This window comes from Podarcis liolepis, assembly GCF_965112155.1.
Source record: "Podarcis liolepis genome assembly, chromosome: 6".
In the NCBI taxonomy this organism is placed as follows: Eukaryota; Metazoa; Chordata; class Lepidosauria; order Squamata; family Lacertidae; genus Podarcis; species Podarcis liolepis.
The window spans coordinates 59,927,291-59,983,449 of NC_139559.1; the positions used below are offsets into that span (position 1 = coordinate 59,927,291).

General features: G+C 40.6%; 2 protein-coding genes across 7 annotated transcripts; both read right to left on the reverse strand.

Annotated features, from left to right (window-relative positions):
• Positions 1 to 571: 571 nt before the first annotated feature.
• Positions 572 to 35,759, reverse strand: LOC310710016 (cytochrome P450 2J2-like). Of its 6 annotated transcripts, none has more exons than XM_083510348.1 (10): positions 23,678 to 24,777; positions 16,355 to 16,655; positions 14,862 to 15,024; positions 12,494 to 12,643; positions 11,613 to 11,773; positions 10,388 to 10,579; positions 8,590 to 8,725; positions 3,687 to 3,874; positions 2,376 to 2,514; positions 572 to 1,738 (listed from the first exon to the last, which is right to left on the reverse strand). In XM_083510348.1, the coding sequence occupies exons 2-10, from the start codon at positions 16,553 to 16,555 to the stop codon at positions 1,563 to 1,565; spliced, it is 1,506 nt and encodes a 501-aa protein (XP_083366474.1). In that variant the 5' UTR covers positions 16,556 to 16,655; positions 23,678 to 24,777; the 3' UTR covers positions 572 to 1,562. The 6 variants fall into 6 exon arrangements, with proteins under 6 accessions (XP_083366474.1, XP_083366476.1, XP_083366475.1 ...); XM_083510350.1 differs by having other exon boundaries at positions 10,403 to 10,579; positions 23,678 to 24,772; XM_083510349.1 differs by lacking the exons at positions 14,862 to 15,024; positions 16,355 to 16,655; positions 23,678 to 24,777 and adding exons at positions 34,185 to 34,347; positions 35,440 to 35,759.
• Positions 35,760 to 37,961: 2,202 nt separating this feature from the next.
• On the reverse strand, positions 37,962 to 55,251 carry LOC310710026 (cytochrome P450 2J2-like). The gene is made up of 9 exons (XM_083510369.1): positions 54,984 to 55,251; positions 53,217 to 53,379; positions 50,436 to 50,585; positions 46,230 to 46,390; positions 45,411 to 45,587; positions 44,722 to 44,857; positions 41,776 to 41,963; positions 40,825 to 40,963; positions 37,962 to 39,480 (listed from the first exon to the last, which is right to left on the reverse strand). Exons 1-9 carry the CDS (start codon positions 55,182 to 55,184, stop codon positions 39,305 to 39,307), a joined length of 1,491 nt encoding a protein of 496 aa, XP_083366495.1. The 5' UTR covers positions 55,185 to 55,251; the 3' UTR covers positions 37,962 to 39,304.
• Between the last annotated feature and the right edge of the window lie 908 nt (positions 55,252 to 56,159).

A 56,159-nucleotide genomic window follows, 5' to 3' on the forward strand; every position in this document is an offset into this window, starting at 1 on the left:
CACCATCCAACAGAGGGGGGAGGAAACTGTTGCAGTGTGGGTCAAATACCTGGGTGTCAAATACCAGCTGTGCAATACTTTCAAAGATAATTCCCTCACAGAAGCAAAGATTGTTTTATAAGGCAATTTCCGCCACAAAACCTCCCAGTCTCTATCACTGAGCGAAAGCTGGATATTTTGTTCCCAGCACAACTTCTAACCAGCAGGTCCACCTACAGTGGCATCCAATATAATTTTAGAAAGAACTGAGAGTAAGCCTTTATTATTCAATAATAGTTGTTCAAAGGCCTTAAGACTCCATGTTCCTTCTCCCAAAGAACATCACAGGAGAGATTGGTTCAGGCCAAGCATACATCAAGCCCAAGACTCCCAAAGAACTGCAGGCACAATATCCCTAGGAAATTTCTGCTTGAATGTTTTCAGCTGGACACAACAGTACTGATGGAAAGGGAGCATGCATCTTCTGACATTCTCCTCTGCCCCTGCCCCTGTGAGTATCAGCAATACGTGCTCCCTGACAGCCAAATTGCCACTTTTAACTATTTTCATGGAAAACACTTTGCAGACTCAGTTTTCACCTTGTTATCCATCATGTTTATTAAAGAACAACAAAATTGTTTTTGGAAAATAATAAAACCTAGGGAATATTCATTGTCCACCATACAACTCAAGAGTTCTATGCTTAACCCACCAATTTTACTATATTTAGAAGCACATTTAAACTCTGGCCTTGGGGTTTGGCCCAACAATATAGAACAGAGATAATCTCAAGGTCATGGGTTTGAGCCCCACATTCCGTGAAAGATAGGAGGGGTGACCATTTCCCCCAGTGTTAAGTTGTTGAGCTTTTTTTGGGGGGGGGGGTTGTTTACTTTAAGATGGGGATCTATAAATTTTGTTGTTGTTTTTTAAAAAATTGCCCCTACTTTTCTCAAACATTTTGCCAATTCAGCAAAAATCTGCCCAGACATCATTTTGCAGCCCAATTCCTGGATGTGTCCGGGAAAACCAAGATATATGGCAGCCCTAGATTAGCGTTGGGGTCCCTTGCAACTCTGAAATTCTATGAGTTTGTGAATTGGTTATGTAACAATATTTTCAAAGCAACATTTTCTAATTTTATAAACATAGGCAGGAATTCCATTAGAGCAAGCAATGCCTTTTCTTCACTACAACCAGGACATAATAATATTGAAAATAGTGGGATGGCGAATAGACCGCCTGACCAAGAAGCGGGGGGATAGAATTTGGATCCTCACCAATGAAACAATATTATTTGCATACATACACCCCCCCGAGAATCATGGGAAATGTAGTTTACCCTTCAGAGAGCTACAATTCCCAGCAACCTTAAGTTATAGTTGCCTGAATTCCTTGAGGGGGAAAATGTGAACTGAATGCACTTTTTTAAAAGGTACAGGCTGCAATCCCAACCCTACTTACTTGGGTTAAGTCCTAATCAATTCTGGCTTAACATAATTAATACTAAGCCACAGGCGTGTTTCTGCCCCACAAACTAATCCGACTTTTAAAAGAAATGACAATGCTATAAGATGGGTCCCTTAGCGAGAGAATGCACATATCCGGTATGGCAGCGGAGACAATGTCAGACCCATCCTATATTCACGGCTTAATGTCTCATTCTTTGGAGCTTGGAAAGTGAACTTCTGAATTAGGGCAGTGAAGAAAAGAAAGAGCTCAGTCCTCGCCAGCTGCTCTCCCAAACAAGCTCGCTTTCCTAGAAGAGGGGGAGAAAGAGACTGTTTCAGTGGAGAGCTTTTGCTACAGTAAACAGCTGCACAGTTTAAAACAGCACTGAGAGAACAAATACTTTAAAACAGTATGTTGTTGCAAAATAAAGATAGAAACCAGTCCTCTGCATTCCCTAGTGTAGCAAATGGGAACACTGAACAAATATGATCATGGTTTTTGAGAATTTGGAATAGATACATTTCAATTAACATAAATTCCTCTCATATGTAGTTTTGGAGAAAATTTCAATTTCATGCTTATTTTATTAGGAATCTCCCTAATCTGCATATAGCTTATCTAAGGGTGTGGCAAACAGAGTTAGTTGCTCAAGATCCAGATGGAAGTAGGTTTCTGTTCTAGGGCAGCTGAGAAAGGTCCCAGTAAATATTCCCTAAAAAAATCCAAACTGCTTGCTTACTGGGTGGAGGGGGGGGAGTATATCAACACCATTTCATGTAACATCCCACCTCCCATGGCAGCCATTTTGTGACATGCACACAGAGCACTTCCTCAAAATCCCAAATGGGGTGGTAACCCCAGCCATACACAAGGCTCCGAGCAATCAAATCACCATCATATTGTCACTGTTCCAGTTCTGATGAGCAGCCCATGAACTTTTTTACCTGCAGAGAATGGCAAGAATGCTTCCCTTTTCATGAACTGATCATTTTCCAGGAAATGGCCAGGATTAAACTCATTGGGTGTTTCCCACTCATCCTTGTCAAACAGCACCGAGGTCAAATTGGCGAGCATTATGGTTCCCTGGCAAAGGAGAAGCAGAGAAGAAAGTAGATAAAAATGACAAGGTGCTTTCGAGTACAGTGGTACCTTGGGTTACAAACACCGACTGTAATGAAAGGCAAATGAGTCAACTACAGTTCTACCTTGAATTTCTGGGTATATGGCCAGCACAGAGGTCAAATTGGCGAGCATTATGGTTCCCTGGCAAAGGAGAAGAAAGTAGATACAAATGACAAGGCGCTTTCGAGTTTGTAACCTTCTGTTTGTAGCCTTGGGTTACAAACACCTTGTGTTACAAATACTTCAGGTTACAGACTCCACTAACAAGGAAGTAGTACCTTGGGTTGAGAACTTTACCTCAGGATGAGAACAGAAATCACACAGTAGTGGTGTGGTGGCAGCGGGAGGCCCCATTAGCTAAGGTGGTACCTCAAGTTAAGAACGGTTTCATGTTAAGAACACACCTTCGGAATGAATTAAGTTCGTAACCAGAGGTACCACTGTATTCTCTTTGAAGTTATAGTAGTACTAAGCCTCCATCCCCAGACAGAGCAAGGATATGTTCTGAAAACAATGTTTACTTCTCATTATTAAGTAATTCATCTAACGAAGTCCCACAAAAGCACAGTTCCAATATAGATTTTAAAAGACATTCAAAGTCAGGTTGGGAATCAATATGGTTTCCTCTCAAAGAAAAAGAAGAGAAGATAGTAGATTAAACTGGCAGAGAACTCTTTGTGTTTTTATCTGTGCAACTATCTACAGCAGTACTGAGCCTCCTGGATCCAAGTCCAACCATTCTTGCCTATTGCTCATGCTGGCTCAGGTTGGTAAGAGTTGGACTTGAACAACATCTGGAGGACCTCATGTTGGCCAACCCTCATTTAGAACTTTGGCTTCAAGTTTTTGTACCTTGAAGGAAGAGGAAAGGAAAATAAGAATGGTATACAGTGGTACCTCGGGTTACAGATGCTTCAAGTTACAGACGCTTCAGGTTACAGACTCTGCTAACCCAGAAATAGTACCTCGGGTTAAGAACTTTGCTTCAGGATGAGAACAGAAATCACACGGCAGAGGCGGGAGGCCCCATTAACCTGGTACCTCAGGTTAAGAACAGTTTCAGGTTAAGAACGGACCTGCGGAATGAATTAAGTTCTTAACCCAAGGTACCATTGTATCATCTTAATACTTACTTTGGGAATATGAAACCCAGCGAGTGTAGTGTCCTTAGTTGTCATCCGGGGCGAATTCACAGGCACAGTGTTGCTTATTCTTTGAATTTCATGAACAATCGCATTGGTATACGGCATGCTGTCCCTGTCATCCATTGCTGGCTGGCGAGACTGGCCAATCACAGAATCTATTTCTGCTTGGACTTTTGCTGCAGAGAAAAGAAAATCTGCTATCAATACAAGGAGAACAGACATAAACCAATATCTGCAAGGAAACTGCATCTTGATGTCCCACCACTGAGTACCCAGTAGATGGTGACAAGGGATAGACCCTCCTGAGCAGCGGTATCTCATTTGTGAAATTCCCTTCAACTGAAAAAGCACACAGGACTTTCACTAGTCAAGTTTCAGCAATGCCTTAAGACTTCATTCTTTTATTTTATTTTTTTAAATACTTTTTATTGTATTTTCTTCATCATACACATCCAAAGAAAAACAGCCAATTCAAAAAAGAGAAAAGGGGGGAAGTCATTAAACAAAAAACAACAACAACAAAGACACTAAAAAGAGGGGGGGGAAATAGAAAAGAAAAAGAAAAATATACAAAGAGTAAAACATACAACATTTAACTAGCATCGACTTCCTTCCCTCCTGATTTCGGGTTTCTACTTTTAGTAATTTTATCTTACTGCTGGTATTGGTTTCTAGTTTGTAACATCGGAAGATTTAAGTCAGACCTACTGTAGTTGGTAAGTTACTAAAATTGCCTTCAATATAAACCATAAATTTATTCCAGTCCTCTTTTAACTTTGTATTTTTTTGATTTCTAATTCTTTGCGTCATTCTTGCCAATTCTATAAAATCGTATAATTTCAATTGCCAGTCTTTCACCGTTGGTAAGGTTGAACTTTTCCAATTTTGGGCAATTAACATTCTAGCCGCAGCTGTTGCATACTGAAACAGGGTTTTATCTTTTTCCGGTATTTCTTTTCCAACCATCCCTAGTAAGAAGGCCTCTGGTTTTTTGGGAAATGTGTATCTGAATATTTTTTTTAGCTCGTCATATATCTGATTCCAAAATTTTTTTATTCCCTCACATGTCCACCACATATGTATGAAATTCCCTTCATTTGTTTTGCATTTCCAGCAGGCCTTGTTACCAGTCTTATACATCCTGTTTAATTTTTCTGGAGTTAAATACCATCTGTATATCATCTTTTCTAAGTTTTCTCTGATTGCAGCACTTGCAGTAAATTTTATTCCCTCGTTCCATAGTTTTGACCATTTCTCATATTCTATATTGTGTCCCAAGTCTCTTGCCCATTTTGCCATGACTTCTTTAGTCTCTACATCTTTTGTATCCCATTCTAATAAGATATTATACATTTTGGATAGTAACTTAGATTTACTTTCTATTATTTCAATTTGAAATTTTGATTTCTTTTCGTTCATTCCTACTTTCTTGTCTTCCGTCCATATTGCATTAATCTGATGGTACTGTAACCAGCCCTTCAGCTTTTCCTTCAACTCCTCATACGGTCTTAGTTTCCAGCTTTCATGGGAACTTATCAGTAGATCTTCATATGTCAGATTTTGCTCTTCCAAGTTTGTTTTTTTAATTGATAGGATATCTGTTGGGGACAACCACCAGGGTGTTTTCGGTTCTAACAATTTTTTGTTTCTTTCCCAGAATTCGTATAAAGGACCTCTTATAATATGACTCGAAAATCCTTTATGTGCTCTTCCTTTACTTAACCAAAGGTAAGCATGCCAACCAAACCTGTTATCTGCGCCTTCGAGTTCCAATAAATCAGTGTTCTCCAAAGTTATCCAGTCTTTGACCCAACATAGGCAGGCAGCTTCGTAATACAGTTTTAGGTTGGGTACCGCGAGCCCTCCTCTCTCCTTTTGGTCTGTAAGTAATTTAAATCTGATCCTCGGCCTTCTTCCCTGCCATATGAATCTTGAGAGAGTTTTCTGCCAGTCTTTTAATATTTTAATCCCTCTAATAACCAGAATATTTTGGAAGAGGAACAGCATCTTGGGGAGAATGTTCATTTTTATTGCCTCCATCCTGCCCAACCACGAAAGGTTTACTCTGCTCCAGACATCCAAATCTTTTTTGATTTCCTTTTTTTACAAAGGGAAAAGATTTAAGATAACTGAAAACCAGGAAGTCAGTAAATTTTTACGCAGATATGAAAAAGACCCCGGGGGTGGAGGAAAGATATGGAGAGAAAGATGGAGAGAGGGGGGAAAGAGGGGGGCGGGCTTGAGGGGGAGATTGGAGAATGAGGGAGGAGCGGGGGGAGGGGGGAGGAGGATGAGGGGGAAGAGGTGGAGGAGGGGGAGGAGGAAGAGGTCGAAGAACAAACAGAAGACAAACTCACCCGAATCTAAACCGGTTAAACCCAAACCAGCAAATTACTGACTTATTAGCAGACAAAAGGGATAATGAACCTTAAAATCTTAACATGGAATGTAAATGGTCTGAATGAAAAAGCCAAAAGGAATAAAATTCTAAATGTGTTGAAAAAGAAAAAATTGGATGTAATTTGTATTCAAGAGACCCATGTAACTAAAAAGCATAAACATGTCTTAGCAAATAAACATTTGGGAACGGAATTTATAAATTCTACGGAAGAAAAAAAAAAAAAGGAGTGGTAGTATATGTGAATGAAAAATGGGAACCAAAAATGATATACAAAGATGAGGAAGGAAGGATACTGGGGGTTCAAATCAGCTTTCAGGGAGAAAAGATCAACGTGGTTAACATCTATGCCCCAAACACAAATAGGCCAGAGTTCTTCAAGAAATTAGAACAAGTATTATTAGAATTAGAAGACAACAAGACGATATTATTGGGAGACTTCAACGCGGTGCCGTCACCAGAAATGGACAGACAAATGGAAAACAGAAAACGAAACCAAGGAAAGTTACCGAAATCTTTTCAAGATCTGGAAGAAAACCTAGATTTAATAGACATATGGAGATATAAACACCCAACAGAAAAGCAGTTCACTTTCTTTTCAGAAGTACATAAAAGTTGGGGTAGAATAGACCAAATCTGGACCTCGAGAGCACTTACCCTAAGAGCAACAATTGTGAAATCCATCCAAGAATACTCTCAGATCATAACTCGATAATCTTGGAAATCAAAGGTGTAACACATGGAGGTTTTAGATGGAGGTTAAATGAATATCTATTAGAAAATGATGATGTTATCGAAAAGGCCAAAACCACCTTAAAAGAATATTTTGATTTGAATCTGAACACAGGAACAAACATAGAAGTGGTATGGGACGCCAGTAAGGCGGTAGTAAGAGGTTTATTTATCCAGCAAAATAATTACAAGAGGAAGATAAGACAGCAGAAGAAGGAAGAAATACTCAAGCAGTTAAGAGAGTATGAGAAAAAATTAATAGACCACCCGAAGGATGAGCAAAGCATTCAAACAATAAAAATGTTACAAACACAATATTCAATGCTGACGAGTCAAGAAATCGAATGGAAAATCAAGCTAATGAAGCAAAGATATTTCGAGTCTGCGAACAAAACGGGAAAATTTCTAGCCTGGCAACTGAGAAAAAGGCAGAAACAGAACATGATAAACAAAATAAAGGTAGAAGAAGATCTGATAGTAGACCCAATAAGAATACCAAAAAAATTTCTTGAATTCTATGAGGATTTATACAAGAAAGGAGAAGAAGACCCAACCCAAATAGAAAGATACCTAAAGAGACACAAAGGGAAGACCATCACAGAGGAAGAAAGATCTCAACTAAATAAACCCATCAATATAGAAGAGGTTCAAAATGCTATAAAAAAAATGAAAATAGGGAAAGCTCCAGGCCCAGACGGCCTTTCGGCTAAATATTACAAAGTTCTAGGAAATCAATTTTTACCAGTGCTCTGCGACACTATGAACAACATTTTAAGAGGAGGGAAAATACCTGAGTCGTGGAGGGAAGCTTTTATAACACTAATCCCAAAACCAGATATGGACAAAATGTGTATTAAAAATTATAGGCCAATATCCCTATAGGCCAATAACGACTATAAAATGTATGCCGATATCATGGCAAACAGATTAAAAAAGTGCCTGTCAAATTTAATTCACAAAGACCAAGCAGGCTTCCTCCCAAATAGATTCTTGAAAGACAATGTGAGACACACTATAAATCTAATTGAATATTTGGAAACTAATAACGATATACCTGCGGCCTTGATCTTCATAGACGCAGAAAAGGCGTTCGACAATGTCTCTTGGTCGTTCTTATTAAAGACTATAGAAGAAGCAGGGATAGAGGGAGAATTTCTGAAAGGAATACAGGCAATATACTCAAACCAATCTGCTAAATTGGTAATAAACAACAATCTTACAAATACATTCCAAATTGGAAAAGGAACCAGGCAAGGCTGCCCCCTCTCCCCGCTCTTATTGATTATGGTCCTAGAAGTTTTGGCAAACAAAATAAGATCAACGCCTGAAATCCGAGGGATCAAAATAGGATCTAAGGAGTTCAAACTAAAAACCTACGCGGACGACCTGATGTTATCCTTAGAAGAGCCGCAAGGAAGTATCGAGAAGGCGCTGGAAATATTAGAGGAATATGGCAGACTAGCAGGATTTAAATTGAATAGATTAAAGACAAAAATGCTAACAAAGAATCTGAGAAATGACATGAAGGAAAAATTAGAGAGACAACACGGAATTAAAGTGACCAAAAAAATAAAATATTTAGGTATTTGGCTTACACCCAAAAATATAAACTTAATCGAAGATAATTATACAACGACCTGGAACAAAGTCAAAAAAGACTTCATTCTTTTATTAAGGGGAATGTGTGTTTACTGATGAGCCCACCTGAAGCTGCAGTATTCCGACTGTAATGAAAGGCAAATGAGTCAACTACAGTTCTACCTTGAATTTCTGGGTATATGGCCATGTAGAGCAAAGCCCAGCGCAGGGTTGTAGAAACTGATTCTGTTCCAGCAGAAAACAGATCCAGTGTTGATTGTAGGAGGCTTTCTTCATGGAAACTGGAAGGGGCATCCTCCTTAAGGCAAAGAAAATGCACCAGGGAGTTCAGATGTCATTAAAAACACCATCCTACTGACAGCCCCACATGTCAAGAGATCACCAGGGGATTCAGTGACTCTAATCCTGCCTCTAGAGAAAGCTAGAGAGTTCCAGAAAGACATCTACTTCTGCTTCATTGACTATGCAAAAGCCTTTAACTGTGTCGACCACAGCAAACTATGGCAAGTTCTTAAAGAAATGGGAGTGCCTGATCACCTCACCTGTCTCCTGAGAAATCTCTATGTGAGACAAGAAGCTACAGTTAGAACTGGATATGGAACAACTGATTGGTTCAAAATTGGGAAAGGAGTACGGCAAGGCTGTATATTGTATCCCTGCTTATTTAACTTATATGCAGAATTCATCATGCGAAAGGCTGGGCTAGATGAATCCCAAGTCGGAATTAAGATCACTGGAAGAAATATCAACAACCTCAGATATGAAGATGACACAACCTTGATGGCAGAAAGTGAGGAGGAATTAAAGAACCTTTTAACGGGGGTGAAAGAGGAGAGAGCAAAATATGGTCTGAAGCACAACATCAAAAAAACAAAGATCATGGCCACTGGGCCCATCACCTCCTGGCAAATAGAAGGGGAAGAAATGGAGGCAGTGAGAGATTTTACTTTCTTAGGTTCCATGATCACTGCAGATGGTGACAGCAATCACAAAATTAAAAGACGCCTTCTCCTTGGGAGAAAGGCGATGGCAAACCTAGACAGCATCTTAAAAAGCAGAGACATCACCTTACCAACAAAGGTCCGTATAGTTAAAGCCATGGTTTTCCCAGTAGTGATGTATGGAAGTGAGAGCTGGACCATCAAGAAGGCTGATCGCCGAAGAATTGACGCTTTTGAATTATGGTGCTGGAGGAGACTCTTGAGAGTCCCATGGACTGCAAGAAGATCAAACGTATCCATTCTTAAGGAAATCAGCCCTGAGTGCTCACTGGAAGGACAGATCGTGAAGCTGAGGCTCCAATACTTTGGTCACCTCATGAGAAGAGAAGACTCCCTGGAAAAGACCCTGATGTTGGGAAAGATGGAGGGCACAAGGAGAAGGGGACGACAGAGGACAAGATGGTTGGACAGTGTCCTCGAAGCTACAAACATGAGTCAGACCAAATTGCGGGAGGCAGTGGAAGACAGAAGTGCCTGGCGTGCTCTGGTCCATGGGGTCACGAAGAGTCGTACACGACTAAACGACTAAACAACAACAATCCTGCCTCTAGGAAGGTCCAGTCAAGAGTCCTGTGACTCTCTGATGCTGGCATAAAGTTTGGGTTTGTTCTGGTCAATAATTCCTGGTCTGGGTTTATTCAGGCAACTGAATCCTTTAGTCGTGAGATGCCTCCACTGCAGAGATTCTTTTAGTCATGTCAACTGTTTGCTCTCACAAACCACCGACTAGTGGTGAAATCCCAGCAGTGAACAAGTGGGGAGGTGTCTCCCCACAAAATACATGACTTCATATTCTGTGCATGCAGAAATGTATTCTGTCTGAAGTCATAAATTCAACAGAAAGAATGTGGTCAGGCACTAAGGACCATTCAGACAAGCCACATGACTAGTTCTGGTTTTTAATATTGCTTCTCTGCCTTCTACTACTGTTTTGTTATTAAAGATACATACTTTTTTACCTTTTCATCTCTCACCTTGGCCATTTCATTTAGGTAGGCATCTATGAAGTCTCTGGGTTCAGATGGGTTCCAGTCTTCTTTGTGTTTTTCAATGATTTCTCTCACAAAGGATTTCACCTGCCCCCATTTTTTAAAAAGTGTGTGATGGGGCCCTGGCAAGTGCTTCATGACAGTAGGAAATGCATCGTACAGCTGAGGAAACAAACACTAATATCATATATGTGAAGGAAAAACCCTCTCAAAAAAGCATTCACATCATGTCGTTGTCATGGGAAAGCAGCTAGCAGTAATAAAGGCTGGTGTGCACAGGCTCAAAGATGGCAGACTCTCTTGGAACCAGAGCAAATATTGCACTCACCACTGCTTACGATGGTGCCCCATGGCAATGTCTTAACTTCTTGGTTAGAATGTACAGATTGCAAATCAAATGGCATCATTGTGGTTAGTTCAACGAACACAACTTGTAATTCACTGATTGACTTCTCAAGAAGATGATTGCCATCATTTGAAAAAGGCCTTTATCAATACCTGCTCATGTCATGAATATGTAGAGTTTCCCTTTAATGTTATGCATCTGCATGGGGCTTCCATTCACAGATTAGAACAGGTTTGTGTAGGATCAAGTCACACCCTGGTCACATACACAGCGATTTTATTCAGTCACACATGTGACAGCCCTCCTATTAGTAATTTCATTCTCTTTTTGCTGCTGGATCTCGTGATCCACTGTTTACATTCCATAGTGATAGGAGTGTGGGAACAGAACTCAGACATAGGAGACGTGTGAAGCTGCTGCTCACACTCAGCCATGTTTGTTATTTTGATCTTTTGTAAATAAAGAAGCTTTTGTGATGCCAAATACCTACAGCCTCACTTCTTTGCTGATACTATGCTAATGCTAAGAGCATGCCCACAGCTCCACTGGATGTGGGTCACTGGACACCTGCGTACGAGCAACAGATATACGCATACCTCCAGCCACTTAAAAACACAACCTCTGCTGTAATACACATTACAATACTAAAGTCTTTAGTGCCTTGATAAAAAAAGCTAGAAGGCAAAGGAATACGGATGAGTCAAGAGACTTGAATGAATAGTAAGGGAGAAAACAGGAATTAGAACATGAAGAAACAGGAGGACCCAAAGTAAATGATTGCAGAGTCAGCAAGAATGTGGGAATGTGTCTGGAATCAAAGCAATTCTGTTGAACTCAAAGAAGACCTACCACAGTCCAAAAACTTCCCTGAAGGCGGTTTGTCTCATCAAACAGGTGCAATAAATTATGGAAACTGCTGTCATGGTAATCAAAGCGGTCCCCAAAAGTGATGGAACAGATGATATTTGAAACAGCATTATGAATCTGAAAGTGAGGGTCAAATGGCTGCCCTGGAGAGAGAGAGAAAATGGTGCAGAAGGAATTGGGGTGCTTCTAGCTTCCATATAACAAAAACAGAAGGCGGGGAAAGTGGTTGGATGTTGATGAGGCAGGATTTGTTTTAGCTGAAGAAATCATTTCATATTAACATTATATCTTGTAATTTAACCTGGGACACTCAGGACTCTGAGGTCCATTTATATTTATTCTCCATAGGCAATGATTATTCTGCAGTATGGTGATATTGATCTGAGAGGCAGGAGGTCAGGAAAGGGCATTTTTGTAACAATGGCTGTCAAAAAGGATAAGGACCGTCCCCATCAGAGACAGTATACAGACACACTGATATACCAAAAATATGGCACTTCAAACCCTACTCTATTTGCGAGGTTGGTTGTAGAAATTATCAAAAATCTGCAGATATCCTCAAAACCCAACCTTTGTCCTTATTCTGTTCTAGTTCAGGGGCTTTTAGCTCCCATGGCAGGTTCCCGCACAGAGCTTCACATTAGAACTTTTCTGCACCACAACGAGCCTCTGTGGAGCTTCCTATCAACACCCCCTTTGCCATCACAGGGTCATTCCAGTCCAAGCAGAGCTACATTTGTATGAAGAAATAATGCCAGAAAGCTTCGCACCTAGCTGATGTAGTCTTAACCTAGTTCATACAAAGTAGCAACTTAAGGTAAGTATCATAGGTGGGCCACAGGATTGTTGACTCTGGTTCTCACCTTTCTCAGCTTCTATTGCTTCCTTTAAGTAACGACTTTCTTCCTGTATTCTTTCTTCTAAAGACCTTTTGCCCAAACCAAAGTTTCTGAGTGTTGATAAGGCAAATCGTCTTTGTTGTTTCCAGATGAGACCATTAGAGAAGACCAGCCCTAGATGGGAAGGAGTAATAAGTACGTAGAGCAAGTAAGTAGATTTAGCAATCCTGTTAATTCCAAGATGGACTCCTCTTTGCTTTCCATTATTCTGCTTGCCTGCTGATGACATTTGGAAAGACTGCAAGGCATTAGAAACTAGCCAATTTGTGCTGGTGGCTTTTATCTGTTTGCTCTGAATTCTGCTGTTTGCTGTTACTGCTGTTTCATTGATGCTTTTTGTGTGTTTCACTGTTTGGGTAGAATTTTTAATACTAATTTTATTTTGTCCTGTTAAACACTGTGGGAACTCTCGATAGAAAAGCAGCATTAAAAAAATACTGACAGGTGAAGAAGTCATGCAGTTAATATATTTTGTTCCTTCCTCTCCTTAGGCCACTCAGGCATCCCCCCCCCCCCGGAATTAACTGGTTTAGATTTAAAATGGGGGTCCCACTCTAGCCCCTTCTGTAATTATTCACACCCTTCCTTTCCTCATGGTTAATAGATTTTTTTTCTTTTTGTTTCATTTTGCTATGTTAACGTCATTATCCCTCCTTAGGTTGGCTTATGAACTGTAGTCCTTTTTCCAGGATTTGCCCTATAGTAGATAAATGACATCTACTTCTGATTCATTGACTATGCAAAAGCCTTTGACTGTATTGACCACAGCAAACTATGGCAAGTTATTAAAGAAATAGGAGTGCCTGATCACCTCACCTGTCTCCTGAGAAATCTCTATGTGGGACAAGAAGCTACAGTTAGAACTGGATATGGAACAAGGCTGTATATTGTCTCCCTGCTTATTTAACTTATATGCAGAATTCATCATGCGAAAGGCTGGGCTAGATGAATCCCAAGTCGGAATTAAGATCACTGGAAGAAATATCAACAACCTCAGATATGAAGATGTCACAACCTTGATGGCAAAAAGTGAGGAGGAATTAAAGAACCTTTTAATGAGGGTGAAAGAGGAGAGCGCAAAATATGGTCTGAAGCTCAACATCAAAAAAACAAAGATCATGGCCACTGGGCCCATCACCTCCTGGCAAATAGAAGGGGAAGAAATGGAGGCAGTGAGAGATTTTACTTTCTTGGGCTCCATGATCACTGTAGATGGTGACAGCAGTCACAAAATTAAAAGACGCCTTCTCCTTGGGAGAAAGGCAATGGCAAACCTAGACAGCATCTTAAAAAGCAGAGACATCACCTTACCAACAAAGGTCCGTATAGTTAAAGCCATGGTTTTCCCAGTAGTGATGTATGGAAGTGAGAGCTGGACCATCAAGAAGGCTGATAGCCGAAGAATTGACGCTTTTGAATTATGGTGCTGGAGGAGACTCTTGAGAGTCCCATGGACTGCAAGAAGATCAAACGTATCCATTCTTAAGGAAATCAGCCCTGAGTGCTCACTGGAAGAACAGATCGTGAAGCTGAGGCTCCAATACTTTGACCACCTCATGAAAAGAGAAGACTCCCTGGAAAAGACCCTGATGCTGGGAAAGATGGAGGGCACAAGGAGAAGGGGACGACAGACTACCAGATGGTTGGACAGTGTTCTTGAAGCTACAAACATGAATCTGACCAAACTACGGGAGGCAGTGGAAGACAGGGGTGCCTGTCGTGCTCCGGTCCATGGGGTCACGAAGAGTCGGACACAACTAAACGACTAAACAACAACAACAACAACAGATAAATGACTATGAAGAAGATATTACCTGTTCCTTTCATGCTTAAGCACTAACTATTATTCCATCTCTACTAGTGATGGGACAGAAATTCAGTTCATCTTGAATTTAAATGCAATCTTACTTCAGTCTCACCTGCTGAAACAATGCACAAACTGGAGTGTTACTGATGTGTAAGTGTTTCAAACTGAAGAATGGAAAAATGAAGAACTGATTGAAAGAAAAACCGACAGATTCCTCCATCCATAATAATGCCAGGTTCTTATTTACAAGCTGTTTATCTTCAGTACTCAATACTGAATGGTGAGTTCAGTTAATCTAAACAGTTTAGTAGGTATACTTTTATGACACATCTTACTACTAGTAGTTTATAAAGATGCAAGGAATGAAAATGAAGATTAAGGAAAGATCTAACAATGAGTCCTGAATATTTAAACTTGAGGAGTAATCTAAAAGGTTCCCCAATCAATTACAGACCATTAAAAATAAAAAAATAAAAAGGAATTATTTAATTATCTAAATAATTGACAACATTAAAAGAAACTTACCAGATGACCCAAATATTTCCTGAATACCAGGACTACTTGGTCGATCTACAAAGTTTTCACCCTGATGGACAAGAGCCTCTTTCACCAGATGCAATCCATTCACAACCACAAACCTCATGCTTCCAGCCTGAAGACTGTAGACATTGCCGTATTTTTCTATAAGCTGGATAGAGATTGAGGAAGAATGTAAGAAATGATAGTTTTATTGCTTTATTGTTTGGCGCCCAGCCACGCTTCCTCTGCGAGCCTCTCCAGCTTCTGTTTACACAGTGTGGCTTCGGAGCGGTCATAAAGCAATTAGCAGAATTACACAGCGCCTGTGTGTCGAAAGGGCAGTAAATCAGTCCAGACGGTTCTTCTGTCCTTATATCTCTTTATTGGAAACAAAATAGCGCATTTACAATCCACAACAGCCATCCGTGTTAAGCTGCATTTTCTCTGCCTCCTCTCTCTCCTTGCAGCGGCTGAACTGAATGCTTTCGATTTCCACTCAGTTCACAACATTCCAAGCTGCTTTCGTCAGGTCCTGGCTTACTTCCCTTGTAAGCCCGTCCCCTCAAGCACAAGGCATAGAAGGTTAACCCTTCACTACACCCAACAAGCCTCTCTATATATTATATATTATATATTATATATTATATATTATATATTATATATTATATATTATATATTATATATTATATATTATATATTATATATTATATATTATATATTAATTTGTCTGCTTGGTGCTTCTTGAATGCCTATATGGAAGAAGGGAACTTTGATTGCCATCAAATATATCGGGGACATCAGAAATGCCAAAATGGTTTCCGTACATGGACAGGGCCCCTCCATCCTCCACCTGCAATGTATTCACAAGAGTTGCTGCTTATTTGCATGTAGTAACTTTGCCTAGTCTACCACACAGAGTTGTTGCAAAGATAAAAGTGGGGAAGGTAGGACAAGGAGCAACAAAACATACAAACATACACAAAAAATACTCTGCCAACCACGGTAAGTGAAAGGCAGTTGTAAGACCCAGATTTGTTACAAATAACTGTAGGATAAAATAGATCCTCAAAGTTAAGAGGCAAAACACTTCTGGATACCATATTCTGGGAACAAACAAAAAGAAAGGCATTTTTCTTGTGCCCCACAAGAAAAGGCATTTTTCTTGTGTCGCACAAGAAAAGGCATTTTTCTTGTGTCGCAGACATGAGGCTGACCTCTCTCAGAATCAGGATGCTAAACCTGGAAGCATCTCAACCTGCTTCTCCAGCCAGGGTCTTACACTCCTTTCCAGTGCAATGTAGGGGCATATTTTGGTAGTATGGCACCCTGAGAGTGACCAAAATCTGGCACACATAAATGGATCTTCACAATGATCGATCCTCTCAATTCTTTGCCCACTTGGCTCAGTGCCCTATGCCAGGGAACCACTTGCACCACCCCAAATCTGGCACAACAGTGTAGTATTTAATTCATGCCATAGGTTTTTCCTTCATCCTTACCTTTTGTAATGAAATGTGAGGCTTCTTGAAATCCACATGTAGCATATTACCCAGCAAAGGAAGAGGCATGGGCCCTGGGGGGTAATTCCTTGGGCGAATATTTCTCTTGTAATCAGCAAGAAGTAGAAATGTAGCCAGAATCACCAGAACGACCTGCAGGGACAAGGCCTCCCAGAGGACAGAGAGCAGCTGCAGCAGCATCTTCAAACCCACCTAGGTGTTCCTTTTGCAGATTGGCCTGCTGTCTGCTGAGGGAAACCCGAATCTGATCCCACTGGAGCAGCCACACCTGTGTTCTTGGCTAAGCAGGAAAAAGAGAGTGGGGAAGAGCGGCAATCGGAATTAAAATATTTCCTTCCTATTTTCACTTCTTTGGAACAGCAAAGGTTAATTTCCTTCATGACATTTCCAAGAAGGGTTTTCTCCCTGTGCAAATCAAAGCACTGTCAATAAAGAAAATAAAAACTTACACTAAGCAGGATGCCTTCTGCTCCTGAAAGGTTTGGATCAGGGGTAGTTTCAGCAACTCTGACCTCTGGGCTAAGGAGGCCAGAGGAGTCTATCTGCTCGCCTTCTGTTCAATATTGCATAGATTATATTTTGTTTGGCAACAGTATGACTAGATCTGGGACTAGGAACCAGCACCTCTCCTGATATTTTCGGTCTCCAACTCCCAGCAGCCCCATCGTTCCACGGACATTCCACGGACCCCTGACAGTTGCTGATTGATGGCTGCATGGTGAATGCGGATTCCTGATATTTTTGGTCTCCAACTCCCAGCAGCCCCAGCCAGTATGGCCAATAGACAGGGATGATGGGAGAAGGATCATTCAGAGGGCCAGAGCCCTCTAGTACTAGGCAGTTTTAGCCAGCAGCAGACCATGCAGAAGGGAAGAAATTGATGCAATGCAAATGCATTGCCAAGAGCACCAGATTGGCTCCATCACTGCAGTGTTGCTTCTCTCCCTCCCATAAGCAGCAGCAGCTCAGCTCTTGTGAGTTCCATTGAGCGCTACCATGTCATGTAGTACTAGTCTTAGCCAGGGCTTTTTTTCCCCAGCCAGAACTCACCAGAACTCAGTTCCGGCACCTTTCATACAGAGGTGTAGGAAGGTCAGGTGGTACCTGGTGCGGAACATTTCTTGTCACCCCCCCCCCCCCAATGACTGATTGATTCATTGATTGATTTTTGCCTGCAGAAATGGTTTTCCGTTATTTCATATTTTCTTACAAAGGAATGTGGATTCTGAGCCTCTGATAACAAGTAGGCGACTATGGACAGATACTTATATCTACAGGATGGATTGTGTTATTTTATTTATATTTATTGTTTATTTATTTGATAAAATTTATTTTAAAAAAATATGCAAAGCGGTTTACCAAAACAAAAAACCACCACAGCAGTAAAATCAAGAAAAATTAACAATCCTACTTTAAAACATACAAAAGCTAAAATATCAAGAATAAAATTACTTCAACTTCCTAAGCATCTAGGTATGCTTGCCTAAAGAATAATGCTTTTAGCAGGTGGCTGAAAAAAGTCTAGCAAAGGAATGTGCTTTGTTGAAATTTCAGCCTTCACGACACAGGAAAACGGCCAAGTAAACAGCTATTTTTGTGGAGGAGGGTCAAGATATTAACTGACATGCATGAAATTTCATATGGAGCTATATAATCCCTAGTGTAGTAAGACAGGACCTTTGGAGCAGGCATTTTTTTAAAAAAAGGTTTTTTTATGAACTGCCCTAGTAGGGCAGTAATTGTTCCTTGATCATTTGTTACCCCCCTCCATGATGGCACCTGGGGTGACCCACCCCCTGCCCCCCCTTCCTATGCCCCTGCTTTCATGTGGGCCCCATTGCCATTATAAGAGAACAAGGGAGGTGTTGATGGTGAGTTCTGGCACTTCCTTTTTCTAGAAAAATAGCACTGGTCTTAATTTTGGTCCTGCATCTTTAATACAAGAATGTGCAAACTGTACTTATAATCATCTGATGGACATGTGGAATGGTGCCCATAATGGAGTTGAGGGGCAAGGAGCCCTTAATTGTTATGCCCCTAGGTGTCTTGGTATGCAATGCGGGTGAGAAATGGAGGACAAATGGCTGCAAACTACAAAAGCATGGACTTCTGCTGGGGGAGGTCACCCAGTCACTAAAATGTTGCTGTGGAAACCAGAGGCCCAAATCTGTTTGGGCCCAGAGGCACTTCTGAAACTATTTAGGACACTACAAAATACCCATTTCACAGAACAAATAATAGTGAAGCTCAGAAATACTTCTTCCCAGAGCAAAGCAAACCACTTACACCCACGCAAAGCAAATAAATCAGACCCTAAAAGCTATAATAATAATAATAATAATAATAATAATAATAATAATAACAACAACAACAACAACAATAAGGAAATCCCCACTTCCAACCAAACAACATCAAAGGCTTGTACAAGAACTTTGTTGGGGGGCCCATATGCCGATTAACTTCAGGTGCATTGTTTATATAAGCTGTAAACCATATACACTGATAGGTCCTTTAAATTTTGAATAGTCTGTTGCCAAAGGGTTGATGGTTATGATTGTGTAAACATGTTGTCAATGGGATTTTTAATCTACTTTCCTGATCAGTTAGTTCCAAGGAGGAAATTAAATATTTTGATTATACAAGAAAAGTAAAACTTAAAAAAAAAACATATAGAGTAGATCTTCATTGAGGCTTTACGCTGTATCATATCAAGGTCATTACTCAACCATAAAATATTACTACAAATAAACAAACTACCAAAAAAGATAATCCAGATCATAGCATGGTAAGATACGAAACACGACAACAGAGTTAATATAAACAAAAGCAGCACTTGAATATTTAGTTGTCTTCCTCTTCTGTTGCGTTCTTGCAAAATTTCTGGAAAACAATTTAAGTATTTCCCTTTGGATGTCAGGATATCTACACTGATTTATATATTGTTGAAAGTATCCAGCTATGCCCTGTCCATCTTTATGCTCAAACAAAAGGAAACACAATGGGGGACTTCCACTTTTACCACAGCTGCAACAGTGTGAGCTCTGACTGCAGTAAGCAGGTCAGGGCATACACCGGTACTGTGAGGGGCAACGTTTGGCTAAACGACCCCTGAAAAGGCTTGGAAGGAAGCTCAAGTCAAAAGGAACTTCAGCAGTGTCTGTTTGGAGTCCTGGCACCCCTCGCCAAAAGAAAAAGAAAACTGCTGAGGTGGGGGAGAATCCAGGCACAGAGAAGAACATCAAACAGGCCGGTGAAAAGCCTCACATCACTGAAGCAGCGACAAGATGGTAAAATCTCTATTTCTATATTAAAATAAACGTAAAGTGGTGGCAGCAGCAATAAAACCTAAAAGGAAATAAGACGAAGGGAAAAAAGGGAACTCAGGGTGGGGGGAAACCCTCATGGAGTGAGTAAACCCAAAACAAAATAAAGAGTAAAAATAGCGGAGGAGAAGTAATGCTACCACAAAAGTAAAGGGAAGACAGAAGAATGGGAAAAAATATGGAGAGAGTGTACAGTGGTGCCCCACAAGACGAATGCCTCGCAAGACGGAAAACCCACTAGACGAAAGGGTTTTCCGTTTTTGAGCTGCTTTGCAAGACAATTTTCCCTATGAGAAGACCTTGAGATTCAGGAATGTTCCAGAAGAGGAGAAGGAGGATATTTGGAAGAAGATGACTGAAACTTTAGCAAAGTGGCTACATTTACAGGAAAAAGACATAATAGAACAGACATAGAAAATCTTCAGAGTGAACTCAAGGAAAGCAAAAATGAACAAATGGCTGGCAGACTGCATCATTGTATTCACATCAAATTGGATGAAAGATAAGATCCTCCAAGCAAAGAGTAAGAACAAATTAACCATAGATGGAAAGGAAATAATAATTTTATGAGAGTCCCACCCAGGTTGATAAAAAAGAGACAGCAATTCCAATTTCTAACAAAAGCACTAAAGGCCAAATCAATATCCTTCAGATGGGAATACCCAGTGGGGATTTCCTTCAATTTCAAAGGAAAAAGAAGACAATTTGAGACATTTGAGGAAGCAGATATGTTTTGGAGGAAGTATCGAGGAGAATTAGGAGGAGGGAAAAGCGAAGTAAGAAATGAGGAAGGAAGAAAGGGAGAGCTATTGGATGAGGTGGAAGAAGAAGAAAGAGCTCAGCAAAGGGTGGAAGGATAAAGAACTATGCCAGTGGTAAATAATCAGACCAATAGCTATTACAAAATCCTTCTCCTTCGCCACTGCAGATAATTTAAACTCTTTCTACTAACTTTATAATTTTTTAACTAACAAAGAATGAAATTCAAATTGTTATCTTGGAACATAAATGGTCTAAACAATAGGAGGAAGAGGCAGAAAATAGAACGTATCTTGGAGAGGCAGAAGTGGGACCTTGCTTGTTTACAAGAAACCCACATCAATACTAAGCATAAAAGATTATTGGTAAAACCAAAGTTAGGGGAAGAATTCATCGAATCTGATGTAAGAAAAAAGAGGGGGGTTGTAATGTATGTTAAAAGCAAATACGAACCAGAATTGTTATATGAAGATAAAGAGGGGAGGATTGTAATAGTCAAAATATCACTAGAGGGGGAACCAATTGTGGTAGCGGGAATCTATGGATCAAATAAAAGAAAATCAGAATTCTATGTTAAAGTAAGATCACTATTAATGGAATATATAGATATGAAAATTATTGTGTTAGGGGATTTAAATGGAGTAATGGAACCAGAATTGGATAGATTGCAGAAGAAGGGGGGGGGGGGGAATGAAGGGAAGCTGCCAAAAAGCTTTGTGGAAATGGTAAAGATTTTTTATTTAGTGGATATATGGAGATATAAATATCCTGTCGAAAAGGAGTTCACATATTTCTCAGAACCAAAAATTTCATATAGTTGAATCGATAGTATATGGATTACTAAGGATATGACAATTGAAGCAGAGAATGCCGAAATATTACCAAAAACTCTTACAGATCACAATCCAGTATCATTAACTCTTGAAGGAAAAGAGGAGAAAAGGAAAAAAAGGTGGAGAATGAATGTTTTCTTATTAAAAAACCAAAAAGTAATACAAGGAGCCAGAAAGTTGATGAAGGAATATTTTGAAAACAATTGGAGGAATGGGACAGATGTTAAAACAGTGTGGGATGCTGGGAAGGCAGTTATTAGGGGATATTTTATAGACCGAAACTCAATAGCATATAAGAATAAAGAAAAAAAGAAAAGGGAGCTTTTAGAAGAAATTAGAAGGAAGGAAAAATTGGCCTATGCAAGCAAAAATAAAGAGAGATTAAATTAGGAAATTAAATTACTGAGAGTAGAATATAATAAAATTATAGAACAGGAGGTAGAACAACAAATCAAATTTTGGAAATATAAAAATTTTGAATGGGCAAATAAACCAGGCAAGATCCTTGCCTGGCAATTAAAAAAACAAAGAAATGAAAAATTAATAAATAAAATAAAAGTAGAAGAGAGGACAATAAGGGATATGACACAAATTAAAAAAGAATTTGAAAAATATTACAAAAAAATATATCAAAAAGATAAACAGTAAGAACATTGTTCTTTAAAACCCGATTTGAATCGCGACAGGTTCAATAGTGCCAAGCTTGGGGTAAGCAGTAATCCTGTTGCATTATTCTAGAATTTTTTATAAACATCTTCTCCCCCAAAGCATTGGACATCCCAAACAATTCCACAAATGTTTTCATGGAAATCTGTCAGGGAACTGCCATCAGTGCCGGAGGGAGAGAGCAAAAGCCAGAGGGATTATAGAGAGCGTCCAGGGATCGGGAGAAGCAGCTCATCTGATGGGGAAGAGAATCAGCATAGCATCAGTGGAGAGGGGGTGCAGGAGCCGGCAGTGGCGAGGCGGTCCCATGACTCCTTGCCTGGGACAAGCGGGGAGGGAAAGGGTCCTCCGCTGCCCACACCCACTTTGCGCAGAAGGCTTTCGCGCAGAGAGGGAAGGTGGAGACTGGGCGTCAAAGAGCTTCTTTACTGGAAGAAGTTTAATAAACGCCCACTCATGGATTCTGCCAGCGACCGAGTCAGCCACGGGTGAGTGGCACTCCGGACAGATAAAGTTTACTTTGGCAGCCCAGCCAGGTGTTTGCAACCAGCCAGGGAGATATTTGCCTGCTTGTGCACGAGCAACCCCTATAAAACATTACAAAATCACTTTACAAACTCAGTTTTCACCTTGTTATTGACTTTGTTTATTCAAGCAGAACAGAAATGCATTTGAAAAACAACAAAACCTATGGAATATTCACCGTCCACAATCCAGCTCAGAGTTGTATGCTTAACCCACCATTATTACTATATGTATATGCACATTTAGGGACATGGGCGGCGCTGTGGGTTAAACCACAAAGCCTAGGACTTGCTGATCAGAAGGTCAGCAGTTCGAATCCCCGCAACGGGGTGAGCTCCCGTTGCTCGGTCCCTGCTCCTGCCAACCTAGCAGTTTGAAAGCACATCAAAGTGCAAGTAGATAAATAGGCACCGCTCCAGCAGGAAGGTAAATGGCGTTTCTGTGTGCTGCTCTGGTTCGCCAGAAGCGGCTTAGTCATGCTGGCCACATCTCGCTGGCTCCCTCGGCCAATAAAGCGAGATGAGACCCTCAACCCCAGAGTCGGTCACGACGACCTAATGGTCAGGGGTCCCTTCACCTTTATAAGCACATTTAAACACTGCCTTGAGAGTAGGGCCAACAATACAGAACAGCAAGAACTGGTTATGTAACAAGGGAGAGTTCTTGTATGTTCATTAAGATGCATTGATGCAGCTAACATATTAAGCTCTTTGCATGATCGCAATGAACAAAATGTGCCTTGTAACACTTTCTAATTTTGTAAACATAGGCAGGAATTCCATTAGAGCTAGATCTGGAGTTGTGAGCACACCCTTTTCTATAAACAAACCGATGCCCTTTTTCCACTGCAGCCAGAACAAGCTTGTGTTCTGTCAGACCCAGAAGCTCCTAAGGATCCACAGTTGTTGTTTTCAATTGATTTTTATTGACATTTACTCTGAAAAAGTAAGAAATGCATAATAACAAACAAAACATGTGTAACAAAACTTGGCTAGGAACTTAGTCCTGGTACTACTGGCTGATGCATATAAGACAAGAAGAGGTAAGGTGTAGAAAGAACAATCTGGAAAAGCAAGATCTAAAGATCAAAAGTGTTTAGGTATAACACAAGTGCATAATGGACATTGAAGATCTGTAGGGAGGACTGCTCCCTGTTGTCAGGAAACAAATGCAACCGATGGAAATCCTGCAGCAACATGACTTACCAGCTGCTCTCTTCAGTGACGGGAACCAGTTAGAGCTGCACAGGAAGACCTATTCAGTAGGCTCTTCAGAAGAGAGCCAGAGGAAGCCCACAGTGTCTTGGGGCCCTGGCCTTGATTCTGACCTTCCTTTACAAAGGGTGAAAGCAAGCTATTTGTTCCCTCTCCTGAGAGGGGAGAGAGAGAAACAAGCAAGACCTTTACCCCTGTTTTGAGCCAATGAGCAAACTGCAAGTTTTGGACACAAGCTGATAGAAACAGCCCAGGGTCCTAAAGACCTTCTGATTCCTGCTTTTCTATCCAGCTTCTTGTCTTGCTGTTCACTTTTCATAGCAGCTGGGAAGCATCTGGCACAGGTATTCCCTTGAAGTTATTTTGTGCAAATAGTGGGTGGGTGGGTGGCAAAAGCAAAGTGTTCTGCTTAAGTCCAGGCACTCAAAGATCCCTATATAGCAAATTCTAAGTACAATGTACACATCTTTACTCAGATGTAATTCTCATAATGTTTAATGGGGCTTTGTCTCAGGTAAATCAAATTGGGTATAGGATTATAGTAGTCAGGGTAGATTAAGAACAGTTGAAGCATCATAACTGTACATTGGTACCTCAGGTTAAGTACTTAATTCGTTCCGGAGGTCCGCACTTAACCTGAAACTGTTCTTAGCCTGAAGCACCACTTTAGCTAATGGAGCCTCCTGCTGCTGCTGCGCCGCCGGAGCACGAATTCTGTTCTTATCCTGAAGCAAAGTTCTTAACCTGAAGCACTATTTCTGGGTTAGTGGAGTCTTTAACCTGAAGCGTATGTAACCTGAGGTACCACTGTACTAAATAGTGCTGCTCCTTTGTTCTCCCTCCTTCCTCCCAATCAAATGAAACTTCCCTGCCTGGTTACTCAGAAGTAAGTCCCAATGTATTCAACGAGGAGGACTCTCAGGTAATGTGTATAGGCTTACAGGCTCCATCTTAAGGAGGCATGGGTTCATTTACAGTCTGTTTTAGCTATGTGCTGCTGCTGTTGCATTCCTATGGTGTCATTCTTGGTTTTTTATTGTTTACTTTTGTTTTTAGGATTTACATAGACATAATTTACAAATTATTGGGGGTTAGATGGAAACGCTGAACTATAACTGGCAGCTATAAAATTGTTATTACATAAAATAATTTTGAAAATAATGGGGTGGGGGAGAGACCCCCGTACCAAGGACAGGGAATGGGGACTCTGGAGCCTCATCAATGGATCATTATGATCTGCATACAAAATCACCTGAAATGTGATTTCCCCGAGCTTCCGGGACGCCGCGGCCACGGGAAGGAGCGAGAGGTAACTCGTCTGAGGAGCCTCGAACAGCGTGGGGGTCTTAGAGGGGTCACGAAGGCTCCGTGAACCCCTAAACCACAGGTGGAATATCCTGTTGGTCAAAATACCCAGCAAGGCTGCGTGTGCTCGCCTGTGTTGCCGGCGTTTAACAAGGCTGGAGCCGCAGCGAGAAGGGGAAGCATCAGACTCCATGCTGTGAAGCCTCAGGCTCCGAGTGAAAGCGGCGGACCTCCGACAACAGAGGAAAAGCTGGGAAATAGTTCTAAAGCTTTGAAGAAAGCTGAGGAGGGAGAACATTGGAAAACAATCAAAGTAAAAGCCAAAGGAATTCTGAATGAAGTACCCAGCGGAGAAGTAATTAAAGACAAAAGAAGGAGGAATTCACTACTGGCGGTAAGATTGACAAAGTAGTAAAGCAAAAAGCTGGCAGACGTGAATGAAAGAGCAAGAAGTAACTGCTAGCGAGGGGAAGGAATATCCTCGGTAACAAAGTACATTTTATAAAGTACAAAGTACAGAGAGTTGGAAGCAAGGTAATATTGAGGTTTTTTTTTTGATAGAGAGACTCTTTACCGGGTTTGAGAGGAGGAAAGGAGGTTTCTGGGGCATTTGGTTGATGCTTTAACCGACAGGCTTTTTGAGGACGTTATCGTTAACATCAACTTTCTTGTTTGAAGTGGGTGGAAGAAAGCCTGGGTCCTCCCCAGACCTTAATGCTGGCTTTATGTTAGTGACTTCCCTATGGGTTTAAAAAAGGGAGGAGGAAGCCATTTCGGGACTTAACTTGGCTCTGTTATTCGCCATTTCAATTTGTTCTTGATCTACCACGTCTCTGCAAGCATTTGAGATTTAAAGGGACATGCGCCAAAAGCCAAACAGGAGAATTTAAACCAGCATAAAGAACACTTCCCGAAGAACCTCCAAGTCTCCAGTAAAGGAAAAATTTTGGTGACGCCAGACTTCTATAATACCACCCTCTAAGAGGGTAAAGACTGTAAAAGGTAAAGACTGTAAAACTTTGTGTATAGTCTGACGCCTACTATCTGCTATTACACCCCAACGCCAGACCCGGTAACCTATTAACCCATTAGAGACTATCTGTGATCCTGTGCCTCATCCCTTTGTGAAAGACATTAGGATAGAGACCAGCTTCTGGGGGAGATTATTCCAGATCCAAGGACCTACCACAAAAAGGCCCTGTTACATGTCTCATGGTTATGAATCCTGGGAACTGTGAGCAAATTGCAGTTCAGCAATATTCGGAGGGCTGCAGGTTGACCATTCAGGACTATGTTTCTTTATAAACCTGTCTATAAATCTGCTGCATCTATATAACTCCCCAAAGTCATTAGTGTGGTGGACCCTAAGACCTTTCAAGCCTACAAAATGACAAACGGTGCAAAAAAGGGGGTGGCAACGCCAGCGGAAAGGAGGCCGTCGAGACAAGAGGATGCTAAGGAAAGTAAAGAAATTAAAGACTATAGTAGTCTGATGGCAGAAATAAGGAAAGAATTCAAAAATAATGAACAATATATTGAGAGAAAATTACTTGAGGTACAAGACACTTTGGACAAGAAATTGGAGGGAGTGGTGGGGGAATTGACAGGAAAGGTTAAAGATTTATCAGTAAGAACTAAGGTTCTGGAAGATTCAATGAAAAAGGTGCAAAAAGATACGAAAACTAGTAAGAAGGAGGTGGATAGAATTAGAGTAGAAGTTAAAGAGATAGAAAGAGTGCAGGAAGAGTTGTTGGACAATATGGCTATGACGCAAATGAGGCAAAATCAAACCAACCTGAAACTGAGGGGTGTACCAGAGACCCCAAATGAGAATATTAGATCTAAAATGGTAAAAGAGCTGGCAACTTGGTTAAATAAGAGTGAGGAGGAGGTAAACTGTTATTTAGTAAATATTTTTCGAATAAGACCAAAGTCAGACAGAGCCAGAAAGAAAAAGCTGCCAGGTGATGTAATTGTCATGTTCAACACTTTGGAAATAAGAAATGAAATACTGCAACAGAACCACATAAAAAGGTTATATATTGAAGGAAACCCAATTATTATCTTTAGAGAAATTCCTTCGAGATTTCTTCGAAGGAGAGAGACATACAAAAAATTAACAAACCAATTGAAGAAGAATGGGATATTGTATAGATGGGAGTTTCCTGAAGGCATTTCATTCTACTTTAAGGAAAAAAGGTTTAAATTAAGCACCAGTGTTGAACTCCAAAAATTTGCGAGGTGATACGAGAAGGACCTGGGAAAAGTTGAAGGGGAGGCGGAAAGGGAGGAACGACAGAGAGACGAGGAGGGTGAAGGGAGTGAAGAAGAAGAAAAAGAGGAGAGCTTAACAGGAGAAGGGGAAGAACAAGAGGAGGAAAGCAAGGAACAGTAGTTTCTATTTAATCTAGTTAAATTAGCTAGAATAGTTTAATAGATGGCTTTAAAAACAATAAGCTGGAATGTGAACGGTTTGAACAATAAAAATAAGAGGAATCAGATTGCGCATGTATTGCTGAAAAAGAATTGGGATCTAATTTGTCTTCAAGAAACGCATGTAATAGGAAAACACAAGAGGGTATTAAGTAATAAGAGATTGGGATTGGACTTTGTGACCTCCGACAAGGTTAAGAAAAGAGGGGTAGTAATTTATATAAAGGAAAAATATGACCCGCAATTACTGTACAAAGATGAACATGGGAGAGTAGTGGTGGTGCAGATGGTGTTTCATGGAGAAAAAATAGTTGTGGTTGGAATATATGCCCCGAATGAGAAAAAATCAGCTTTCTTTTTGGAATTAGATAATATACTAACGGAATGGATGGATCAGAAAATGATATTGATGGGAGATTTTAATGGGGTGGTGACGCCGAATACGGACAGATTAACAAAAAGACAAGATGGGAAAGAAGGTAAATTACCACGATCTTTCTTTGACATGGTAAATAATTTGGGATTGACGGATGCTTGGAGATTTAAAAATCCTACTGCAAAACAATTCACTTTTTTTTCAAATCCGAATCAGAGCTGGGGGAGGATAGACAGTATTTGGGTCTCGAGGGAATTGGTACAGAACTTAATTAAGTCTGAAATTTGGCCCCGAACTTTATCTGACCATAGTGCGGTTTCCATGGAGTTAAAAGGTAGAGAGGTTAAAACAGCCAGATGGAGAATGAATGAATATTTATTTAATGATCAAAAGATAGTAAATAAGGCTATAGAAACAATTGAAGAATACTTTAGGTGGAACTTAAATGGAGAAACTTCCATAGAGACGGTGTGGGACGCAGGAAAAGCGGTCATGAGGGGTTTTTTGATTCAGAAAAATAGCCAATTAAGAAAAGAAAAGGAAAAAAAGAAAGAGCATAACACAGATTATGGAAAATGAAAGAAAATTAACTGTTAACCCTAGTGAAGAGAGTTTAAAACAGAACTTAAAAATATTACAAGCTAAATTTGCTACAATAATTAACCAAGAGATAGAGTGGAAAATTAAAAGGATGAATCAAAAGAACTTTGAGTCCGCAAATAAGATAGGGAAATATCTAGCGTGGCAGTTGAGAGAAAGGAAGAAGTTGAGTATGATCAGTAAAATAAAAGAAGGAGATATGATTATGGAAGAACCAAAAGAAATAAAAAGAATATTCCAAAGATATTATAAGGATTTGTATAAAAGAGGAGAGGAAACAGAACAAGAAATAGATCAATTTTTGCAAAAACACCATCTGGAACAAATTGTAGAAGATGAAAGAGCAGCACTAGATGAGATAATAACACAGGAAGAGATAAAAAAGGCTATCAAAAAGATGAAAGCTGGGAAGGCGCCGGGACCGGATGGCCTTCCAGCCAAATATTACAAAATATTAATTAACCAAATATCACCAGTGCTGGGAGAGGTTATGAACAATATATTGAGAGAAGGAAAGATACCTAATACCTGGAAGGAAGCCTATGTTATATTGATTCCTAAAAAAGAGGTGGACACTATGGAAGTAAAGAACTATAGGCCAATCTCATTATTAAATAATGATTATAAGCTATTTGCAGACATAATGGCGGAAAGATTAAAGAAGGTATTGATTAATAAAATTCATGGTGACCAAACAGGATTTCTCCCAGGGAGACAATTACGGGATAATGTAAGGAATTTGATTGACATTATTGAATACTTGGACATGAAAATAGACAGAAAAGCTGCACTGGTTTTCATAGACGCCGAAAAGGCATTTGACAATGTTTCCTGGAACTTCCTAAAGAAGGTTTTGGAGAGGATGGGAATTGGTGAAAAATTTAGAAGAGGCATAGAAGCAATATACAAAGAACAGAAAGCAAAGCTGGTGATAAATAATAATACAACAGAATATTTTAACATTTATAAAGGGACCAGACAAGGTTGCCCCCTGTCCCCCTTATTATTTATTATAATTTTGGAAGTACTTAATAAGAGACTGAGGGAGGCAACAGAAGTGAAAGGAATTAGAGTAGGAAAGAATGAATTCAAAATCAAAGCCTTCGCCGACGATATTGTTCTGACTTTGGAAGATCCACAAGATAGTGTAAAAGAAGCATTACAAAAAATTGAGGAATTTGGAGAGGTGGCAGGTTTTAAGGTAAATAAGAATAAAACTAAAATGCTGGTTAAAAATCTAACTAAGGAAGAAACGAAAGATCTAGAACAAAAAGTGGAAATCATGGTGGTGAAAAAAGTGAAATATTTGGGAGTGTGGATCACGGCAAAAAACATAAACCTATATAAAGATAATTATGAAGTTACATGGAAAAAAATAAAGAAAGATCTGGAAATATGGGGGAGGATGAAATTTTCCTTTTTAGGGAGGATAGCAGTGGTTAAAATGAATGTTTTGCTGAGGATGTTGTTTTTATTTCAAACTCTTCCAGTTATTAAAGGTTTAAAACAATGTAAAGAATGGCAGAGAACCCTGATGAAATTCATCTGGCAGGGGAAAAGACCAAGGATTAAAATGAAAATATTAACTGATAAAAAGGAAAGAGGAGGTTTTGCTCTCCCAGATTTGAGCCTATATTATGAAGCAGCGTGCCTACTTTGGCTAAAAGATTGGATAAAACTGGAGAACAGAGACCTATTGGATTTAGAAGGTTTCAATAATTGGTACGGGTGGCACGCATATCTCTGGTATGAGAAGGTGAAAGTCCATAGGGCTTTCTTAAATCATATTTTCAGGGGACCAATATATCAGGTCTGGGAAAGAAATAAAAACCTTCTTGAAAGAAAAACACCATGGTGGATCTCACCGGTAGAGGTCTTAACAATAAAAAAAAAAAAACATGGAAGGGAAGACAGCCACTTACGAAGATTTGGTAAGAAAATCAGAACAAGGGCTTAAACTTAAACCGTATGAGGAAATAAAGGACCAATTCACCGGTTGGCTACAATATCATCAGGTGAATGATATGTTAAAGCAAGATAAAAGAAAAATGGGCTTTGAGGACAAGAAATCAAAATTCAATATAGAAATAATAGAAGGTAAAAACAAAACATTGTCTAAATTATATGACATATTACTGGAATGGCATACAAAAGACGAGGAAGTCAAAGAGGCAATGATTAAATGGGCAATTGACTTCGGCTATAACATCGAGTTTGAAAAGTGGTTGAAATTGTGGAATAGAGATATTAAATTTACGGCCTGTACGAGTTTGAGAGAAAATGTTTGGAAAATGCTCTATAGATGGTATCTTACGCCGGCAAAATTGGCTAAAATCTATAGATCAGAAAATAAGACATGCTGGAAATGTGGTGAAGTGGAGGGAGACCTCTACCATATGTGGTGGCAATGCAACAAGGTGAAGGTTTTTTGGGAAGCAATTTATAATGAACTTAAAAAAAGTTTTTAAATATACTTTCCCCAAAAGACCTGAGGCCTTTTTGCTGGGAATTATGGGTAAGGAAATAAAAAATGAAGATAAAAAAATATTTCTCTATGCCACCACAGCCGCAAGAATTATGCTGGCACAAAACTGGAAAACAGAAACTATACCTAACGTAAGTGACTGGCAGGTCAAAATGATTAACTATGCCGAGCTAGATAGATTAACAGGCAGAATACGAGACCAAGACGACCAGAAATTTCAAAAAAAATGGAGTAAATTTTGGAAATATATTGGAACGGATATATAGGAGGAACTGGCGGTATTAGAAAAACTTTATCAGCTAATAATTATAAACTTTAATAAACTAATTACGCAACCCGGGATTTATTTGATACTTACCAAAAGGGTGAAGGGAAGTCAAAGGCTAAGTAGAGCCTAATGTTTATATTATTTTTTTGTATGATTGTACGCTTACTTTTTGTATAGCATGAAAATAGGATGAATAATTTATGTTAAAATGTTTATTTTTGTATTTGTTTGTCCTTTTTTTTCTTTTACAAATTCTGAATAAAAATTTACTTGCAAAAAAAAAAAGAAATGTGATTTCCCAGGAAATGTTGCTCTCTCAGGGGTAAACTACAACTCCCAAAATAACTACAGTTCCCCAGATTCATTGAGCAAGTCTGTTTTGAATGTGCTTTAAAGATACATGCTGCAATCCCAACCCTACTTACCTGGGTTAAGCCCTAATGAATTCTGGCTAAACATAATTAGGAGTGTGAGGTAAAATTAGGATTTGGAGGTAAAATTGGTAATGATATATTGGGCTAAAGATATTGGACATAGCATATAGTTAGAAGATTGGGAGAGGTTATGGAATGAAGGTATTACCATATTTTTCGCCCTATACGGTGCACTGGCCCATAGGACGCACCTCATTTTGGGGGGGGGGATGAATAAAAAGAATTTATTTTCCCCCCGGCCCCCAGAACAGGCCGCAGGAACTCCCCCAGGCTCGCAAGGCTTGTGCAGAGCTTCCTGAAGCCTGGAGAGCGAGAGGGGTCGGTGCGCACTGGCTGTTTCATTTCAAAATCCAGCTCCTCAGCCTGATATAAAAAAATAGTTGTTAAAGGCTTTGAGTAGCAAGACAATTCTTTTAACTTCCTACTATCCCTCCCCTTTTCCTCTAGCAAAAAAGGGTTGGCAAGGATTGAAATAGGCCTTTAAAGAAGTTTCCCTTTGGACAGGGGGACAGTAGGGGTGTCTTGCTACCCAGCATGTGTGAAGTATAGCGTGATCTTTTAAACATAGTTCTCCCACCTAAAGCCAATTGACTAATGGACAGCTAATAATGGGATGTTGACTTACCGTAGCCACTGTGCTAAATGGGCATAAGTTTAGTTTGCTCTGTTTGGAACTAGTAATCAGCGAAAGCCTGCATTCGCCCCATAGGACGCACACACATTTCCCCTTCATTTTTGGAGAGGAAAAAGTGCGTCCTATAGGGCGAAAAATACGGTAATTTTACAGTATGTAAAACGCTTAAAGAAAATGTTATGAAAATGATGTATTTGCAACCAGAGTGCCATGGTACCCTAGGGTGCCTTGAATTATGGTTAAGAGTGTTGCGGGCAACACTAGTCTCTGTCCCTCTTTCCTTCCCTCCCTCCTCTGATGCCCTCTAGCATCTCTGCCTCCCAAAGGCTTGTACGGCTGTTTGTTGCAGCAGCCCTGGTTATGAGCTCCGCAAGCGAATGTTCTGGGTGTGCTGGTTGTCAGGAGCTGAGGTGGCCTCGGAGCAAGGAAGCCAGTGGGTTAGGGAGCCCAGCCAGCCAGCCAGTCCTTGCTGTTGGGACAGACAAGTTCCAGGCGCCTGTGGGGCAGTGTGAGGAGGCACCTCTCTTTGGCACGGAGGTGGGGAAGCTCAGAGAAGGAGGAGGGCAGCAGTGGCTGCCCAGAGGACTCCCAAGGAAAGGGGAGAGGAGAGGAGGCTGAGGGAACACTCCACAAGGGAGAGTGCTCAAAAAAGGGTGAGAGGCTGCCAGCTCTGCAGGCAAGGGGTGACATAACTGGGCTCCTGAACCCCACAGGGGTACCATGGAAAGAATGTAGTTGGTCAAGGCAGCTGTGGACTCAAAAATGGCTGTGAAAAAGATACTACCTGCTGCTTCCATACAGTGCTTAACGACAGCATATTATTCCATCACTACTAGGGATGGGGCAGAAAGTCCGCTCAGGTGCAATTTAATGCAATTTAAATTCATTCTCACTGCCTGAAACAATACATTAACTGAAGCATTATTGGATGTAGAAGTGTGGCAAACTGAACAACAGATAAATGAGGAACTGAATGAAAGAAAAACTCCCATATTCCTCCACCTCTAACAATTGCAGACCAATAATGACAAGCTGTTTGATGCACTACACGGCCAGACTCTGATTGCCACCCAACACTGAACTGTGAGCTGTTAATCTAGTTTTGCAGGTCTACATCTATGACAAATCTTATTAGTTTACTTTTGTTTAAAGATGCAAGAAATGCAAAAGTGAATTAAGGTAAGGTTACCACATTTTTTTCAATGAATCCGGGGACACTTTAAATAAATAAATAAACAAACAAATACATACATACATACATACATACATACATACATACATACTTACTACACGTTCAGGATGTTGATGCTGCAGTGATGGCAGTGGGAGAGGGGTGGCCGCCACCTTGACCTCAACCGTCATGTTTCCCCTTCCTCTGATGCTTCTATCCCTTTCTCCATGAGCCTGGGCAGCCCCTGAGTTGTTGGTTCTTTGGTGGTGGGGGTGGGTGGGGAAGCGGTGCATGGTGGGTCAGGCATAGAAGGTGGAGAAGGAGGGCCGAGAGCGGCAGTGGTGAGGCTTGGGCAGCATGATGCCTCCATTCCCATCGGAGCAGCCCCAATCCCATACCTACTTATGTGCAAGCAGGAGGGGGCAGGGATCCCTCAGCTGGGAAGGGAGGCTTCCCGTTGCCTAACTGAGAGATCCCAGGCCCCTCCTGCTTGCACGCAAGCTCTGATAGGCAGCGTGAAGCCTATCTTCACAGATGGTTGGGAGGCTGCTCTTATAGGCTGCGTTTCCCGGGGACATTAGATGAAATCTGGGGACATTCTGGGGATGGAATTTGTTGAGGGACTTATTCACAAATCTGGGGACTGTCCCTGGGAAATGGGGACGTCTGGTAACCCTAATTTAAGAAAATATCTAATAATCTAAAAGGTTGTACAATCAGTGCATTTAATTAAAAAAGGAATTTTAATCATCTAAATCATTGACCATAGTAAAGGAAACTTACTAAATGACCCAAATATCTTATCAAGAACAGGGGATTTTGGTCGATCTACAAAATATTCTCCCTGATGGACAAGAGCCTCTTTCACCAGGTGCAATCCATTCACAACCACAATCCTTATGTTTCCAGTCCGAAGGCCGAATACATTGCCATATTTTTCTGCAAGCTGAATGGAGACAGTAAGGTGAATAAGCTTTATTGTACTAGCCAAAGTCCATGACAAAATACTATCAGAAGATGTATCAACATAACTATGTAATTGTATATTTGTATAATTGTATATCAACATAACTATGTAATTGTATTGTAAAACAGAACCACTGCCTGAATTGTCAAAACTATAAAGTGTGGTGTAGTGGTTAAGAGCGGTAGTCTCATAATCTGGGGAACCGGGTTCGCGTCTCCGCTCCTCCACATGCAGCTGCTGGGTGACCTTGGGCCAGTCACACTTCTTTGAAGTCTCTCAGCCCCACTCATCTCACAGAGTGTTTGTTGTGGGAGAGGAAGGGAAAGGAGAATGTTAGCTGCTTTGAGACTCTTTAAAGGGAGTGAAAGGCAGGATATCAAATCCAAACTCTTCCAAAGTGCAGATGCATGTGTAGATTGGGGACTCCACACAACATAGCTTTTTTCCAGTTTAGACCTCTGAATCTCCCTTACGGTTTACTGCAATTTTGTCCAGGTTCTTCTCCCTGATCTTTCTTGCCACCAGCCCAAAAATGCCACATTATGTGTCGCTGGAGTTTTAGTATCACTGAGCAGCCCTAGACCCGAATGGACATGGTGGAAGAATATATAATATCCTATCTAATATATTATATTATTAATTTGTTGGCAGGCTGGAGGGAGAGGGAGAAAGAAATATGGAAGAAGGAAGCTTTGATTGCTATCAAATGGTTTCCAGGAGCTGTAAGTGGACAGTCCCCCTCCATCCTCCACCTGCAATGTATTCACAATAGTTGCTGCTTATTTGCATGTAGTAACTTAGCCTAGTCTACCACACAAAGCTGTTACAAAGATAAAGGGGGAGTGAAGGTAGGGCAATGTACAACAACACATACATGCACACCCACAATATTCTGCCAGCCATAGAAAGCAAATGGCAGTTGTGGACACAGGTTTGTTAGGTGTTAGGTGGTGAGTGAGGCCAAAATCTGGCACCCTCCAATAGATTTTCTCAATTTTGTGCCCACTTGGCTGGGCATCTTATAGGGAGAAACGTCCCACACCACCCTGAAGCTCTTTCCTCCATACTTACCTTTTGTGCTGAAATCTGAGGCTTCTTGAAATCCAGATGTAGTGTGCTACCCAGAAAGGGAAGAGGCCTGGGCCCTGGGGGGTAATTCCTTGGGCGAATCTGTTTCTTGTAATCAGCAATAAGTAGAAATGTTGCCAGAAACACCAGAACAACTTGCAGGGACAAGGCCTCCCAGAGGACAGAGAGCAGCTGGAGCAACATCTTCAAACCCACCTAGGTGTTCTTATGTCAGCACAGACGGCATTGTGTCAAGGGAAACTTGATTCTGCTCCAGCTACAGCAGCCACACCCGCCCTCTTGGCTAAAGTTCCTGAAACAAGGGCAAAGTTTGCATATATTATATATCACTCCCACAAAGAGGCAGGAAGGAGATGACTTAATCACTCACTGTACCAGGGGGGGGGGGAGTGTGGAGAACAGCCGCTTTCTGAATTAGAATATTTCCTTCCTGTTTTCACTTTTGTGAAACAGTAAAGGATACTTTCCTTCATGACATTTCTAAGGGGTTTTCAGCCACTACAAATCAAAGCATTGTCCATAAAGAAATTTAAAATGTTTACTATGGAGAATGTCTTCTGTTCCTAACATGTTTGGACCAGTGGTAGTTTCAGCAGCTCTGCCCGCTGCCTAAGGAGCCAGAGAAGTCAACCTGCTTGCCCTCTGTTCAGTATTGCATACGTTAGATTTTGCTTTGGCAACAGACTGACCAGCACCTCTCCAGATGTTTTTGGTCTCCAACTCCCAACAGCTCTAGGTTGTATGGTCAACAGTCAGGGATCAATCGAGAGCCCTCTATTACTAAGACAGTTTTAGCCAGTAGCAGACCATGTAGAAGGGGGAAATTTTGTGCAGTGCAAATCCATTGCCAGGAGCTCTGGATTGGCCCCATCAGTGTGTTTACAGCACACCAACATCACCGTCATGTTGCTTTCCCCCCTCCCAGAAAGCAGGAGCAACTCAGCTCTTGGGAGGTCTAGCGAGAGCCACGTTACCACACCCGCCCGCGTGGCTAATGCTCCCACAGGAAATGAGGGCAAAGTCCACAGGTATTGTTATGTATCGTGCCCACAAATAGGCAAGGTGATGACTTAATGAGTAACTCTACCAAGGGGGAAGAGTTATGATATTTCCTTCCTGTTTTCCCTTTTTAGGAACTGTAAAGGTTACTTTCCTTCCGGACATTTCTAAGAAGGCGTTTCTGGCAGTGCAAATCAAAGCACTGTCAATAAAGAAATTTAAAACTTTTACTAAGGAGGATGACTTCTGTTCCTGACACATTTGGACCAGTGGTGATTTCAACAGCTATAACCAATGGCTAAGGAGGCCGGAGGAGTCAAGCTGCTTGCCTTCTGTTCAATATTACATAGGTAACATTTTGTTCCGGCAACAGAATGACTTGATCTGGAACTGGAAACCGGTACCTCTCCAGCTGTTTTGGGTCTCCAACTCCCAGCAGCCCCAGCCAGTATAGCCAATAGACAGGGATGATGGGAGAAGGATCATTCAGAGGGCCAGAGCCCTCTAGTACTAGATAGTCTTCTCCAGTAGCAGACCATGTGAAGAAGAGAAGTTGGTGCAAGGCAAACACATTACCAGGAGCTCTGGATAGGCTCCATCAGTGTGTTTACAGCACATTAACATCACTGCTGTGTTGATTTTTTCCCTCCCAGTAAGCAGCAGCAACTGAGCTCTTGGGAGGTCCAGTGAGTGCTACCATACCATCTAGTTCTACTCTTAGCCAAGCCATTATCTCTTAGCCTTGGTTCCCCATCTTAAATACAAATACTTAAATACTAAAACTGATGATAATCAGGTGGCCAGGTGGAATTGTGTCTACAGTGGAGCTGAATGGCAAGTCCTTATTCCTGCCTCTGCGCACGTGGAGGATCAATGGCTGCAAACTACAACAGCATGGACTTCTGCTGGGGGAGGTCAAGTATGAAAGCACCCAGTCACTAAAATGTTGCTGTGGAAACCAGAGGCTCCCACCTTTTGGGGCCCAGGGGTACTTCTGAAACTATTGTGGAGACCAGGAAATACCTATTTCACAGAAGAAATAATAGTGATGGTCAGAAAAATTCCTTCCCCAGAACAAAACAACAAAATAACTTTCATTATTATTCATCTTCTTGTGACCAGGTGGACAATAAGTTCATTGTTCTTTAAAACCCAGTTTGAATTGTTAGTTTCAGTACTGCCAAACTTGGGGTAAGGAGCACATCCTGTTGCATTATTTGAGAGATTTCTATAAGCTCCTTCTCTCCCAAACCCACTTGTATCAATACATGCCCACCTGGTGACACCCACCATCCAACAGAGGGGGGAGGAAACTGATGCAGTGTGGGCCAAATACCTGGGTGTCAAATACCAACTTTCAAAGATAATTCCCTCACAGAAGATTGATTTATATGGCAATTTCCACCACAAAACCTCCCAATCTCTATCACTGAGCGAAAGCTGGATATTTTGTTCCCAGCACAACTTCTAATCAGCAGGTCCACCTACAGTGGCATCCAATATAATTTTAGAAAGAACTGAGAGTAAGCCTTTATTATTCAATAATATTTGTTCAAAGGCCTTAAGACTCCATGTTCCTTCTCCCAAAGAACATCACAGGAGAGATTGGTTCAGGCCAAGCATACATCAAGCCCAAGACTCCCAAAGAACTGCAGGCACAATATCCCCAGGAAATTTCTGCTTGAATGTTTTCAGCTGGACACAATAGTACTGATGGAAAGGGAGCATTTATCTTCTGAGTGACATTTTCCTCTGCCTCTGCCCCTGTGAACGTCAGCACTATGCGCTCCCAGACAGCCAAATTGCCACTTTTAACTATTTTCATGGAAAACACTTTGCAGACTTAGTTTGCACCTTGTTATCCACTATGTATATTAAAGCACAACAATAATGATTTGGAAAATAATAAAACCTAGGCAACATTCAAGAATTTAGTCCATTCATTTTGCTGTAATTATTAGCACATTTATAAGCACATTAGGGTTTGCCTTGGGGTTGGGGCCACCAATACACAACAGCAAGAACCTCAGGTTCATGGGTTCAAGCCCAACATTGGGCAAAAGATACCTTCATTGCAGGGGGTTGAAATAGATTACACTTGGGGTCCCTTGCAAAATTCGATGAGTCTATGGTTCTATGAACTGGTTATGTAACAAAATTTTCCAAGCAACATTTCTTTTAATTTTATAAACATACGCAGGAATTACATTTGGGTTTTATCCTGAGTCGTAAGCACACAGATTCTTACAAACGAAGCAATGCCTTTTCGTCACCGCAGCCGGGACATTATTATTATTTTTTGAAAATAATGGGATGGTGGATAGACATACACACCAGAACTAGAAGTGGGAGAATGGAATTTGGATCCTCATCAATGTATCATTATGATCTGCATACACAAATTCTGTCAAGAATTCCGGGAAACTGAATTTACCCCTCAGATAGCTTCAATTCCAAGCACCTTAGTTGCCCAGATTCTTTAAGGGGGCAAATGTGCTTTGAATACGCTTTAAAACAGAGCTTTCCAAAGCATGTGTCATGACACATTAGTGAGTCAACTGCAGTGTTCAGGGGTGTTGCATGATATATGTTCGTATCTCTTATAAGGGGTTAGTTTAACCTCTGGTTTGCTATTAAAACCAAATAACTGTGCCACAAAATGATGCATGTCTAAAAAGTGTGGAAATCTCTGCTTAAAGGAACAGGCTGCAGTCCCAACCCTGCTCACCTGGGTTAAGCCCTACTGAACTCTGGCTAAACACAATTAGGATTAAACCATAGATCTGCTTCTACCCCATAAACAAATCCTACTTTTTAAAGAAACAGCAATGCTATAAATTGGGTCCCCTTAGCGAGAAAATGCACAAATCCGGTATGGCAGGGGAGACACGGTCAAACCCATCCTAAATTCACGGCTTAATGTCTCATTCTTTGGAGCCTGGAAAGTGAACTTCTGAATTAGGGCAGTGAAGAAAAGAAAGAGCTCAGTCCTTGCCAACTGCTCTCCCAAACAGGCTCGCTTTCCTAGAAGACAAGGAGGAAAAAGACTGAGTGGCACAATTTAAATAACATGGGCAGATCAAATAATTTAAAAAGTAATTATGTTGTTGCAAAATAAATATAGAAGTCGTTCCTACTTCCCAGTCAAGCAAATGGGAACACTGAACAAATATGATCATGGTTTTACAGAATTTGGAAATGATGCATTTGAGATACATAAATTTATCTCATAAGCAGTTTTGAAACAAAATTCAATTCTATTTTATTAGGAATCAACCTAATCTGTATATATCTTAGCTAAGGGTGTGGCAAACAGAGTTTAGTTGTTCAAGTTCCAGATGGAACTGGGTTTTCTGTTCCTTGAGGAAACATTGTGGAATCAGCTATACAGGTGAAATTAAAACTTTTTAAGTGTGTTGTAAGGTGCATTATACAAATGTGACATTAGATGGCGATGGTAAGCTATGGCAAATTCAATATTCTTTCTCAAAACATTTCTTTAAAAAGCATTTTCACAAAGCTTTTTAATATTTGTCTAGATTCCACCATTGTAAAAGTACACCAGGTGTTGCCCCCCAGCTTGTATATTTGAGTTACATCAATTGATATTTTCCTCCAAAACTGCATATGAGATAAATTTCAATAATATTTTATTAGGAATCTCCCTAATCTGCATATAACTTTGCTAAGGGCGTGGCAAACAGAGCTCAGTTCCCCAAGTTCAAGATGGAAGTGGGTTTCTCTTCCGTGGGGAAACTATGAAAAAATACATCAGCTGCTGTCTACCCAACGGCTGGTGGAGCACCTCTCCCACTTAAGGCACCTGAGAAAGCTCTGAAACTATTCCCTCAAAAATCCACACTGGGGAGTGTATTAACACCATTTTGTGTAACTTCACACCTCCTATAGTAGTCCTTTTGTGACTTGCATCCACAGTACTTCCTCACAATCCCAAACGTGACCACTGGCCCCAATAGGGTGCTGAACCCTGTAATACACCACACTCCCAGCAACCGGTGGCATAGGAAAGGGGTTGTGGTGGGTGCGGTCCACCCCAGGTGTCATCACTGAGGGGGGTGACCACTGGGCATGGCCTGCTGTGTGCCCGAGCCACATATCTCTCCTGGGGAGTGACGCGTGGCTCAGGCATCTGCTAGCTCAGTGCTGCCCGAAATAGCAACATGGGGCTTGCGGACTCCATGGAGGTTCTGCCCAGAGTGCTCTGCCCCGGTTTGCCCCATCCCTGGGTGCAGGATATTTGTGCCACCCTGGGCGTCTGGGCAGCTAGCTACGCCACTGCCAGAAACCTAGCCACCACCATATAGTCACTGCTGCAATTCTGATGAGCAGCCCATGAACTTTTATTACCTGTAGAGAATGGCAGGAATGCTTCCCTTTTCCTGAACTGACCATTCTCCAGGAAATGGCCAGGATTAAACATATCTGGAGTTTCCCACTCATCCTTGTCAAAGAGCAGTGAGGTCAGGTTGGTAAGCAGCATGGTTCCCTGCCAAAGAAGAAGCAGAGAAGACACCAGATTAAAACTAGCATAGAAATCTTTCTGTTTTGATCTGTGCAACTACAGCAATACCAAGCCTCCAATTCTGCCTGCCAATTCAGAAAGGATATGTTTTGAATGAGAGATTTCCTATGCACAACTCAAGAAAACACAGGCTCCTTTATAGATTGTATAATACCAGACTTTGCCAGGGCATTTAGATTTAGAATAAGAAACACCAGATGCCCGTTTTGGGTAGTAGTTTTGGGTGGTTAGTAATGGTCATTTAAAAAAGAAAGCAAAGAAGAATACTAGCTATCCATTCAAATGGTTCAGACTGTGGTTGGAATCCATTTTTGCAATGGGAGGGGTCAAAAGACCTAAAAGTCTATTTAGCCCAAATCCCTCCCTCCACTCCAGATCTGGATGTGCCCCAAGAACAACCAAGACTCCTATCCGTCCTGCCCATTGGCCATGCTGACTGGAACTAGTAGGAGTTGGAGTTCAATAACATCTGGAGGACCTCATGATGGCTAATCCTTGGTAGTGGTGCCCTCCCTGTGACATCCTTAGAAGACATCTGAAGGCAGCCCTCTATCAGGAAGTTTTTAATGTTTGATATTTTACTATGTTTTATATATGCTATAAGCTGCCCAGGTTGGCTGGGGAAATCCAGCCAGATGGTGGGGTATTAATAATAATAATAATAATAATAATAATAATAATAATAATAATAATAATAAACAACTTTGGCTTCAAGTTTTTGCATCTTAAAGAAAGATGGAAGGAAGTGAAGAATGGTGAATCTTCTTCATATTTACTTTGGGAATATGAAACCCAGCCAATATAGTGTCCTTGGTTGTCACCCGGGGCACATTTGAAGGCAAAATGTTGCTTATTCTTTGAATTTCATGAACAACCGCATTGGTATATGGCATGCTGTCCCTGTCATCCATCGCTGGCTGGCGAGACTGGCCAATCACAGAATCTATTTCTGCCTGGACTTTGGCTGCAGAGAAAAGAAAATTTGCTTTCAACACAAAAAGAACAGACTTGATCTTAGTTCTGCAGGGGAGGCCTATCTTTACAGTTTAATGGATTTGAACAAATACAGACTCAATAATTAAATGGATGAATAAACAAATTTTCACTTATTGGCATCACTTTTGATTTGGACCAATCAACAAGAGTATCCTAATATTTGAATAAAGGCACCTATCATTTGCATCAGCACAGGAATAGTAACATGAAATTTAGAAATAAACAAAAGAATATCATCTGCAGATGAAACCGATTTATATTCAACTGAATTATGTACTGCTCCATAGATCAACAGTACCTATGAGTACCTATGTTGTCCAATAGCACAAGCCAAGGGTTCCACACAAATATTGAAAAGCAAAGGTGTAAGTGGACATCCTTGTCTAGTGCCTCTAAAGTAGCAGAAAACATAGCATTTACTATTATTGTAAATGTGAGCAAATTGTATAATAATGTTACAGAAGCCCGGTGCCTGTCCTTCTCTCCTCCAACCAGTGGCAAGAGTGCATGGGGCCACAGGCACACACACAGGGTCTGCGTCCCTCGGGAGAATAGAAGACATGGTGGAGAATGTTGTGCTTTGAGAAATATGGTTTATTCACCTATTTACACCTTCAGTCTCCATGCAGGGAGCCCAGATCTTACAGTATGGCCCACAGCAAAACAGGAAACCTTTCGTGTCTGTCTCCCAATTACAGTGGAATGGACTCCCTTGGGAGGTTGTGGGCTCTCCTTCATTGGAGGTTTTTATATCTCTGTATTAGACAATTATATATGGAGTTGTAATTGTTAATTCTCACTGCAATGTAGTATACCATTATTTTTTTCATGTATTCACTTTTAATTTTTATTCTATCTTGTTTGTTTTAAGTGTTGTTTAAAAAATAAATAAAAGAAGCAGAAGAAGAGACTTAAACTAAGATCTGAAGGGGAGACCAATCTTAATGTCCCACCATTGGCTGCTCATTGTGTGGTGATGATGTGTAGCAGTATCCCATTACTGGAACTCCCTTCATTTGGAGATGCTCACAGAGCTTTCACAAGTGGAGTTTCAGCATTGCCTTAAGACTTGTTTCTTCACCCAGGTCTTTCCTTGGGGGAAGGTGAGGTTTTTTGGTTAGTCTGCCTGAAGAGGGAATGTTCCATCTGCCGCAGAAATGGAGTTGCCTTTATTGCGCGGTTGTATTACCTGCTCTAATTATTTTTATTTTTCATTATTGCGTCTAATTTTAGAGGCAAAGATTCATAGTAACCAAGCAAAAGACAAAACATCTTAACTATTACACAATAGCAAAAATAAGGGGTGGCATTCACAGCTAGACCCACTCAATAGGCCCATTAAAGTTAATTGAAACTAATGACGAAGTTAGGATCATCAATTCATTTATTTCTATTTATTATCACCATTACTAACATGACTTTGAATAAAGCCACAGTATCAGAGGAATGGCATTTTCATAACCGAATACACTCCTAAACCCTTGATACTCAAACTAATAATTATAACTTTTGAAATGAAAACAATGATTGGTGTTATTATTTTAATGGCTGCTATTCTCCCTGAAAAGGTTGAAAATAATTTATGCCACTTGGCATTAAGTAGCCTTGTTCTGTTAGCCTTGTTCCCAGATAGTGAACTGGGTTAGTAGTCCATTGATAATAGAAAGCTTCTCTTGTTTTCCCCCTGTCTTTTTGGATATTTTCCCACAACAATTTCTGCTTTTAATTTATTTATTTATCTCTCTCTTTTTTTAAATTCTCTTTATTAATTTCCATTAAAACAGTCAAACACAAACAACCACAAAACAAAATCATTACAAAAAGGAAAACAAACAACAAAAAGAAAGAAAAAACAAGAACATCATACAACTAATTGACTTCCCTCCACCTCGGTTTTGGATTATGTAATAAAAGGTTTTCCCCCCGCAAAAAAACACATATTTTGACAAATAAAAGGTTAGGGAGAGAATTTGTCAATTCAGATATTAACAAAAAAGAGGGGTAGTGATATATGTGAAGGAGAAATGGGAACCAATATTAACATGTAAAGATGACGAAGGAAGAATTCTGGGAATACAAATTAATCACCAGGGAGAAAAGTTTAATGTAGTAACTGTTTATGCTCCAAATATAAATAAAGCAGAGTTCTTTAAGAAATTGGAACAAATGTTATTAGATCTGGAGAATCATAAGTTGATCTTACTTGGAGACGTGAATGCTGTGCCAATACAGTGCACTAGACAGAAGTGTGAAAAGAAGAAAATTGAAGCAAGGGAAGCTACCAAGAACATTTAATAATTTTGAGGAAAATCTAGACTTGATAGATATCTGGAGACATAAAAATCCAACAACGAAATAATTCACACATTTTTCTGAACCACACCAAAGCTGGGCTAGGTTGGACCAATTATGGGTCTCAAGAGAATTAACAACAAGAGCAGTAGAATGTGAAATTCAACCTAGAACCCTTTCTGACCATAGCTCAGTAACTTTGGAGTTAAAAAGTGGAATACAGATGGCTTTCCGCGCGCCCTCTCTGTCCGCAACGGAAACCAGTAGTCTATTTATTTATCTCTTTTAAAAATTATTTGAGTATAGACATGACTAAGTTAGGTCCATTAATTTCAATAGGTTTGCTTTCAGTAGGCCTTTGTTATATACAACCCAAAGTTGGTTGTAGAAATTATCAAAAATCTGAAAGGCAAATGAGTCAACTACAATTCTACCTTGAATGTCTGGGTAAATGGCCATGTACAGCAAAGCCCAGCGCAGGGTTGTAGAAGTTGTTTCTGTTCCAGCAAAAAACAGATCCAGTGTTGATTGTAGGAGGCTTTCTTCATGGAAACTGGAAGGGGCATCCTCCTTAAAGCAAAGAAAATGCACCAGGGAGTTCAGCTGTCATTAAAAACACCATCCTACTGCCAGACCAACATGTCAAGAGATCACCAAGGGATTCAGTGACTCTAATCCTGCATCTAGGAAGGTCATGTCATCATTCCTGTGAATCACTGATGCTGGCATAAAGTTTCGGTTTGTTCTGGTCAAGGAAAGACTTCCAATAATTCCTGGTCTGGGTTTATTCAGGCAACTGAATCCTTTGGTCATGAGATGCCTCCACTACAGTGATTCTTTTAGACATGTCAACTGTTTGCTCTCACAAACAACAGACAAGTGGTGAAATCCCAGCTGTGAACAAGTGGGGAGGTGTCTCCCCACAAAATACATGACTTCATATTCATACATGCAGAAATGTATTTTTTCTGAGGTCATAAACTCAAGAGAAAGAATATTGTCAGCCACTAAGGACCATTCAGACAAGCCATGTGACTAGTTCTGGTTTTTAACATTGCTTCTCTGCCTTCTACTATTATTTTATTATTAAACATATATACTTTTTGTCCTTTTCATCTCTCACCTTGGCCATTTCATTTAGGTAGGCATCTATGAAGTCTCTGGGTTCAGATGGGTTCCAGTCTTCTTTGTGTTTTTCAATGATTTCTCTCACAAAGGATTTCAACTGCCCCCATTTTTTAAAAAATGTCTGATGGGGCCCCGGCAGGTATTTCATGACAGTGGGAATGGTATCATACAACTGAAAAAATAAACACTAATATCACATATGTGCAGGGAAAGCCCTCTCAAAAAAGCATTCACATCATGCTGCTGTCATGGGAAAGAGGCTAACAGTAATAAAGGCTGGTGTGCACAAGTTCAAAGATGGCAGACTCTCCTGGAACCAGAGCAAATATTGCACTCACCATTGCTTATGATGGGACCCTATGGCAATGTCTTAACTTCTTGGTTAGAAATGTTTGGACTGCAAATCAAATGGCACCATGGTGCTCAGTTCTGCAAGCACAACTTGTAATTCACTGATTGACTTCCCATGAAGATGATTACCATCATTTGAAAAAGGCATGTATCAATGCCTGCACATGTCACAAATATGTAGAATTTCTATTTAATGATACCCATTGACATGAGTGTCAATTTACAGGTCATAACTGCTGTGTGTGTAGAATTAATTCATCTATATCATTTGTGATGACATCCCTCTGTTCCCATACCAAGATTTTATTCAGCCAAACATGTTATTCTCACCCTTTAAAAATACAATCTTTGCTGAAGAAACCTGAAAACTCAAAGCAAGTGAATAAACAGTCAGCAACAATGAAGGAGCCAAATCAATTCTGTTGTGGTTATCAAAAAAAACAACAACCCAAAGAAGACCTACCATACTCCAAAGATTTTCCTGAAAATGGCACGCCTCATCAAGCAAGTGCAATAACTTATGGAAACGGCTGTTATGGTAATCAAAGCGGTCCCCAAAAGTGATGGAACAGATGATATTTGAAACAGCATTATGAATCTGAAATTGAGGGTCAAATGGCTGTCCTGGAGAGAGAGAGAAAATGGTGAAGGAATTGGGGTGCTTCTAGCTTCCATATAACAAAAACAGGAGCGGACCATCCCCATCAGAGACAATATAGAGACACACCAATATACTAAAACTATTGCACTTCAAGCCCTACTCTATTTGTGACATTGGTTGTAGAAATTATCAAAAATCTGCAGATATCCTGGAAATGGATAGACTATGGGCATCTGGGAAAACAAAAGAAGGGAAACTTCCAAAATCATTCTTTGAAATGGCAGAGACCTGTAACTTGACGGACATTTGGAGACTAAGACACCCATTAGAAAAACAATTCACATTTACTTCAGATGCAAATCATTCAATGTCAAGAATTGATCAGATATGGATATCCAATGAACTAACATCGAGAACCTTAAAGATTGAAATACAGTCAAAAGTCTTCTCAGATCATAATGCAATTAAATGTATTCTAAAAGGATATGAAGAAAAATCTTTCAGATGGAGAATAAATGAAAACCTGCTGGATGATCAGAAGATAGTGGAAAGGGCACAGAATGCCTAACGGACTACTTTGTAAATAATGTGAATAAAGGCACAAGAATGTGCATGGTGTGGGACACTAGTAAAGTGGTGATGAGGGGTTTCTTTATCCAGCAAAATGCAATTAAAAACAAAATGAGAGAAAATGGGAAAAAGGAAATCCTAAAACAAATTATGGAAAACGAGAAAAAAATAACTACTAGGCCCAAGGATGAAAAAGTGAAACAAAATATAAAAGTGCTTCAAACTCAATTTGCGATGATAATTATTATTAATAATAATAATTAATTATTAATTAATAATAATGCAAATAAGTCTGGAAAATGGCTGGCTTGACAAATTAAAAAAAGGAAAGAGCAAAATACAATAAACAAAATAAAAGTGGAAGATCAAGATATTGAAAATCCGAAAGGAATTAGGAAAGGATTTGTAGATTTTTATAGAGAATTGTATAAAAGAAAGGGGAGACGTAATACAAAAGAAATAGAGGACTATTTAAAGAAGAAAGAGGTGCAGAAAATATCAAATTGCAATAAAAATAAACTGAATGAGCCGATCGAAATGGATGAAATAAAAAATGCAATAAGAGAATTGAAAAGTGGGAAGACACTGGGACCGGATGCATTTAGTGCAAGATACTATAAAGAGATGAAACACACCCTGTCTGTACCATTAAAAGAAGTGATGAATAACATTTTAAAAAAGGAGGAAATACCAGAAACTTGGAAAGAAGCCTATATAACTTTTATTCCCAAACAGGACTCAGATCTGACCCAAGTGAAGAATTACAGGCCGATCTCATTATTAAATAATGATTACAAAATGTTCGCAAACATTTTGGCAAATAGGATGAAAAGAATTTTAAAGGAAATGATACAGAAGGATCAAGCAGGTTTCCTTCCTGGTAGACAGATGAAAGACAGCATACGAAATATAATTGATATAATGGAATATCTGACTAACAGGAAGGATAAACAAGCAATGTTAATTTTTGTGGATGCGGAGAAAGCCTTTGATAATATTTCTTGGGAATTTATGTTAAAAAACTTAGAAGTGATGGATATGGGCCAATCTTTTCTAAATGGTATAAAAGCAATATATTCCGAACAAAGAGCAAAACTAATTGTCAATAATGTAATAACGGAAAATATTACAATAACTAAGGGTACAAGACAAGGGTGTCCTCTATCACCGTTGCTATTCATATCGGTCCTGGAAGTCTTATTAAGCTCAATAAGAAACAATGAACAGATAAAAGGGGTATCAGTTGGCGGTAATCAATATAAAGTAAAGGCGTATGCTGACGACTTGGTTATAACGATAGAAGATCCTATAAAGAGTATTAAAGAAGTACTAAAAGAAATGGAAGAATTTGGACAGGTGGCAGGGTTTAAATTGAATAAGAAAAAAACCAAAATAATGGTGAGAAACATAGACCAAGAAAATAGTGAAAGAATACAGCAACAGACAGAGATTGAGGTGGTAAAGAAAGTGAAATATTTAGGGATTGTATTGACCTCCAGGAATATTGATTTGTTTCAAAATAACTATGTACCAGTATGGAATAAAGTTAAATGAGATTTAGAGGTGTGGGGTAGAATGAAATTATCATTTTGGGGAAGAATTGCAACGATAAAGATGAGTATGTTACCGAAAATGTTGTTTCTGTTCCAAGCAATTCCAATAATTAAAGGAGTTGCAATATTTAAAGATTGGCAAAAAGTGATTTCAAGATATATATGGCAGGGCAAAAAGCCAAGAATAAAATTTAAGTTGTTAACAGATTTAAAAGAGAGGGGGGGCTTGGCCCTGCCAGATTTGAGGTTATACTATGAAGCACCATGTATATGTTGGTTGAAAGAATGGATGAAATTAGAAAATACAGATTTGTTAGATTTGGAAGGATATGATAATAGATTCGGTTGGCACGCGTATTTATGGTACGAAAAGAAACGAGTGCATAAAGGTTTTGAAAATCATATTATTAGAGGATCTCTGATTGAGGTATGGGGTAGGTATAAAAACCTACTGGAACCAAAAATCCCACATTGGCTATCACCATTAGAGGTGATGAGTGTTAAAAAGATCAATATGACTAGGAGGTGGATAACATATGGGAGTTTAATTGAGAAAGAGGGAAGTAAGTGGAAAATGAAACCATATGAAGAAGTGAAAGAACATGTAAAAGATTGGCTGCATTACTTTCAGATTAATGAAATGTTTAGAAAAGAGGTTGCAGAAAGAGGCTATTTTGAAAAAGAATCTAGGTTTCAACGAGAAGTATTGAATAATGAAGTTAAAAATTTATCTATCATGTATAAATTACTATTAGAATGGCATTTGAAGGATGAAGAGGTTAAATCAGTTATGATTCAATGGGCCAAAGATTTTGGACATAACATTCAATTTGATGACTGGATAAAATTATGGAAGGAAGGGATGAGATTTACAGCATGCACCACAATTAAAGAAAATGTTATGAAAATGATATATTGATGGTATATAACACCAGTCAAATTAAGTAAGATGTATAAGGTGAGTAATAAATGTTGGAAATGAAAGGAGAAAGAAGGGACATTTTATCATATGTGGTGGGAATGTAAAAAAATGAAGTGCTTCTGGGAAATGATATATAATGAGATAAAGAAAATATTGAAATATACATTTGTTAAAAAACCAGAAGCATTCCTATTAGGAATTCTAGGTGGTGAGATAAAAAGGAAGGATCAGAAAGTATTTTTGTATGCAGTAACAGCAGCTAGAACTCTTTTGGCCCAGAAATGGAAACAAGAAGAAATGCCCACGATTGAAGAATGGAGAACGAAATTAATGGATTATGCAGAACTGGACAGATTAACAGGAAGGATTCGCAGCCGACGGGACCAAAGATTCACTGAGGACTGGAATAAATATACAGAATATATTAAAAATATTTGTGATAATGATATAACGTTTGTAAGTTTCCAAGAAGCTCTGTAAGAAGGTTTGGTAGAAATATTGTTTAAATAACATTGTAAGATAAGATATATATATAGTGCAATATAATTTAAGAAATGTGAAGATATGTAATAAATATGGAAAATTATCAGACATGTTGATGGAAGTCTAAAAGAAAAAAGACGTGTGATGAGTTCCTAATGTTTAATTGTGTTATAAATTTGTTTTTATTGGAAAATTAATAAAAATTATATATATGTATATGTATATGTATATATCTGCAGATATCCTCAAAACCCAACCTTTGTTCTTATTCTGTTCTAGTTCAGGGGCTTTTAGCTCCCATGGCAGGTTCCCGCACAGAGCTTCACACTAGAACTTTTGTGCACCACAACGAGCCTCTGTGGAGCTTCCTATCAACACCCTCTTCGCCATCACAGGGTCATTCCAGTCCAAGCAGAGCTACATTTGTGTGAAGAAATAATGTCACACAGCTTTGCACCCTAGCTGATGTAGTTCATATAAAGTAGCAACTTAAGGTAAGTATCATAGATGGGCCACAGGATTGTTGACTCTGGTTCTCACCTTTCTCAGCTTCTATTGCTTCATTTAAGTAACGGCTTTCCTCCTGTATTCGTTCTTCTAAAGACCTTTTGCCCAAACCAAAGTTTCTGAGTGTTGATAAGGCAAATCGTCTTTGTTGTTTCCAGCTGAGACCATTAGAGAAGACCAGTCCTAGATGGGAAGGAGTAATAAGTATGTACAGCAAGTAAGTAGATTTAGCAATCCTGTTAATTCCAAGATGGACTCCCCTCTGCTTTCCATTATTCTGCTTGCCTGCTCAGGACATGTTGGAAAGACTGCAAGGCATTAGAAATCAGCTAATTTGTGCTGGTGGCTTTTATCTGTTTGCTCTGAATTCTGCTGTTTGCTGTTTCATTGATTTGCTTTTTGTGTGTTTCACTGTTTGGGTAGAATTTTTAATACTAATTTTATTTTGTCCTGTGAAACACTGTGGGAGCTCTTGATAGAAAGGCAGCATATAGATTTTTATTTAAAAAGCAACAGTTTTAACAGTTGTAAAATCATAGTCAATATATTTTACTCCTTCATTTCTGAGGTCCATTAGGCAACTCTGGTATTCCTTTTCTGGAATTAAAGGTAAAGGTAAAGGGACCCCTGACCATTAGGTCCAGTCGTGGCCGACTCTGGGGTTGCAGTACTCATCTCGCTTTATTGGCCGAGGGAGCCGGCGTACAGCTTCCGGGTCATGTGGCCAGCATGACTAAGCCGCTTCTGGTGAACCAGAGCAGCGCATGAAAATGCCGTTTACCTTCCCGCCGGAGCGGTACCTATTTATCTACTTGCACTTTGACGTGCTTTCGAACTGCTAGGTAGGCAGGAGCAGGGACCGAACAACGGGAGCTCACCCCATTGCGGGGATTCGAACCGCCGACCTTCTAATCGGCAAGTCCTAGGCTCTGTGGTTTAACCCACAGCGCCACCCGTGTCCCCTTTCTGGAATTAAGAGGTATTAAATTTTAAATGGGGGTCCCACTCTAGCCCCTTCTGTAATTATTCACACCCTTCATTTGCTCACTATGAATAGATTTCTCTTTTCCATTTCATTTGCACAACTTTTTTGCTACGTGTTGGGCACCTGTGGACCTCAAAGGGACCTGCTTCCATTCCCACTGCTTTCCCCTTTCTTTATATAGTTGGACGCAATTGCAGGGGTGGCTCAGCTCATCAGCTTTTAATGGGCATTAGGTGTCACAACAGACTCCAAATTCCTGAGTCCATGCCAGTGGCCCCACTCTTGACCTCTACTTACTGCTAAGGGGGAGTGTTGTTTCATAAAGGCCATTCATTTCTTGGCAGCTTTGCATTGAAAACTGTGGTGCAATTGGCACAAATTTACTTTAATCACAACTACTGGCCTAAGCAGAAAAGAAGCAACCTGGCATGAACCCAACAGTCATCTGAATTGCATCTTGCTCCAGAATGCTTCATGGATCAGGTCTGTATGCGTGAAGCAACTTGTCTGGTTGGCTATGGTTGAATAAGAAGTCCACTCATGTTTCCTGTTGGATGCCATTGCAGGCTGGCATTCCCCCATGTGACAAGTTCTGATTTGGGAACTCCCAGGGACCGTTTCCCAGTCAGCAAAGGAAGCCCCTGGGCTGAGCTTGCTGCCCGAGTAATTGGTCCCGCCCACTTACCTAATATGTGAGCAGGCATGGGTCACCTAGTATATGACATAGGACTGTGGCTTTCTCTGCAGCCACTTTCTGTTGGATCTCCCATCCTTTATATACTGCTGTTGCATGTTGTTCTGCTTGACCTTGCTATGGTATAGCCAGTTGCCATATTTGGGGCCAGGTTGAGATTTTCCCAGTTGGCTCCAGCCCTCTGATTTTTCCATCTTCATAGCAGTTGTCAGAACTTTGGCAGTTTAGGCATTAGATAGACATAGTCTTGCTTGGAGGGAGGTTATAGCCTCTGTCTGGCCCTTCTGAAATTGGGTCCGGGAAGATGCTTCAGTCTAGACATCCAGGTGAAAGCGAGGGGCTACAGCATTCCCTATATCCAATCCAGTGGGGGAGTTACCCCTTGATGTAGGGCAGGAGCTCTCTCATTTCTGGTTAACCACCAAACACAAGTTCTTTTAGCAGGTGGGCTGGAAGGGGTGGAATCTACCCAATGCCTATGCCAAACTTCTTACATGTGCTGTCAATAAAGGTGTAGCCTGGTATCACCCAAATATTAGTTGTCACCTCTCTTATTCTTGGTATTGGGGAGGACCAATAGTAGGAGGGATTCATGCACTACTTAACGTTGACATATTATTCCATCACTACTAGGGATGGGGCAGAAAGTCACTTCAGCTTGCAATTTAAATGCAATCTTACGGTATTCTCAGTTGCAGAAACAATGCATTAAATGAAATGTTATTAGATGCAATAGTGTGGCAAACTGAAGAACGGAAAAATGAGGAACTGAATGAAAGAAAAAAACTCAGAGATTCCTCCACCCTTAATAATGACAAGCTGTTTGATGCACTACACAGCCAGACTCTTTGATTGCCACCCAACACTGAACAGTGAGCTCAGTTAAGCTAAAGAGTTTAGCAGGTATACGTCTATGCCACAGCTTTACTACAACTGCCTTATTTTGGTTTAAAGATGCAAGAAATGCAAATGCAAATTAGGGAAATAATCAGTTCTGAAAATTTAAACTTGAGAAACAATCCAAAAGATTGCAAAATCAGTGCAGAGAATGAAAAAGAAAAGAAAAGAAAAGAAAAGAAAAGGGAAAAGCAAACTTTAACTATCTCAGTAATTGACCATGTTAAAAGAAACTTACCAAAAGACCCAAATATTTCAGCACTAACAGGAGATGTGGGCCGGTCTACAAAGTTTTCACCCTGATGAACAAGAGCGTCCTTCACCAGTTGCAATCCACTCACAACCACAAAACGCATGCTTCCAACCTGAACGCTGAACACATTGCCGTATTTTTTGGAAAACTGGAAGGAAAGCGAGAAAGAAGAATTGTGTGTGTGTGTATGTGTGCACGCACACATGTGCATACCTGGTTCTTCTTTGATGCTTATATGGAAGATGGAAACTTTGGTTGCCATCAAATATATCAGGGATATCAGAAATGCTGAAAGGGTTTCCGGGGACTGTACATGGACAGGCCCCCTCCATCCTTCACGTGTCTTCTATTCACAAGAGCTGCTGCTTATGTATTTGTGGCAACTTAGCCTCATCTACCACAGAGGGTTGTTGCAAAGATAAAAGGGAAGGGAGGTTAGGACAATGTACACCAATGATGGCTCTCCACGCCTTTTGCGTGGTCGCGAGCAGACCCCCTGGACCTAAGCGGCTCCCTGGAGTATATCCTGGCTTCTCCCCCCAGCCAGACTCCTGGAGGTCTCTGTCTATCTTTGCCTGTTATCCAGTCCCGGCGGGACCTGGCCAGGTAAGCGGTAGGACCACCCTGGCCACACAATAGAGGGAGGGTCTTACCTGGGAATCCTCAGTTGACTCCAGAGCTTCTCCCATCCTGCCCTCCCTCAGTTAAGTTTTCTTTTGCAGGCTAACTTCTTTACAGGTATGCGGGCGCTGCTATGCTAAGGTCACTGTTGAAGGGCCAGAAAGGAATTTTCCTGCATTGGCAGGTTTTACCTTCCCTGTAACAAAATGTCACAACTTTGGTGGTTTCAGGCCTTTGGCGGAATCCTTTAGTCTACGTTCCCTAATGGGGGAGGGGGGACATTAAGTGGTGACTCTTGCCTCCCCTGTGGCGGCGATCCCAGAGTTCCCCGTTAAAGGGGTTGTAAGAGGGGAGGCATTGGCCATACGCCTATTGGTTGTCATTACTCTCCCTTGTGACGACGGAGAAATGGGGAGCGGGCTCTCTGCTTGACAGACGTTCTCCAGAGCCAGCCCAATCCCCACACATTCTAGATAACCCTGATGTTCCCCAGCTCCCTGGCCATGGACTGGGAGGGATAAACGCCCAAGGCCTAAGCCAAGGTCTCCCTACATCTGAAGTTCTAATAAAGTTGTGGCCAATTTTCATCCCATAGCACAGTGTCTTGAGTCATTACTCTACCCGGGGGTCACCTGGGGATGGGGGGACTCCGCCTGTCCATGCAAAACACACAAAATACTTTGCAAACCATAGTAAGCAAAAGAAAGTTGTGGACACAGATTTGGTACAAATAACTGTTAGGTAAAACAGATCCTCTGAGTTCAGAGGTAATACACATCTGGATACCAGATGCTGGGAACAAACAAACAGAAAGGCATTTGTCTTGCGGCCCCATGTGTGGGCTTCTCACAGACATCCAGCTGACCATTCTCGGAATCAGGATGCTAAACTAGGAAGCAACTTATCCTGCAAGGGTCTTACATGCCTTTCCAGTGCAAAACAGGGGTTAACTTTGCTACTCTTTGGTTGTATGGCACCCTGAGTGAGGCCAAAATCTGGCACCTTCAAATGGATCTTCTCAATTTTGGCCCATTTGGCTTGGCACCCTAAACGAAGGAACCAACCCCACCACCCTAAATCTGGGGGTGCAATGTTTTCAACTCATGCCATGGCTCTTTCCTTCATCCTTACCTTTCGTACTGCATTCTGAGGATTCTTGAAATCCATATGTAGGAAGTTACCCAAAAAAGGAAGACACATGGGCCCTGGGGGAAAATTCCTTGGGCGAATCTTTTTCTTGAAATCAGCAAGAAGTAGAAATGTAGCCAGAAACACCAGAATGACCTGCGGGGACAAGGCCTCCCAGAGGACAAGGAGAAACTGGAGCAGCATTTTCAGACCCTTCCTATGTCAACCCAAATCTCAGGCAGCTAGAGCTGTCACGCCTGTCCTCTTGGCTAAAGTTCCTGAAATAAATAAGGGCAAAGTCTATGTGTATTGCTATATATCTCGCCCACAAAGAGGCAGGAAAGTGATAACTTCATGACTCACTGTACCAAGGGGGCAAAAGAGAGTGGAGAACAGCAGCTTTCTGATTTAGAGTATTTCCTTCCTGTTTTCACTTTTGTGAAACAGCAAAGGATATTTTCCTTCATGACATTTCCAAGAAGGATTTTCTCCCAGTGCAAATCAAAGCACTGTCAATAAAGAAAATAAAAACTTACACTAAGGAGGATCCTTCTGTTCCTGAGAGGTTTGGATCGGGGTAACTTCTGCAGCTCTGACCTCTGCCTAAGGAGGTCAGAGAAGTCACCCTGCTTGCCTTCTGTTCAGTATTGCATGAGTTAGATTTTGTTTTGGTGATACACTGAGCAGACTGACTGGAAATCAGCACCTCTCCAGATGTTTTGGGTCTCCAACTCCCAACAGCCCTAGGTTGTGTGGTCAGCAGTCAGGCATCACTGGAGAGCACTCTTCACACAGCAGCAGACCATGTAGAAGGGGGAAACTTTGTGCAATGCAAATTCATTGGCAGGAGCTCTGGACTGGCTCCATTGGTGCGTTGAGTTGCTTTTCCTCCCTCTAAGTAAGCAGGAGCAACTCAGCTCTTGGGAGGTGTAGTGAGAGTTACCTTACCATGGGGGTGGATACTGGTCTTAGCCAAGCCATGATCTCTTAGCCTTGGTTACCCATCTTAAATACAAGAGTACTAAAACTGATGATAATCAGGTGGCCAGGTGGAATTGTGTCTACAGTGGAGCTGAATGGCAAGTCCTTATTCCTGCCTCTGCGCACGTGGAGGATCAATGGCTGCAAGCTACAACAGCATGGAGGTCTGCTGGGGGAGGTCAAGTATGAAAGCACCCA

Excerpts from the sequence above, each read along its gene's own strand:
- LOC310710026 (XM_083510369.1), bottom strand. The coding sequence starts at position 55,184 with ATGCTGCTCCAGTTTCTCCTTGTCCTCTGGGAGGCCTTGTCCCCGCAG. Across the intron at positions 46,391-50,435 it reads AGCAATAGAAGCTGAGAAAG|GACAGCCATTTGACCCTCAA; the intron begins GTGAGAACCAGA and ends CTCTCTCTCCAG. Across the intron at positions 45,588-46,229 it reads AGGAAAATCTTTGGAGTATG|TTGTATGATACCATTCCCAC; the intron begins GTAGGTCTTCTT and ends TTATTTTTTCAG.
- LOC310710016 (XM_083510349.1), bottom strand. The coding sequence starts at position 35,640 with ATGTTGCTCCAGCTGCTCTCTGTCCTCTGGGAGGCCTTGTCCCTGCAA. Across the intron at positions 8,726-10,387 it reads CCAAGGTGAGAGATGAAAAG|GAGGATGCCCCTTCCAGTTT; the intron begins GTAAAAAAGTAT and ends CTTTGCCTTAAG. Across the intron at positions 3,875-8,589 it reads CATATACCCAGAAATTCAAG|CAAAAGTCCAAGCAGAAATA; the intron begins GTAGAACTGTAG and ends TTTTCTCTGCAG.